Source organism: Notamacropus eugenii, chromosome 1 (genome assembly GCF_028372415.1).
Source record: "Notamacropus eugenii isolate mMacEug1 chromosome 1, mMacEug1.pri_v2, whole genome shotgun sequence".
Taxonomy (NCBI): domain Eukaryota; kingdom Metazoa; phylum Chordata; class Mammalia; order Diprotodontia; family Macropodidae; genus Notamacropus; species Notamacropus eugenii.
The window spans coordinates 358933118-359005206 of record NC_092872.1 but is presented as its reverse complement, the minus strand read 5'-3'; the positions used below and the strand labels follow the sequence as shown (position 1 = coordinate 359005206).

The 72089-nt window shown below is 36.3% G+C and overlaps 1 long non-coding RNA gene across 1 annotated transcript; it reads right to left on the bottom strand.

Moving 5' to 3' along the window:
• Positions 1 to 32615: 32615 nt before the first annotated feature.
• Positions 32616 to 60013, bottom strand: LOC140518283 (uncharacterized). Its single transcript, XR_011971894.1, has 3 exons — positions 59927 to 60013; positions 34924 to 35007; positions 32616 to 32885 (listed from the first exon to the last, which is right to left on the bottom strand). It is a non-coding gene; the product is annotated as an uncharacterized lncRNA (long non-coding RNA).
• Between the last annotated feature and the right edge of the window lie 12076 nt (positions 60014 to 72089).

The following is a 72089-nucleotide window of genomic DNA, read 5'->3' as shown; positions in this document are numbered from 1 at the left end:
TACCTTTGCATGTTTCTTTTGATTCTTGTGTCTGAAAGTCAAATTTTCTATGCAGCTCTGATCTTATCAGCAAGAATGCTGGGAAGTCCTCTATTTCATTGAAATTCCATTTTTTCCCTGAAGTATTATACCCAGTTTTGGTGGGTAGGTGATTTTTGGTTTTAATCCTAGCTCCTTTGACTTCTGATTCCTTACTATAAAAGCTTTTAAGTTCTGTGTTGTCCTGATTGTATTTTGACAATATTGGAATTGTTTCTTTCTAGTTGCTAGCAATATTTTCTCCTTGACCTGGGAACTCTGGAATTTGGCTACAATATTCCTAAGAGTTTTCCTTTTGCGGTCTCTTTCAGGAGGTGATTGATGGATTCTTTCCATTTCTATTTTACCCTCTGGTTCTAGAATATCAAGACAGTTTTCCTTGATAATTCCTTGCAAGATGATATCTAGTCTTTTTTTGATCATGGTTTACAGGTAGACCAATAATTTTTTAATTATCTCCCTCGATCAGTTTTGAACGTCAGTTGTTTTTCCAATGAGATCTTTCACATTGTCTTCTATTTTTTTTCATCCTTTTGGTTTTGTTATATAATTTCTTGATTTCTCACAAAATCATTAGCTTCCATTTGTTCCATTCTAATTTTGAAGGAATTATTTTCTTCAGTGAGCTTTTGGATCTCCTTTTTCATTTATCCAATTCTGTTCTTTAAGGCATTCTTCTTTTCATTGGCTTTTTCAATTTCTTTTGCCATTTGGGTTAGTCTATTTTTAAGGGTGTTATTTTCTTCAGCATTTTTTGGGGGGGTTATCCTTTAGTAAACTGTTGACTCCTTTTTCATAATTTTCTTGCATCGCTCTCATTTCTCTTCCCAATTTTTTCCTCTACTTCTCTTACTTGATTTTCAAAATTCTTTTTGAACTCTTCCATGGCCTGAGACCAATTCATATATTTTTTGGAGGCTTTGGATGTGGGAACTTTGATCTCCCACTTTGGGTGTAAGAGTCTTCCCCCACTGCATGCTTTGATGCTCCTCATCTGTAAGACAGAAGAAAATACCTTTCCACCAAGGAAATAACTTTCTGTAATCTCATTTTCCCCCTGTCCCCAGCCAGTCACTGGACTTTTGAGTTCTTTGTTAAGTGAGGGTTGTATTACCTCACATTTCAGAGGTTTTGTGTAGCTGTTTTCAGAGATATCTTTAGGGACCTGTAAGTTCTCAGTTCCTCCAAAGTGATGTAATCAAGGGAGAGGTGTTTACTCCTTTCCTGGCTGACAATGTAGTTTGTGAGCAACCATTAGAACTTCTTTTCTGTCTTGGAACTGCAATTACCTTTTCACATCTACTACTAGCTTCACCACACCAGCACTACTCCTCACCCCAAAACTTCCACCCAGATCAGCTGCTCCTTTCTTCCACTATCTGAAGGTGATCAGCTGCAGAAGCAGCCACCACTGTTGTAGTGGCTGCCACTGCCCTGGGACTAAGGCTGGGGTCAGACCATGCTCCCCTCTAACCCATATGAGGGAGTTTTCTCACTGCCCTTTGAAGCTGGCTTTGGTTTTTGGGCTGAGAAATCTGGAAACAGCAACATAACGATTCAGGACTCAGAGACCTGCTCCAGTCCTGTCTGTACTGGTACACCTTCAGCCAGTGTGGTAGACCCTTCCTGTTGGCCTTCCAGGTTGTCTTGGGCTGTAAATCTATTTCACTCTGTCATTTTGTGGTTGCTGCCACTCTAGAATTTTTTAGAGTAATTTTACAGGTATTTTGAGGTTTTGGTGTGGGGGAGAGCTCAAGCAGGTCTCTGTTTCTACAAAATTGAAAAGATTTTTTCACAAACAAAACCAGTGGAGCCAAAATTAGAAGGAAAGCAGGAAAATAGGAGAATTTTTACAGCAAGTGAGTACTAGGTCTCAAAGAGGTAAAAGAAAAAGGGTAACAAAAGGTCTATATATTAAAAATATTTATATCAGCTCATTTTTTGTGGTAGCAGACAAGTGGAAACTGAGGGAAAGCCTGTTAGGTGAGGAAGTACTGAACAATATGCAGTATGTGAAAGTGATAGAATATTATTGTGTTGTGAGAAACAATGAAGGGGATGAGTACACAAACACATAGAAGGACTTATATGAACTAGTGCAAAGTGAAATGAGGAGAATTAGGAGAATAATGTATACAGTAACAGTAATAATGTAAGGATAAATCAGCTATGATTGGTAGCTTTTTGACAAAGTGATCCACGACAAGGACTGATGAAGAACAATGCTATTGACCTCCACAGAGAGAACTAATGAACTCTCAACACAGATTGTGTTGGGGGTGGAAGCTCAATTCCATGTGGACAGTCTCGGGCAGGTAAAGGTGGGAACTTCTAAATCTTAGAGTTCTCATGAGGCCCCCCAGAAAACAGCAGGGAATCGAGGAGTGAGACCGAGCTATCTCATGTATTTCCGCCTCTTCCCGTGAGAAACGTGATGGGAGAGAGCTCTCCCCGCCCTCGAGATTGGCCCGGGTCTGGGCACACCTATTGTTATCTAACAGGCACGGTATTCAGGTGCAAACTACACGGCCAGAGAGCTTAATTAGGGTCAGGAAAGCCTGAAGGCGCTCTTAGCACGGAGGGGCCCTGACAGGACAGAAGGCTCCGTTTTTCCTCTCTTCGCTCTCCCCTCCCCCTCTCTCCCCACTTACACTTCTACTTCCAATCTCTTACCGTAAGATCTTTGCCTCCTTGGGAGATTTCTCTCTCCCTCCTAAGGAAGAGCTCCCCCTGCACATGTAACCAGGACCCTGAATAAAGCTTAACCCTTGTTCGACTCCGGAAAGTCTCTTCTCTCATACGTTTATCCGGTTTGGCCAACCGAAGACCTGGGACAGGTAAGGTAAGACTCGGGTAGCCCTCAGGCCTCTAGGCCTGGCAAGATTGAAACATATTTTCTCTCTTTCTTTATTTTTCTTCCTTTTTTTGAGGAGGAGGAGGAGAATAAAACTAATGTAGAAATACATTTTGCGTGGGGCAGAGCCAAGATGGCGGAGTAGAAACACACACATATGCTAGCTCCAAACCCACTACCCACAAAATATCCTTAAAAAAAGAACTGCTGGTGAATTCTGGAGGAGCAGAAGCCACAGAACAGAGGAGTGGATGAGATTTCTGTTCCAGAGAGCCTGAAAACCTCTCGCAAAAGGTTTTTCACGCCGGGGACTGGGAGCTGAGCACAGCCCTGCCATGGCTGTCCAGTGCCGAGAAGAGCAGATAAGAGCAGGGAGCAGATCCGAGCAGGCTTCAGGGACAGAATCTCCAGCAGCCACGCGGGTCCCTCCACCAACAGGGGACAAGGGTTGGTGAGAGGGTCTCTCTGGCTTGCCAAGAGGGGAGTGGGGTGCCCCCATAACTCAGGCCCCCTCGGGAGGCAGCAGCAGAGGTGGGAGCAGACCAGGGCTCCCCAAGCAGGCAGGAGCCTGGATCCATTGTTGAAGGTCTCTGCATAAACCTCCTGAGGGAACTGAGCCCCGAGAGGTGGCCCTGCCCAGACCTGAGCACCTGAACTTAATCTCACACTGACTAGCAGCCCCACCCCTGCCCAAAGCCCTGAGGCTGGGGAGCAGCATTTGAATCTCAGACCCGAAGCGCTGGCTGAGCAGATCAGGAGGTGAAGTGGGTGTGAAGAGGATATTCAGAAGTCAAGTCACTGGCTGGGAAAATGCCCAGAAAAGGGAAAAAAACCAAGACTATAGAAGGTTACTTTCTTGGTGAACAGGTATTTCCTCCCTCCCTTTCTGATGAGGAAGAACAATGCTCACCATCAGGGAAAGACACAGAAGTCAAGGCTTTTGTATCCCAGCCCACTAAATGGGCTCAGGCCATGGAAGAGCTCAAAAAGAGCTCAAAAATTTTGAAGATCAAGTTAGAGAGGTGGAGGAAAAACTGGGAAGAGCAATGAGAGATATGCAAGCAAAGCATAAAAAGGTCAGCACCCTACTAAAGGAGACCCCAAAAAAATGCTGAAGAAAATAACACCCTGAAAAATAGGCTCACTCAATTGGCAAAAGAGGTTCAAGAAGCCAATGAGGAGAAGAATGCTTTCAAAAGCAGAATTAGCCAAATGGAAAAGGAGATTCAAAAGTTCACGGAAGAAAATAGTTCTCTCAAAATTAGAATGGAACAGATGGAGGCTAATGACTTTATGAGAAACCAAGAAATCACAAAACAAAACCAAAAGAATGAAAAAATGGAAGAGAATGTGAAATATCTCATTGGAAAATCAACTGACCTGGAAAATAGATCCAGGAGGGACAACTTAAAAATTATGAGACTACCTGAAAGCCTTGATCAAAAAAAGAGCCTAGACATCATCTTTCATGAAATTATCAAGGAAAACTGCCCTAATGTTCTAGAACCAGAGGGCAAAAGAAATATTGAAAGAATCCACCGATCACCACCATCCAAAAAGAGAAACTCCTAGGAACATTGTGGCCAAATTCCAGAGTTCCCAGGTCAAGGAGAAAATATTACAAGCAGCTAGAAAGAAAAAATTCAAGTATTGTGGAAATACAATCAGGATAACACAAAATCTAGCAGCTTCTACATTAAGGGATCGAAGGGCGTGGAATAGGATATTCCAGAAGTCAAGGGAACTAGGACTGAAACCAAGAATCACCTACCCAGCAAAACTGAGTATAATACTTCAGGAGAAAAATTGGTCTTTCAATGAAATAGAGGACTTTCAAGCATTCTTGATGACAAGACCAGAGCTGAAAAAAAAATTTAACTTTCAAACACAAGAATGAAGAGAAGCATGAAAAGGTAAACAGCAAAGAGAAGTCATAAGGGACTTACTAAAGTTGAACTGTTTACATTCCTCCATGGAAAGACATTATTTGTAACTCTCGAAACTATTCAGTATCTGGGTACTGGGTGGGATTACACACACACACACACATGCACACGCACATGCACACACACATAGAGACAGAGTGCACAGAGTGAATTGAAGAGGACACGATCATATCTTTAAAAAAATGAAATCAATCAATGAGAGAGAAATATATGGGAGGAGAAAGGGAGAAATGGAATGGGGCAAATTATCTCTCATAAAAGAGGCAAGCAAAAGACTTTTTTAGTTTAGGGGAAAAGAGGGGAGGTGAGAGAAAAACATGAAGTTTACTCTCATCACATTCCACTAAAGGAAGGAATAAAATGCACACTCATTTTGGTATGAAAACCTATCTTAAAATACAGGAAAGTGGGGGATAAGGGGATAAACAGGGTGGGGGGGACGATGGAAGGGAGGGCATGGGGAGGAGGGTGCAATTTGAGGTCAACACTCATGGGGAGGGACAGGATCAAAAGAGAGAATAGAAGTAATTGGGGGCAGGACAGAATGTAGGGAAATATAGTTAGTCTTATACAACACGACTATTATGGAAGTCATTAGCAAAACTACACAGATATGGCCTATATTGAATTGCTTGCCTTCCAAAGGGAGGGGGTGGGGAGGGAGGGAGGTAAAGAAGTTGGAACTCAAAGGTTTAGGAAAAACTGTCGAGTACTGTTCTTGCAGCTAGGAAATAAGAAATACAGGTAAAGGGGTTTAGAAAGTGATTTGGCCCTACAGGACAGAGGAGAGGATGGAGACAATGGCAGAGAGGGATGATAGAGGAGAGAGCAGATTGGTGATGGGGGCATTGGAATGCTCGGTGTTTTGGGGGTGGGGGGAAGGGATAAGGGGGAAGAAAATTTGGAAACCAAAATTCTATGAAAATGAATGTTAAAAAAGTTAAATAAATAAATAAATTGGGGGAAAAAAAAAAGAAGTACATTTTGCATGACTTCATAAATATAATGGGTATCATATTTCTTTTCTTTTCCATGGGTGACAGAGGGATAGAATTTGGAACTGAAAAGCAAAATAAAATTTGATAAAATAAGAAGTACATGTAATACACATGACACTACACAGCATCACTTGGTGGATACTATAGTGATAACATGCTTAGCTACACAGAAGACACATGTATGTAAGGAAGATTTTAAAGCTTAGTTTCCCAGGATCCATTGCCATGAGAATGTCTAATTTCCAGGTGTTAGATAATAACTCCCATTCTCTGATGGCATGGTCTTCTTCAGCAGTGTAGGACAAAAACAACCCTGTGAGTAGCACAGCTTGCTGAATGGCGACCCAGTTAACTAGGTAACTCAGCTCCAACTGTCCTGTCTGCCTCCCCCTCCCCTTCTCCTCTCTAAAGGAAGGTAAATTTGGGTGGCCAAAAGATGCCCAGTTGACTTGGGTTTTACTGTCTAGCTTCCTTTCCTCTCCTCTCCTTTCTTTTCCTCTTTTTTCCTTTCCCAAAACCTTACTCTGCCCTCTGAAGTTCCGGACACCAATGGGCCCCTGCCTAAGAGCTCTTCTGGACTCTCCTGGCTTAAGAGTATTTATCAATGCTTCCCTCCCAGCCTGATGTCTTTCTTTTTCTTTGCCTCATTAAAGGGGCCATGCTTTGGCTACTTCTTAAACAGGCTTATTCACTGAATGGGTGTTACCTTACCCTAAGTGAGTACCTGTACAGACCTTGGTCTAAAGGGGTCATAGTCTCCTAGAGTATCCTGGGTCATCTCTAGTCATCCTGATGAATATCTGGTAATATTTACTATGCTTGCACAGAATGACAATATTGCTAAAGTTAACCTGTGAGCTTAAGGTTGGCAAGATGCCTTTTTTGTTTGTTGCCCTACAAAGCAAATAAGCATTGATCAGTGAATGATGGGAAAACCACAGGGAATCCATAGGGGAATCTGTGTGTGCCTCAACCGGCCCCCATTGAGGCTTGAGGAGATTTAGAAGAGTACACAAGTGTGTCTATCTCTATTGACCCCATAGAGAAGTAGGGGCAGTTGCCCCTTCTTCTCTCTGGCCCCTGGAAGAAGGGTGGTTAGGGAATGCTGTAGGAACTGGTTCTCCTAGAAACCATTTGAGATGACTAGATTAGAATAAAGCTGATTATTAACCTCTAGACAAAGCTGTCTGCTTATCTGACCAGATCAAGCATGAACCTGTTACAGGCTGAATACCAAAACCTCCAGTGCCTCCTGTGTGTTGTCTGTGAACAATATTACACATTTATATGTTTCAAAAGTATATGCATATCCATAATATAAAACAATAAATCAAAAGCAATAAGTGAGCTTAACTAACAAAGTAAAGCTACTTTACTGAAACAATATTATCAACAAGAGTATATATACATATATGTATATATATGTACTGTATATGTATACAGTATACATATACATATATGTAAACATACACTACATATATATATACACACAAACGCATACTATATATATGTACAAATATAAATGTGTACATAGTTTCTTTTACTGAGAGTGTGTATCGCTCTCAGTGCCCATATCTGGGTCAAAAAGTCTTTGTACACTTGATAGACATTCTTTTTTTCTCAGCCTTTTCCTAGGTGAGTATCCATCTGGTCTCTCTAAGTTATCATTAGAAAGTCCAACTAACTCCCCTATGAGCAATATGTGGTTTCAGTGAATAGTCCTAATAGGGCTCCCTCTAGTCTCTGGGTCTATTTTGTAAACAGGCAAATTGCCTAGTCTTACAGTAACTGTGTGGATTAGCTTTGGAACAGAAATCTTACTTCGAAGTCCATAGAAAGATGAAAGAATTGTGTTCCTTATCTTCCTAAGACATAGGAATCTGTTAGCATCCACTATGCAAGTCCACCTTTTAACAGTTACTCTTAGGGCCCTCCTCGTTCAGAGCAAATGTAAATAGTCATTGTTTCTCTTTTGGCTAGCAACACTGAGGGTCTTCCCCTCCCAGTTTGATTTTTTTAATTAAAGGGGCCCTCCCTTGAATCACTTCTTAAACGGGTCTATTTCCTGAATAGGTGTTGCCTCACTCAAAGTGAGAACTCAGAAAGTTATCTTAGCTTAAAAAGGCTAAGGTCCCCCCCACTGCATCCTGGGCTATTGCCAATAATCCTGATCTATATCTGGCCACTGGACCCAGATGGCTCTGGGGAAGAAAATGAGACTGGTGACTTTGCACAGTCCTCCCTCACTCAAATCCAATTCAATTGCAAGTCATGTCATTGTCTTCTTGATGCCCTGATCCTCTTCAAGAATGAAGGACAAAACCACAACCAAGAATAAAAACCTCTGACTGATTAGCATACAATCAGTAATTACATAGAAAGTTGACCACAGTGTGCTTTTGTTTATTGTCGTGGAGTCCACTTTGATTAAACCATGTTTTTCAGGGAAAATTGTGGTAGCCACTATCTACCTGAATCAAGCACCTGAATGCAAGAACTTCTCCCTTTTATCAAGGGTAAACTTGAACATTCAGATCTTATTTTCCTCCCCATGGAAGCTTGCACAGTGCCTTCTTAAACTTCAACTCGTCAAAGTATCTAGCACAATAATCTCTATGCAGGTGCTTAATGTGTATTTATACAAATGAATCTGAAAGAGTGCTGTAGAGAAAAGAGGGCTGGAACATTGACTCTGCCACTTACTACCTAAGTGATATTGGCCCAGTGATTTCATATCTCTCAATCTCAAATTCCTCATCTGTAAAGTAGACTAGATGATTTGAAGTTCCTTTCATTTTTAAATGTTATTCATTTGAATTATTATTTTTTTTTAATTACCCTGCAGGAGGCTTCCTTTCCTACCTATGCAATAGACATTCTCTGATATGTATTCTTTGTTTGCAAGACTATCTGGTAACGTATTTGTGCAGTGTTAGAACCGTTTATAGCACTGTGCAATAGGTCATTCTAACAGTGAAATTAATTGACTGCCTAAAGAGTGTATTATAATGACTTTCAAGCCTGATTACTTAAAAACTGATCTTTTATTTAAAAAAAAAAGATTTTAAACATCTTTGAGTATAAAAAATAGCTGTTTTAATCAAAACTAACTTTTTTTTTTGTCCCATTTGGTCATCACTTTCCATTCAATTCAATTCAGCAAATATGAATTTACACTTATTTTATAGAAGGTACCAGATACTTAGTGAAAGGAAAAATTAAGACCCCAAAACTATTTATTGAATCAAGTTTAGATTTTTTACTTGCCATTCAAGACCCGCCCCCCACATTATGTGCCTATCTTTTGTATTCAAACTCATCTCCCAACCCTGCCCAAATACTAGTGTCTTCATCCCGCTAATCACAAGAACTGTCATCTACATTGTTACCACAAACACTTTTGCTCATGTTCTTTATCCATGCTAAAATTCCTATAGCCCGATGAATTTCTTTTTTCCCAGGTAACCATCTCTTCCCATTTTTCAGGATCAAAGGCCATCCCTGCCTTCCTGCATAAAGCTTCATGAAGCTCCCTGACTTTTTTAGTCTGCTTAGCTTTGTGAACTTGCTATAGTATAAACAGTATGATCTAGTACTGAATATACAGTGTTTTCCATTATCTTTTAGTTATTTCATGCATCTTATGTCCCCAATAAAACTAAGCTTGTTAAACTTAGAGATTATTCTTAATACTGTTGAGCTTGTCAAACTGGACAAGTCTCTGCCTCTGCAGCTTTCATTGCTTAGTCTTCTCAACATGTCTAGAATGCCCTCCCTTCCTTTCTATACCATTTTGGTTTTTAAACATCTTTTAAGGCTGACCTCAAATAATACTGTTTCTATGAAATCTTCTCTAATTTCCCTACTTGGTAACAACTTGCTCCATCAAACTGCACAAAGGCCTGTGTTGTATAAGATTGACTTATTGTGTATAATTTAATATTATATTTATAATTGTGTCAGACTTTTGTCAGTTTTTAAATTCCTTAGGGATGGGTTACACGACTTCTCAATTTTGTATCACCTCAGCATTTCACACAGTGTTCTACCCACAATGGGTACTAAAATGTTTCCACCATAACCTATTAGTATTTGTATTATATTATATTTTATGGTATGATATGTCATCTGTATTTCTTCTTTTGGGCCTATCTACTGGGGAACTCATAGGAACTTAACAAATATTTCTTGACTTAGCATTATTTTAAATAACAGCTAGCAATCTTGATGACCTTGCAAATATGAATGACAGGAAAAACCTCAAAATATCATATGCCCAGTCTTGATGGTTCCTCTATGTTGCAATGTCTAACATCTGTTTAAGGATGGAAGACAGTATATGATGTTTGAGATCTGACACTGGTCCAAGAGAATGTTCAGGCCTGTCAATTTTCCATGATGAATTTGGCAGACTATCAGGGAAAGAAGAGAGAGTGTGATGTGTGAGAGAGCAGAAGAATTCTTATTCAAATTGGGATCATGCTATAAGCCAATACAGATCCTTACTTCCACAAGACTTCATCTACACCGTACAAATACTTGTCTTATGTGTCACTAGCAGGTCAAAAAAGATTAGTTTCTATTTGTTAAGGTGGATGAGGTTTGAAGAAACTCCATTTTTAGGTCATCATTGTTTGGATATATTTGTAGTCAGTTCCTATGTCCCGGAGTTCTATGAAGGACTTAGACGATTGTTAAATGTATCCGAATATACCTCAACCACAGCCCTAAAAGTTTACAATTTTTATATCTAGGACATTTCTTAGAGAGTTGAGGTCAGTGTCCTGAGCAAAGGTACTGATCAAGGTGTTTTGACTTTCCCGGTACGTGCCACATCTTTTCTCTCCCTGAGGTGGTTTTCTGCTTTGACTTTTCTCCGCTTTTGGTGGTAGTTGGTTATGATGATAGTGGGTATGACAGACTTCATCTCCACAATGCTTGTTATTTGTGATGACAACTGTAAGTACAAAGATGTTCTTAGGGCTGCTGATCTGGGGAACAGTGCTAGTTTCTAGTTCCCTTATTCTCATGATTTTAAGATATATCTAAACAGTTTAAGATGATGATTATCCCAAATAAATCTCAACCAGTTGTCCAGGATGTGAGTGAGGCAATATAGGGAAATGGCAACCATACTGAGGCACAGCAACAACTCTTAGTGCCTAGAAACTACTAGAATAGTTGACAAGAGTCCTGAAATATTAGCCATTTATGTTTTCACTGTATCACTAAATTTACACCCCAGTCTATGTGATAAAAAATTTCCCTGAATATTAAAAATATATGGGGTAGAATTGGGTCTCAAGCTGACCCTAGTTAAAACTGTCATAATAACTGACTTGACATGGAGTATAGCAGAGAAAATCGTTCTTTGTTCATACTCTATTACCATAAGAAAGGAAAGAAAAGCACAAGAAATCTGAAATACTTATATTCCAACTGTTAGAAATGCTGGAAATGCTGACCAGTGAAGTAGACAAACCATGTGTGTAAGTGAAATGAACTGAAGACATTAATCTTTTCATTATATGACAATATAATTACAATCATTACAAAACTGGAAACATCTCATTAGTTATAGAAAAGGGATTTTTTTTTGTCAAGTATATGTTCAGCCAACAGATACACAACAACATACTGCTGAACAATACAAGGCTAACATAATGATAAATAAGCAAGCAAATAATATACCAACTTTCATCCTAGATTAGACAAAATAAAAGAAAAAATAAAAATAGTAAAATTTAAAAAGAAACAAATAAAGTCTTTATTAAGTGCCAGAAACTACATTTAATTATAAACGAAATGATAAAAAACAACACTATTATTGGAAATAATTTTGATAAAGGAGATAAGCATACTTAGAATGGAACTCTGAAAAATCTCTTTAAATTTAATAGAAAACCTACCTAGTATATCAATTATATATCAAAAAAGGAAATGAAATTGAAAATGACATAAATGTCACAAATTAAATCTCTCATAATAATTGACAGAAAGTATAAAAACATTTCAGGACCTGAACATAGGGGCATATGTGTTATGGATTGCCATGATGAGAACCATAGAACAAAAAGTCAAACTTTCAAAGAACAATTCTAGCAGGCTTCAATGACCTGAATGATGGAAATGACTTGAGATAACTCCTAACAATCTATAGCAAAACTTTTAAAAGCATGCAACACTAACTACCTGTTGTACTTAGCATACAACTTGAAGATGGTATTACCAAATAAGGGGCAACAAAAAAGAAACATTGAATGTAATCAAGAAAGTAAAAGAGAATCAAAAATTAAGATTTCCTCAAGAAGGGGCTAAGAAAGGCCAGAGGCTATTTAAGAATTTAAATTAAAGCAAAGAATAAAACGAGCAAGTCAACATTCATCAACAACTTTATTGTTGGTCCTGGAGAAGTGAAGAATTGGTCATTAAGATAAAATCCCTGAAGAAAGTGGACATCAAAAGAAATTGCTGGTTGCCTCTGTGGTCACAAAAAGTCCAACACAAGGAAAGTGAAAAGTTAGGATCAAATGTGAAACAAAGTTTTTGAATGCTTCATACAATGAAGGAAAGAAGTTACTTCAAGGGAAATGATAGAAACTCTAGCTTCTCTAACCTAGCTGGAAAGGAACTGCCAGATGAGAAATCATAAATATTGATCCAGATGCTTTGCTGTAGTGTATAGATTAGTAAAAACAAACAAACAAACAAACAAAATCTGGACAAGCTCCCTGTAATATGCAATCCTGATCGAAATTTTCTTAATAAATGGTATTATATAACTATTATACCCAAGAGATGAAAATACCATAAATCGATCAATTATCTCTTTATGTATTTTATGTAAATCATTCACAACTTGTATCACTACAAAAAATGTATAAGCACTTAACAAGAAAACAGGATGCTAGCACACCAAAAAAAGTGTGACAAAAAGTCTCTTGGGGTATAATAAACAACTTATTATTGATTTAATAATTATCAAACTATCTTCCTAAAAGTACTATAGCATTTATACTTTACTTACTATTACAAAGTCTTTGACTCACTTCCACACTTGTAACTTATTCATGTACTGCAAATATACAACACAATTAAGTATAATAGAAATACTATAATATTTGAAACTCACAAAGAAAACTTTGTCTCTTTAAAATATTCCATTAACATGATATCAAGAACATTTTTAACTGAATGATTTTTCAGAGAAATAGTTATAGCTTATTGTTCCTCTGCTCAGACTTCAATCCTTGATCAGCTCTCCTAACTAGAACCAAGTATGGCTTCTAATTAAAAGAGTTGAACCAAAATACCTTAATCCTTTTATATATATGAATGACATTAAACTATATGACTCCACTGAAAAATATATTAAACAGCTTCTTTGTCTCAAAGGATCTCTCTCATGATATTGAAATATCATTTGCCATCAATAAGTATAAATTTTTTAACATATGTCTAGAAAAGATAGAGGCAAAAAAATTTTGAACTCCAGTATGGAAGTCACATTGAACTGATGGATAGAGTTATTTCTGTGAATACCTTGGCTTCCTTCAAGCAAGACACATTGAGTATAAAGATATCAAAGATACAGATGGGGCTGAATATGGCAAAAGACTTGCTCATATCCTGAAATCAAAGCTGAATGGGAAGAATTCCATTATAGCCATTAACACCTTCACAATATCAGTCTTAATGGAAACTTTTCAGAAGCATAAAATGGAACATAACAGATTTGAAAACTAATCTAACAAAAACTCACAAAATATTCACAATATTCAGGGTTTGTCACCCAAAGGGAACTATAAAAAAATTAATACTTTCTCACCAGAAAGGAGGAAGAGAGTTGATTAAGATCCTCAGTGTTCATGAGAAATATGTAAAAAATCTACAGAAATAGTTTTTGGAATAAGCATACATCCCTTTACTAAGTAATAGTAAATTCTATTAAGAAAAACCCTCAAATTGATTTGTTGAATGTAATGTGAAGTGAATTGATTCCAAGAGAAGACTATGAAATTGCCAAAAGTCAAATCCAAAGACCAGCAACTGGCAACATTCACATGAGCCCAGTCAACCAGATTTCTTTAAAGAACATTGCATAGCTCCATCATGTAGCTTTGACTGTATAAGTAGAAGGGTCTATTATAACAATTCATGACCAAATCATTGTCAAAAGAAATGGTAGAATGGTTTCCCTTAAGGAATATGGACTTAATGATCAATGTAGAGTATTCCATGAAATAATAAAAACTAGGCAAGACATCTGCAAACTGCAAAAATATAATGCCTACAAAATACTTGGCAATATGTGTATGTTCTCTATCTTTCATGGACTGAAAGATAGTAAATAAATACAGAATCAAAAATATATTGAATAACTCAAACAATAATTTGTACTGAAAGCAGATCATTATCACAAAACAAACTTCTACCCACAGTCATGCAGAAAAAGCATCAATCCATAAAACTTAAGAATAACATTTTAAAATACATGTCTTCATAAAAAAATAATAATTACTTGCAAGCTGAATGGAGCAAAATACTTTCAAAAGATGCACAGATGAAAATCATATGGTGACAAGATGAAATGCATGTCAGCTCTTTTGTCCTGTCTCCTACTGGAACTATATAGAGGATACTTCCATTGATCCTGTGGAGGATAAGGTTATGTTTGATACCATTATTCAACTACAAATGATGGTTTACCTGTACAATAGCATATAAAGCATTAAAGATAAAAGAATACTAGCTAAATAATCACATTTGGACATCCATTTCTTTCTGAAACTTATTGAAAAAAATGAATGAAATAATGATACTGACAATGATGATAATGATGATGACAATGACGATGACGATGATAGCAACTGCTGAACTTCTGTCCATTTGGACTTTGGTGTTACCAGTATTAGGTCTTTTGAATCCAAGAAATAAATGAGATGGCATAGAGATGAAAGTTGGCTCTATTATGTATTATTATTATTATCATAAACTTGATCCAGAGGGCAATGGAAGAAGTAGTATTTATTTGTGTTCTGATCTCAAAAGAAGGCATGATATGACTGAACAAATTAGATGTACCAATTCCCCATTCTCTGAAAGTATGAGATGCTGACATCTCTGACCAGTAAAGTTTGCAAAGTGAAGATGTAAATACTTTTATCAGATGACAGTGTTACATCACAACATAATTAGAATCAGATCTTACTAATTATAAGTAATTACTTCAATCTACTCTTTGTCCATATCTTTAGCTGCAAGTGACACAACATATAATTCAAACAAGTGTAAGGCAATCATAAGGAAAAAATATTTTTAAATCTGGATTAGATGAAATAAAAGTGGCCATAAAGACGTCACTGAAATCCAGAGAGGAAAAAGATGAAGCACCTGAAGGACCAAAAGCCTACACTTAACACAAATTCCAGAAATATTCCCTAATAATAAAATAAATGACAAAGATAGTACCAATTTTGAGTGAATTTAAAAAGAATACTGACAGATGTAGAACTGAAATTCAAAACCATCCTTTTGGTTTGTATCATGAACAATGGTGATACCAAAACATTTTTTAAAGCATATAATTTCTGAAACCATTATGAAGGCATGTGTCCCTATGAGAATAATTGACAGCCCAAGACAGGACCTACATATAACAGCAGCAGTTGCTGTAGGAAGGACAATAGGAAGAAAGAAGGAAAATATAGGGGAAAAGAAGGAAATATCAAGTATTTCTACTGGCAAATGACAAGCACCACAGAAGCAGGTTGTGAAAACTATTGAAACTATGTGGAAAAACATTGGATTATGATATTAATGTCTAAGCAATACATGCAATAGAAAACAAAAAAAAAAGCATATTACCCAGTGAAAGGCAGTAGGAAAGAAATCTGGAGAATGGAATTGAGAAAATAAAAGCATATCAAGTCACTGATAATGTTAATCAAAAGTTAAAACCAAAAGCCAAAAGTATAAGGAGATGCAAGGAGTCAAAGGAGCACAAAGGAAAACAAACAAACAAAAAACCAGTTATTTTCAAACATATCAAGATACAAATAATAGAAGCTGGAGAATCAAAGAAACTTGAGAAGAGAAATTCCCCCAAAAAGTAGTATGTGAAAAATTTCTGGCCATCCATAAGTAAGAAAAATGTCTAACACTAAGAAAACCTAAGTTGAAACAGATTTTGAGTGCCATTAATATGAGTCAAATGAGGTGACTGAAACTTTTGCTTCCTGAAAAACTAGAAATTGACAAGTCTAGATAAAACCCACAGTTACTGCCTCCAGTACTTCACAATAGCTTATGAATTGCTTTTAAAATAAATTATCAGCATCTGCCTGATTCCATACATATTAACAGAATTTCATACTTATTATCTAAAGATTAAAATATCAGTGAGTTCGAACTATGCTTATATACTTTTAAAAAAATATTCACGGCTTATATTACTATAAATTTTGTAAAAAACTTACTAGAAAACAGTATATTGATAACATTAAAAGATATGTCAAAAAGTATTGGAGGCATAAAGAATTGCTTATTATTTATTTTGTGATTATCAAACAAGCTACTCCAAAGCACCAAAGTTTTATACTCCTTTTATTGATTATTGTAAAACTTAAATTCATTTCTGCACTCATGGCCTAGTCTTCTAATAATGCATGAAATAGTGAGAATGTAAATTAGCCCTGAAGAATCTCACATTTAGAATAGGCAAAAAATAAACACTTTCAGACTACAAAAGTACTAATTATAACATTAATAACATGATCAAAGGTTACAGAAACTATAAATTAAGGATATGTAGTGAAAAATTGTATGCAATAGCAATGGTATTCAGATATAATATCAGAGAATTGGTTCCCTGTGTCCATCTGTCCCCTACAGAGGCTGGAGTTAGGTTTTGATAAGAGCAACGGACAGTGACAATCTTTACAGATCAGAAAATCAAACTTGTCCTTCCCTTTATCTCCAAATGCTAGATGCCACATCAACCTAGGGGTTACCACGAAGCTGCTAAAATTTGGGCTATATGACTTAGAACTACAATTTTTTTTCATTTTTCCACTCTCCCATTTTACTACCTTGGTTTTTTGGGGTTTTTTTTGTTTTTTTCTGAAATTTTCCCTGTCTTTAGTCTTGTTTCCCAATTCCTACCTGATTAAAATCTTGCACGTATTGGATCAAGGTATTTCTTTATTCTAGATTTATGTATAACAATTGAGACTCAATAGTGGTTGTAGAAGGGCTTGGACAAAACTAAATACAAAACACTGAATTGTCTGATACCATATGAAAATCTTTGCTCTATTTTTAAAATGATACCAACACAATTGCATCAATAACAACCAATAAAAAAAAAATATATCTTCCCCAGAAACATTTTAAGCCAATGGTGGTTTTCTGCCTCATTGTAAATCCATCTTTAGCAATCTGAATGGAATTGAGCTTAGATTTCATGTCGTAGATGGAGTCATGCTAAAATATGATTTTATAACATATATGGATGATATCAATTTATACATGGTCATTGAAAGGTTCATTAAGTCACTATTTCAACTCGTAAACTTTTAAAAAATGATGTCAAAATGCTATTTGGATGAGATAAATTGTAAAATTTATAATGTTGCCAAAGATAAACAGAAACAAGTCTCTGAGCATATATAAGGTGAAATTGAACAAAGGACAAAAGCAGTACAAATGCCTTGACATTCTGTAGGGTGACACATCAGGCCTATGGCTATAAAGGAGAAAATTGAGTCTGAATATGTTAAAAGACTGACTGAAACCCTGGAATCGAAGCATGTTAGGAAGGACACATCAAGAGTAATTAACAGCCAACACGAGCCTTAATATATACTTTTGGTATGATATATAGAATATGTCCAAATTAAAACTTGTATGATGTTAAGGAAATTCAGGACTCTTCACCAAGGCAACTCTGAATGAATAGCTGATCTCTGAACACACAATTAACAGTTTTAAATGAACAAAAATACATTTTGGAAAAAAAAATAAGACCTTACCATCAAACAATAAGACAAATATTTTAAATAGATGTGACCATATCAAATAGTTATATTCTCAAAAAATGTTATAAAAAGCTTTTAAAAATATACAAAAAAAGTAGAAGAGAGAAGGAATATGGTATAATGGATAGAAAGCTGGCCTCAGATTTAAGAAGACCTAGATTCTAATCTCACCTATGGAACATACTGTCTCTGTGCCTCTGAATCATTTCACTTCTTAGTACCCCAAACTTTCAGTTTGTCCAGTACTTTTCCAAGAAAATTGAGGCAAACAAGGTTAAGTGACCTGTCCAAGGTCACACAGCTAGTAAGTTTCTAAGGCCATATTTGAACTAAGACTCACCTTCCTGATTCCAAATGTGATACTCTAGCCACTACTGCCACTGAGCTGCCCCCAAGCAATTTCTAGGATTACATACATTTTGAAGAAGGCACTGACCTGAGTTAATAGAGAAGATTTACTTTCTAGATACTCCCTACACCCTTGAAATAACAGGGCAAATTAAAAAACAAACAAACAAACAAACCAACAAAAAAACAAACAAAAAAAACAAATGGTGACTTGTCTTCATACCATTTTTATCTGAGTCCCTCAAAAAAATGTGAAAATGACACAATAATAATAACATAAAAAGAATAACAAAGACATTAGAAGCTTACTAAACTTATAAACTAACAAGTCACAAATTTGTATGCTCTAAATATGCTGCCCAATGATGAATTTGAAAATTTAGTATCGAAAATTTGCTTAAAGTATAATAATAGGGCTTCAGTTCAGATAGAATTGATGCTCATAATTTTTTTATAACATTGAACATAATAACTGAAAGATGATTTTATACCTATTACCATACTTAATATTTATGATCTCAAAACTAAGTGGAATGAAAAGCTTTAAAAATATTGAGACCTAGTGGAAGCAGTTAAAGTCATGTGGGAATAGCACAAGGTTCATGTTATTGATGTCTTTACAGCATATGGATTTGCCCTGAAGATATTTTCAGTGAATCTGTATGAGATGAGCAAACAACCCCACACTCTCATTCAATTTCAAAAAGTCATTTTTTTCTATTTTGATAATAGTTCAAAGAACATAAAAAACACAAGAGTAATAGCAAGATAGTGACTTGTCTTTAAATCATTTTTATATGAAATTCATGAAAAAGAAACAGAAACAGTAATGATACAATGATGATGAAATCTTGAATCTGAAAAAGTTATACTTTTACAAACAACTAACAACTATTCTTTCATTTTTGCATCTTGTTTTTCTTTGTTTAATACATTGAGACACCTACTTGATGACAGTGTGTTGGATTTTTTTCTAATGGAAAGCCTTTTATTTTGTAAGTCTGTTTGGTCGCATTTTTTAACTCAGTTTTATTTTTACTTCTAAATTTTCTCTCCCACCTCCCTCTCTTTTATCCATTACAAATATGTGCAGACAAGCAGAACAAGTTCCCCCATTAACCATGACCAAATATATGAGTATGTGCATACACACACACACACACACGTACACACACATACATATAAGTGTGAATACGGACATATGCAATTTCAATCTGCACTTTGATTCTATCATCTTTTTCTCTGGAGGTGTATCACCTCTGTCACAAACAATGCCAAAGGAAGGTACGCCACCACTGAATTTTATATTCTCATAAACTAGACACAATCTGTCATAGAATTCAGTCAGAAAGTTGCAGTCTTGAGTACATTTCTCCCTTTTTTTGATCCTAATATCCTTCAAACTTTCAGTATCTCAGAGATTCTTCCTAAAAGAAGTGGGATACATTTAGGAGAGGCTGTAGGTGGAAGAGGGACTTAGAGGTAAGTAAAAACAATGAATCTGGTAGGGTTAAGAGAAAAGAAATATAGGAATTAAACTATAAACCTCCTTCCAACATAGTCAATAACAACAATAATAATAAGGAATGGAAAGCTTATGGCTGAGATTTTCTCTTTCTCCTGTCTATAGCTGGTAAAGCAAAGGGACTGATTGCCTGTATTTAAATTCACTTTTGCAAATAGTCCTGATACTGATGGTCTGGTCTCATTAGCTCTATTTTTTTTAAAATGAGATTTTAAAAATTGATTCATTCTTTTGACTTTAGACTTTTTTGTCAAAAACCATGACTATACTTACCAACAAAACACTTGGTTCTTTTATGTAGTTGAATCTGCCTACAGATGAATTTCAAATCTGGAAAGATCAGATCACTGGAGTCGCAAGGCCTGAATCTAGACTATTTTTTAAATTATTTATTTATTATTAGTTTTCAACATTCATTTCCATGAGATTTTGAGTTTCAAATTTTCTCCCCATCTCTCCCCTCCCCCATCCCAAAATGCCATGCATTCTGATTACTTCTTCCCCCAGTCTTCCTTCCCTTCTATCAAACCCCTCCCTTCCCTTATCCCCTCCTCTCTTTTGTCCTGTAGGGCAAGATAAATTTCCATACCCCATTACCTGTATTTCTTATTTCCCAGTTGCATACAAAAAAAATTCTCAACCTTCATTCCGATTAAATCTTTGAGTTCTAATTTCTCTCCCTTCTTCCCTCTCCACCCATCTCCACTGAGAAGGCAAGCAATTTAATATAGGCTATATATGTGTAGTTTTGTTAAAGATTTCCATAATAGGTTGTGAAAAACTAACTATATTTCCCTCCATCCTATCCTGCCCACTATTTATTCTATTCTCTCTTTAGACCTTGTCCCTCCCCCAAAGTGCTTACTTTTAATTCCTTCCTCCTCCCATTTGCCTTCCCTTCTATCATCCCCCCCACCTCACTTATCCCCTTCTCTCCTATTTTCCTGTAGTGCAAAATAGATTTTCATATAAAATTGAGTGTGCATGTTATTCCCTCCTTACACCAAATGTGATCAGAGTAAGCTTTTTCTTGCCTCTTTTATGAGAGATAATTTGCCTCATTCCATTTCTCCTTTTCTCCTCCCAATATATTCCTCTCTCACACCTTAATTTTACTTTTTAGATATCATATCTTCCTATTCAACTCACCCTATACCCTCTGTCTATATGTATATAGATATACATATATGTATATAGATATATAATTTTACTTTTTAGATATCATCTCTTCCTATTCAACTCACCCTATGCCCTCTAACTACCTAAATACTGAGAAAAGTCTCAAGAGTTACAAATATTATCTTTCCATGTAAGAATGTAAACAGTTCACCTTTATTAAGTCTCTTATGATTTCTCTTTCCTATTTACCTTTTCATGCCTCTCTTGATTCTTGTGTTTGAAAGTCAAATTTTCTTTTCATCTCTGGTCTTTTCATCAAGACTTCTTGAAAGACTTGTATTCCATTGAATGATCATTTTTCCCATGAAGTATTATACTCATTTTCACTGGGTAGGTGATTCTTAGTTTTAATCCTACTTCCTTTGACTTCTTGAATAACATATTCCAAGTCTTGTGATCCCTTAATGTAGAAGCTTCTAGATCTTGGGTCATCTTGATTGTATGTCCATAGTACTCAAATGGGTTTTTTTGGGGTGCTTGCAATATTTTCTCCTTGACCTGCGAACTCTGGAATGTTGCTGCAATGTTCATAGAAGCTTTTTCTTTTCAGATCTTTTTCAGGAGGTGATCAGTGAATTCTTTCAATTTTTATTTTACTCTCTGGTCTAGAATATCAGGGCCGTTTTCCTTGATAATTTCATGAAAGATGATGTCTAGGCTCTTTTTTTGATCATGGCTTTCAGGTAGTCCCATAATTTTTAAATTTTCTTTCCTGGATTTATTTTCCAGGTCAGTCATTTTTCCAGTGACATATTTCACATTGTTTCCTATTTTTTAATTCTTTTGATTGTGTTTTGTGATTTCTTGGTTTATCATAAAGTCATTAGCTTCCATCTGCTTCATTCTAATATTTAAAGAACTATTTTCTTCAGTGAGCTTTTGAATTTCCTTTTCCATTTGGCTAATTCTACTTTTTAAAGCATTCTTCTCTTCATCAGTTTTTTGGGCTTCTTTTGCCATTTCAGTTCATCTGTTTTTAAAGATGTCATTTTCTTCAGCATTTTTTGAGTCCCCTTTAGCAAACTGTTGACTTGCTTTTCATGATTTTCTTGCATCCCTCTCATTTCTCTTCCTAAATTTTCCTCCACCTCTCTTATTTGATTTTCAAGAGCCTTTTGGAACTCTTCCATGGCCTGATACCATACCATATTTATTTTGGAGATTTTGGATGCAGAAGCCTTGACTTTGATGTCTTCCTCTAATGGTAAACATTGTTCTTCCTCATCTAAAAGGTTGGAAGAGAATACCTGTTGACCAATAAAGTAACCTTCTAGAGTCATTTTTTTCCCTTTTTTGAGCATTTTCTCAGCCAGTTACTTGACTTTTGCGTCCTTTGTCAAGAGGGGGGTATACTCTGAGGACCTGTAAGTTCTTAGTTCCTCTAAGGTGGCACAGTCAAAGGAGAGGAGTTTACTCTGGGCGCAACCACAAGCTTATCAGCCCAGGATCTGTGAGTAGAATTCCCTCTCCATAGCCTCCACCAGCTTCACCAGCCAGTGTTCCTCCTTACCCCAAGACTGCCACTCAGGGCTGTGTTCAAAGTCAGCTGATTGATTGATCTAGGGTCTTTAGGTCAGGGCTCCAAAAGTGGACACTGATGGTGCTGCTGCCTAGGTCCAGGGCTAGGTGAAGACTCTGCTCCCTTCTCACCCAGGTGAAAGAACTTTCTCACTAAGCTTTGAAGTTGTCTTTGGCATTTTTGGGTTGAGGAATCTGGGAACCACAGCCGCTGCTAGTGTTCCCTGAAGCATGCTCCAGTCTTGTCCCTGCCATGCCCCACAGTCAAGGCTGGGCTATGTTCAGTGGGCATTCCACTCCAAGCCCAGTGTGACAGACCTTTCTTGTTGACTTTCTAGGTTGCCTTGGTCTAAAAATCTCTTTCACTCTGTTGTTTTGTGACTTCTGCTGCTCTAGAATTTGTTTAGAGTCATTTTTTACAGGTATTTTATGGTCTGTGGAGGGACAGCTTCTACAGGGCAGTCCTTCTACTCTGCCATCTTGGCTCTACTCTAACTAATTTTTTTAAAGCATGTTTAATAAGGCAGTAAGAAAATGTATTTTATTTTGAAAATCATTTTGAAAACCAACATATAAATATGGACTATCATCATTACTGTTATTGATTTACAAAATTCTAGATTTATTAACTATTTTTTGAGGTTATTAATTCATCTCATAGAATCATGTAAACTTTAAATTATGATTCACATTCAGATTTTTTTTTCAATTGTGAGTTTCTCTTTTGCTATAGTTTTGTTTGTTTCTTTGTTTTCCAATAAAAGATTGGTGGTTCAATCAACAGAAAACTGTCCAAAGTCTCTCTCAACATCAGTAGATGATCTTCTTGACTTTTTTGTAAGCAATATCTTTTATCACTTTGTGGTCGATTTTTTTGGAGATGAGTGTCCCCACATTTAGTCATCTAAGTCTGGCCCCAAATGGGTGCAGACATTTATTTTGTTCTAGGGTTACCTTCATTCCATAATAAGATACAGTATAAGACTCTGTTCAACTACAATTAAAATAGAATTTAATTGACCAAAATTAGATTTTTCTAAAATTTTTGAGAAGTATATCCATCTAACAGATGGAACAAAATACCCTTATGCAATGCTGGCATCAGAAGAAAAAATGATAATTATCATAATACAACCTTTAAATTGTTAGGATATACGGTAGTTGGTCAATATTTTTTAAATGAATAAAGAAATGAATGAGAGTGCTATAATATTCATAGCTGCTGATAGGACCTCTTTTCCCCCAAATTTAACTAAATACACTTTATTTTACAAGGGAAATTTACAAAGAAATATATACACATAGATCCACATACATGTATGTATATATGAGCATACATATGCACCTTATATATGTGTATATATGCACATACATATACATATCTATACAGACATATGTGTATATAGATGCATATGTGTGTGTGTGTGTATCATGATTCTATCTATAATTAGACTAAATGGTAAGATGAATCAATAGATCTCTGGATTCTGAGTCAGGAAGGTATAACTACAAATCCTGTCTCAAACACTTATTACATATATGACCATGGGTCTAGTCACTTAATCCCTTCCAGTCTCAGTTTCCTCATTTGTTAAATGGGGATAATAACATGAGAGGACTGTTGTGATAGAAAATGAAATAACACATGTAAAAATTAAAGCATTATATAAATTCTATCTATGGTTATTATTATTATCATTATTCAGTCATCTTGATCTATATCTTGCCACTGGATCCAGATGGATCCAGAGGAAAAAGTGAGGCTGGTGCCTTTGCACAGCTCTCTCTCACTCAAATCTAATTTACTTGCCAGTTATGGCATCAACTTCCTAATGTCATGGTCCTTTTTGAGAATGAAGTACAAACAGTAACCTGTGAGTACCTGCTGCCCCACTGGACTGACCAGTTCCACTTGAGCAACATAGCTCCTTCTTTCCTGCTTTCCCTTTTCTTCCTGGTCATATTTTTCTCAGATCATGAATTTCTCCTCCCAATAGGCAACCCGGAGGTTATGCCTCAGCTCTGCTATGCTTCTACTCTAACCTCTACCTTTGGGGGCTGGAGTTTCCCTGATACACCTGGGTTCTAAGACATGCCTACATCTGATTCAACATTGTCTCATTCATAGACAATTGCTCATTAGAGCAATGGTCCTGATTCACCTAGATCACCATTCTTCTCTCTCCTTTGTCCACTTAGGAGCTTATAAAAATTATAAATGAAAATAAAAACAAATGCATTTCTCATAATTATAGCTAAATTCTCCTAGTTAAGGGAAAATATCACAAATATTTTAGAAAGAAATTCAAACTCCTTGGGAGATTTAATCCTATGCATTACTAGCTGGTCACTGGTGCCCTTGATTGTATTTCCTTCTACACATAATATACAGACATAAATCATAAAGAAGTAATGTTCATTTTCTAGTAAATGCAAAATGTTTTCAAAGATATGAATTAAATGAAATGGCATAAACAAGCATAAAAAACACAGTGTCTTGGGAGTAAATGTTTGCCATATTCAGGTACTGTTAGAGGAGAAGGGAAAGGTGGAATTGAAATACTTCATTCATTTCCTTAGGGTCTCAGGGAAAGATAATTGTGCTATCTCTTGGCCAGGGATTTGACTGATCCTAAGTATCTTCCATGTTTGGGCAGTCACCTTGATATCCTCCTCTTAATTCTCATTCAAATTGTCTTCTATGTATTGGTCCAATTTCTTGGATTTTATTAGATCCCCCTCCTTTTATTTGTCTCCAAAAGCAAAAGCCCCTGACTGTTGTTATATATGGTCAAACCAAGTTAACAAGCATTGCTTAAGCTTCTAGGCACTGTGCCAAGCACTGGGGATGCAAGGAAAGGGAAAAAAAAAAGTCAATAATCTATACTCTCAAGGACCTCACAGTCTAATAGAGAGTGTGGCTTTCTTACTCATCCCCTCCTTGCAAAATTCTAGTATTCATTCTCACAATCACAATTGAAAAGGTTCTAGACTGCCTGTAAAACTACAATTCCCAGTGTTCATATTTTTTTTTTTATTCATGGATGTATATATATGCATCACTAACTCAGAAACTAGAAAGGACTTCAGAGATTGTGTTATCCAATGTTCAAATTCCTCATGTCACAGATAAGGAACTTGAGATCTCTAAGGTTCCTTCTTATTCTACTAAAGGGATTTTTCTCCCAGGATTCCATAGTAAAAGACAATACAATTTTAATTCACAGTCCAATAGGCTTTTCAATAAATAAACTCTGAAACCTCTGGGGGAGGATGTGGGAGGGAGGGAGGGGAAGGAGAGAGACAAATACAGAAACAGAGAAACATAGAGGGAAGAAGGGGGAAGACAAAAAAGGGGGGGGGAGAAAGAGAGAGAGAGAGACAGACAGACAGACAGAGACAGAGAGACAGAGAGACAGAGACAGAGAGAGACAGACAGAGAGAGAGAGAGAGAGAGAGAGAGAGAGAGAGAGAGAGAGAGAGAGAGAGAGAGAGAGAGAAGTGTTGTTTTCCAGGCAGGAGTTTGTTGTAACAAAAGAGGGCCAAAAGAAAAAGGCTTTTTTTTTTTCCTAAGTGTTCTTAGGTTTTGCTTAGCCCAGCATTTTGGTGGTGAGACTGAAAGGAAAAGAGAAAGCTTGCAAGACAAGAGTGACAGTAACTACTTCCTTCCACTCTGCAGGCTGACTTAAGCCTTTGCTGGATAAGTTGAAAATCAAAAATCGGTGCCTTTTTACAAGAGCTAACCCTTTTAATGGCACCAGAGAGGGATGGAAACTCCACCAGATAACTAAATCCATTGATCTCTAATCCCCAGTGGGGCCACACTGACTCTGGAAGAGTTACACTTATGGCTGAGGTCCAGAACCACACATAGCCAAGAAATGCTTCTTAGGTTAGCAGCCAAAAAAAAAAAAAAAAAAAAAAAAAAAAGAGGCCTGCCCGACATGTGAGAATGACATAAAAAGAAGTGGCTTTGATAGTTTATTTCGACAAATGTCAGTGCACAGGGATGATATGAGATTCTAAGAGCAAAAACTTTCCAGCCTTACTTAACTTCAGGGTAACCAAAGTATATGCTAGCTATAAGAGACTTGGTGGCTCAATGGGTTCCCTGACCCAGTAGTTTTTCTTCTGGAATTCCTATCCTTTCTATCTAAGCAGGCAGCTCTTCACCCATATTTCTTATAGTCAGGGACCTTAACTTAAAAAAAAAAAAAAAAAGAGATCTTCATTCAAGGTCATTGCATTTCTTATTCTACTTAGGTATAAATATGGTAACTTTTCCAGATTCTATGTGGGTGGCAGTATATCTATTTTGTGTAAACTTATATGAGTGTATTTTATATCTCCCCAAAAAGTATAAGCTCCTTGAAGGAAAGGACTGTTTGATTTTTGATTCTGTACCCTCAGTATGGAGCACAATGCCTGGCTGTTGCAGGTTTGTCACAAATGCTTCATAAAATTGAACTGTGAATACCTGATAGTGGTAGCTTGCTATTTCCCACATCATCATCAATATGTACAAAATGCTTTCCTTTCAACAACCTTGTGAGTTGTGCTGCACAGTTATAGCTATCCCCATTTTAAAGGTGATGAAACTAAGACTGAGAAGTGACTTAGATAAGCCATAGGGGCAGTAAAATTACAGAATCAGCATGCTGACCCAATTCCGTTCTTGTTGACATGTCACCTTGCTCTATCAAAATCAAAATGTAAACTTGAGTTGTCTATTTGAATATGCATTTAATTTCTCTCACTTCCTTTTAGCGGGGGGCACATGCCCGAGTCTAGAAAATATCCATTATGATATGCTAAAAATATGCTAAATTTCTTGAATGGCAGTGTTTTAATTTCAATTGCAAATGGTTTGTGTTCATCCTTCTTAACAAGCTCTGCTCTGCTCAACCCAAGTCTTCCTCTGATATCTCATCTTAGGAAACAGGTGACCTGGGGTCCTTTAAAGCCATACTAGCAGAGAGTAATTCCTGAAAGATTTTTACCAAAATGGAAAATCTCCAGGTGATGATGATGATTAATATTTCTATGGAATTTTCAGATTTATAAAGTATAACTGTGTTATAATAACTGTGTTATAAAGAAAGCAAACATTTGTTTCCATTTTACAGACAAATAAACTGAGGTTCAGAAAGCTTAAGAGATATGCTTTCTTCATTCATACAGTAAGTCTCAGAACTGGGATTCAAATACCAGTCTGCTTACTCTTTTTATAACATGTTTTTACCTTGGGACCTATTGAATTGGGTAGAATTGAACATGGATGCAGCCTAGTGTAGTCAGAAGAGCACTTCTTTGTTTATTTTCTGTATTGCTGTTTCCCCCTCATTCAAGTTCTTGGTTTGGCCACTTTCTGTGTCAATTTGGCTATACTACTTGAGCATGTCACATAAATTCTTTCCACCTTAGTGTCTCCACTTAGAAAACAGGAATATTCTCTGTTTAACTTAATTAGTATTGTTTTGTTAAAAGAACTATAGAACCATGAGGTATTTTTATTTTAGTAGCATTATTTTTCTACCTCATATACTCAAATGTTTCATCAATTTACCACTCACCTTAGTCTGCATTGCCAGGGGTTGTTTGTTTATTGTTTCAGAGATTAAAACACAGAACTCTTGGTTTGCTCTCTAAGACTTTATTGATCACACTGATCATTTTCTGTTTTGGAAGTAGAGAGTAAATTGGAAGGAGAGGGAAAGTGGATATTTCAATAGGGCTAATTTTCCTCCTAGATGAAGCAAAATAATTAATTTAATACCATAAAAACAGAAATAAATGAATTTTTAAAAGTCTTAACAATCTTATTTTTTAGTTTAATAGTATTTTATTTTTCCCCAATTACATGTCAAGAAAATTTTTAGCATTAATTGTTACAAAATTTTGAGTTCCAAATTTTTCTCCCTCCCTCTCTTTCCTCCCCTCTTCTGAAAATGGTAGGCAGTTTGATGTAGTTTATACATGTGCTATCATGTAAAAATATTTCTGCATTATTCACAGTTGTGAAAGAAACATACAAAGGAGGAAAAAATGAGAAAGAATAAAGTGAAAAAAATGTGCTTCAATATGCATTCAGAGTCCATTTCTTTATCTGTATATGGATAGCATTATCTTTGTGAGTCCTTTATCTTGGATCATTATGTTGTTGAGAAGATCTGATATATTCATGTTTGATCATCACACCATGTTACTGATACTGTGTACAATACTTTCCTGGTTCTGCTCATTTCACTTTGTCTCAGTTCATAAAAGTCTTTCCAGGTTTTCCAAACAATTTCAGGTTGAACCAAACAGGTTTTAAAAGGAATTGTTTTGCAAAACTTGAATTCTATGAATATTGGAGTAATTTTTAAGTGCATTAGATTTTCCATGTTTCTGTGAAATAAATGATTTGTTTCACAATGAAAAGTTTGCGTTAGGATAAGATTTCTGAATTCCATTTCTTTTATTTAAAATCTATTTCTATTCAGAGAATTATAAGATGTCAGAACTGAGAATGATCTTTTTTTTTTAATTTATGTTTATGTTTCCTCCATTTGTCTAGTTCAGTGGTCCACGTGCAATATGTACTTGTTTTGTTTGTTTTTTTAATAGATTCTAAACTAATGAAGAGATGCTTCCCTTCTATGTGTCTCATTTTCCACACATAAAATAAGGCAGTTTAACATCTCTTCTGGATCTAAAATTATAGAATATTAGTTAGAAAATATTTTGATTTTTCAGATAGGTAGATATGTATTTTAACAAGTCTCTCAATGCAACCAGTTTCTAAAGGAAATTTTAATGAACTGACCCTCTAAATTCACTCTTTGTTTCTCTGTATGGGTACCAGATTACCTACCTACTTCTAATTCTTCAGAAATTTCTTCCATGTGAGCCCTCGGTCTAGCAGTCTAGGTGACCACTCTTCTCTCACATAGTAGATAGTCTGCAAAAGTTACTGGGGTCAAAAATTCATCACTTCTACAGCTATGATGAAGTTCTCTGAAATTAGCCAGCCATGAGCCAAAATAGTAGGCACAGAGCTGGTCACTGGGTCCATACAAGAAGCATCTGAACCTTGATAGGACCTACCAGAATTTGTTTTCTGCCTTAAAAACTTTTCATGATCTACAGAGACATGATTAGGATCATTGCAGCTGGAGCAAGTGACCCAGACCAAGCCCAGGTCAAGTGGCACAAAGAATGCTGTCAGTTGTGGTTGGTAGGGAGGGAGAACTTGCTTCCATGCCCTTCTTTTCATTCATTTGTCAATGACCTTGATTCAGACCCTCATCATTTCTCACCTTAGGCATTGCAATAGTTTTCTAACGGTTCTCACTCTCTCTCTCTCTCTGGGTGTCTCCTATCTCCAATCCAACCCCTACACAGCTATTAAACTGATATTGCTAAAGCCCCATTCTGAGCCTATGATTCCCCTGCTCAAGAACCTACCTATTGTCTATATGATCAAATGCAAATTGCTATGTTTGGAATCTAAACATTCTAAAATTTGTCTCAAGCTAATATTTCTTATCTCTCACAATCACTACCCTTCATAGGTGGTGCAGTGGATAGACTGCCAGTGTGTGGAGTCAGGAAAACCTGAGTTCAAATTGGGTCTTAGACACTTACTAGCTGCAGGACCCTGGACAAGTCATTTAACCCGGTTTGCCTCAGTTTCCTCATCTGTAAAATAAGTTAGAGAAAGAATGGCAAACCACTCCAGTATCTTTCCCAAGAAAACCACAAATGATGTCACGAAGAGTTGGACAAGACTAAAACGATGGAACAACAACATAAACTCTAAGGTCTTGCTGTCTCAGACTACTTGTTCTATCTTATATACAATTCATCTCCCATCTTCGTGTCTTTGATCTCCCCAAGCCTGGAACACACACACTTCTTACCTCTGCCTCTGGATCCCTTGTTCCCTTTGAAGTTCAGCTCAAATACCATAACTACAAAAGACCTTTTCTGATTCCCTACCTACCCGCCATCCTAGATTATATAACATAAGTACAAGATTCACTCTGTACTTGTATATATTTTCATCCATGTACACATAATCCTCTCCCACCTCTACAATCCCACGGAATGTAAGGTCATTTAGGACAGAGATTGTTTTATTTTTATGTCCCCATCAGAATGGCTGGCATATAGTGCTTAATAAATGCTTGCAGATTGATTGATTGATTGATTATTGTTGAGGGGAAGACAAAATTCTCAATGTACCAGCAAAAATTACAGATTTTGGAATAGTAGGGTGGGACTTTATAGAACCACATTTTGACTGGTAACTTCATTTTAACTAATTATTCTGCCTTACCTACGAATTAAGCTCTGTCTGTGTCTGTTTGATGTTGAAGGTCTAAAAGTTATTTCAACTCCTTCTTAATTTGATTTCCTAGAGAAAAGTCCAGATTTTCTTCTCTGGTTATAGATCTTGGTCTCCTTTATGTCCCTATGAAACATAGGAGGAGGATTTTATTATCTCCTTTAAAATCTATTAGTTTCTCTTTAGGCTGTTGGAAAGCAAATAGGTAACGGATAATAATCAGTTTTGCTTTTTTTTAAAGTGTGATTTCTTGCTTTATTTTTTGGTGAAAAAAATTGCTATTGTTTTTCTTTAAGGAAAAAAGAAAACATAAAACTACATCTACACTTAAACAATTTACCTAATCTAAGGGACCAGGTGGGAAGGAGAAAGAAAGGAATAGGAAGAGAGAAGAGTGAGAAGGAGGAGAGAAAAGAAAGGAAGGAAGAGAAAGGGAGGAAAAGAAAAGGAAAGGGAGGGGCAGAGGGGAGGAAATGAGCTCTGATATACAACACACTTTAGAAGCAGGAAGCAGCAGAGAAGGTATTACTCCTTACATAGCAAGCCTAGCCCTGGGTTTCTGGATTCTCTGACATGCCCATTATTCATGTACTCCTGAGCCAAGTCACAAATGATTGTGCCAGCAACAACCTGGTGCTCTGGGGGTTCCAATATTGATGCCATAAATGGATAACTCAAGTTTCTGAAGATACTTGCCCACCAATGGCCTGGGTTTGATTTTTAAAGGCCTGGATAGTACTGGATCACTTCTCCAGATCTGTTGCTGGAAATGGAACTCAGTCGCCTTCTCTAGTAGTCATCAGTTGCTATAAATGAACGGCTAGCTGGGATTGCTGGCCATCTTACTTGATTTTGCTTGTTAGGACGATGTAAACCTGAGAGTTAGTTCTGAGTAGTAGTGGGCTAAGACAGACAATTGTAGGTGACTTGGTTTGGGGAAGGGGAGACTCAATCACTGGTCTCATTTGAACTGGAGATCAAAGGAAGATAATTCATGGAATGAAAGAATTCTTTAGATTTAGAAGGAGAACTTCAGCAGAAGTTTCCCATATCTTCTCTATGCAAAATTCATTTATTGCTACCAGTCAGGGAAAAAACAAAGCTGAACTAAGCTTTTGACAATAAAACCTCACAATTTTTCCTGGCAACTGAGTATATTAAACATGGATAAACAAAAATGCCACATATTCCAAAAGTCTTAGGTAAATAGTGTTTTTTTTTTCCACTACACATTATTGCATAGCTATCAACTAAGAGAAAAATGGGGGGGGCCTTCCTTTTTCACTTCTAACTAATAAAATGCTAACAAATTCATAAAAAACCCCAAACTAGTCAGACACAGAAGGAAGAAGATGCAAATAGGATAAGTCTTTTACAAACTAGAAAGGCAACCCTTAACTGAGAATTCAAAGTATTCTAAAGTTGGCCCAATGTTAATTATTTCAGTTCTCTGTACACGTAATAACAGGATTACTAGGAATAATAATTACCTAAACACATGGATTGTTTCAACATTCATTATCATTTGCTAGTTAATAATCCAAATTAATTTATTGAACTTAATGTAGATAATAATCCACCAGCATTCGCATCTGACTTTCCCGAACTGGCCCAGTGAGCAGATATTGATTTTGCATGGCAGAATAGCAGAATATTCCTGGCAGAGACCCCAAAGTGAAGCTACTGATTAGATTAAGGACTACATACACCTGAGCACACAATCAAAGAACAAAATCCCAGAGAAGTTTGTTTTTTTTTTTTTCGTTCATGTGTTCACAGGTGGGTTTCAACCAAATTAGTAATGAGATCCTATCTCCACTTCCCTTTCCCTGGTGGTTTTACACACACACACACACACACACACACACACACACACACATGCACACATGCACACAAGCACACAGCAGGCACAGAGTCTAAAGTGTCTATGTGTTTCTAATGTTTTTGAGAACTTCCTATCTTCATTCCTTCAACAAATAGATATCCTTCAACCTTTTTTGGAGACTTTATTTTCATTAAAAAAGCCCTGGTTTTCATTTCTTCTTCAGTGCTCCCTTCTTACGGCACTCACTTCTATCACAGTGCATTTAGAGGCTTAGAGTTTGGAGCTGGAAGAGACAATAGAACATAGAATACACCAACATAGAACAGTGACTTTTAGAGTAAAAAGGAACCTTAGAGAGGAGAATGCTAGAACTTAACACGTAAGATTTAGAAGAGAAAACCCGAATATTATATAGTCCAACCCCCTCAATTTACAGATGACAAAACTGGGAATTTACCCAGAAAGATAACAAGACTTGTCTAAGGTCATACAAGCAATAAATACCTGATAGAGCCAGAATTCAAACTCAGGTTGTTAAATTATAAGTCCCTGGCCATTTATGCTATATGATGCTACATTTCAGTGCTTATCCCTTTAGGAATTGAGGATATCTCTTTTTACTTAGTAAGGGGCTTTCCCTCCCCTCACCTAAAAAAATAACATAAAATCTTTAGTTCTAAAGCCAGATTTCTGATGAGTTTATTGGCAACAGACTTTTTCTTTGTGCTTTAGGGATTCCAATGTGTATCTCAGTTGGACCAAGTGACTCTCCCCTCTCATTCTGCTCCCTCCCTCCAACCTGCTAGCTCAGAGAGGTAAGAAATAAATACTTCCCTAGAGAACTGATACCTGACTCATAAAAAGAGTAATGGGCAGGATATTTTTTCTATATTTTATTTCTAGAATTTTAATGATTAGGCATTGATGCCCTCCTTTATCCACTTTCAAATTTTAATGAATACTTCTGGTGATAATTACCTAATCTCTATATTTAAAGCCTATAGACACATATAGTATGTTGCAAATTGGAATTTAATTTGATGTGTATTGAATGCTATTTATTTGTGGGCTTTTGTAATCAATAAGCAAATTCTGTTTGTTACTCCAGTTGGCCTTTTAAATAGAAGGAAGAACAAAGAAGAATGTCATTTATTTGTGACACACCCATGATAAAAATCAACAACAGATTGGCCTGTTTTTCTTAGGACAGAGGTCCTATGCCATTAAATGTGGAAAAAGTGGTAAAAAGTCATGATAGACAGCTCAGTCCCCTTCAGTGGAATTTATCTTCCCTTTGCAAAGCATACTTTTCATAGGCTACAGGCAGCCATAATTCCTCTAATACCATTTCATTGTAAAAAGTGCCCAGAATGTAAACACAAGACTAACCCATTAAAACCCTAATAGGCATGAAAAGATGGGCCTGTTGCCTGCCTAAATGTGGATCATTGCAGTTAACTCAGGTTTAATCACATAGGCTTGATATCTGCTGACTTTTGCAGGCTTTCCCTCTGAATTTCCTTTCCCAATTCTAGCACCAGAAGAGAGATTCATAGTTTTAAGAAGCCCAATACGTTCCTATTTCCCAAAGAAGACCTTCCCTACCACCAAAACTCCTGGGGAGAGCTGGAGATGTTGACTTTATGATCCTGGGAGGCCCAGGGGCAGGGAATAAATGCCTGGCTAGAACCAAAATTAAGGCAGGATGGCTAACCTCACAGGCATAATGGGCTTCCAGCCCTCTGCCCTTGGGGCCCAGCAAGCTGAGGGACTGGGAATCATTAGTCAGGCTAAAAGAGCAAAGAAAGAATATTTCATTTTCAAATAGTCTCCAAGGATAGTCATTTAGCCAGGACAATTAGGCCACTTATACTGACCATATTTGGTCTATGGAAACCAAGGGAATTCTTGGTTTAGCTTGCCCTGGCTTATTTAACCTCACTGGGCCAAAATGCTGCATGTAGAACATATGTTAGCAATGGTGTGGGCATCAAGAGATCTGAAATCCAGTCTAATGCCACTTTCTGCATGACTTTTGAGTGAATGACCCTTAAGATATCTTCCTAGTCAAAACTTCAGTAACTCTATGTACCCAGAAACAACAAATTCCATTTTTTCATCTGTAAAATGGACTTAATAGCAGAGTTTACTTATCTTCCAGTGGAAAGCACTGTGTGAAATGTTAAATTCAACATAATGGTGTAAATAATTAGTTTTACCAATATTATACTACTTCAGAATAGAGGGATGCTTAGGAGAATTATTCTGGTATTGTTTTCTATTTACATAGTTTGGTGTAGTAGACAGGACACTGAACTTACAGTTTGGATTCAGTTTCAGGTCTTAGCTCAAACACTGTGTAACCACAGGTAAGTCATTACTTCTCAGGGTCTCAGTTTCCACAGCTATAAAATGGGGATAAAAATGTTTATACTACGTACCTGACAGAGATAATTTGAGTATGTTTTAAAAGTGAATATGAGTTATTATAGCACCTTCTTTTAGAGAATTCAAAGCCCTGCTTAAATATGACCATAGCTAAACTAGGAATGAACTTTATTACATTTGTGGGTATGCTGAAAAATTGAAAGAATCTTCTGATACTCAAGAAAATATCTTATTGTCCAGTAGGTCAATATTCTTGACCAACTACTCTGAAGTGATCCATTCTGAAAATAACGGTTATGCACATCTTCAGTTTCAGGTCACAATTTCTTATCATTGACTCAATTCAATTTAATTGAGCAAACCTTTATTAAGTTCCTACTATGCAGACCTTCATTACCATCACCTCAACCCTGGACTATTGGGATAGCCTACTATTTGTATCCCTGCCTCTCTGCTAGTCCAACCTCTGCTCATCTGTCAAAGCGATCTTCCTACAGCTTAGGTCTGATCATGTCACCCCACACCCATTGAATCAACTCCATTGACTCCTGATAACCTCCTGGACCAAATCTAAAATTCTCGGTTTGGCTTTTAAATAACCTGACCACTTCCAACGTTTCCAGGCTTCTAACACCTTCCTCCTCTCCACACGCTCTAGGATCCCATGACACTGACATCCTTTCTGTTCCTTGTACATGACAAACCATTTCCAAACTTCATGAATATTCATTGGCTAACACTCATGCCTGAAATCCTCTTCTTCCTCATCTCCATCTTTTTAATACCTTGACTCTAAGATTGTCTTGAGTTTATCTCTTATATGTACATAGCTGTTGAAATCTGATTTTCCCCATTACACGATGAACAATCTGACAGCAAGGACTTCTTTTTGTTTGTTTATTTTGCCCTATTTGCTACTTTTTGTATACTTAGTGCTTAACACGTTGCTTGGCACAAGGTAAGTACTTAAATATATCTGGACCTGATTTGATTGCACTGAAAAGAAAATAAGCATTTTAATAAAGGGCAGTGATTAGGAAGGGCTGCATTCCAGGTAAGGGAGATGACTTATTTTAAAACATACAAGTAGAGGAGAGCATATTGAATATAATAATACCTAGGAACATTTGAACTTTTGAAATTTTTGCCAGCGATGGATATCATCTCTTTGAGAGTATCCATTTTTATTGCCCAATGAATTACTATAACTCATTCTTCCTTAAATTTTATTCTTTTCTCTACCTCCAGATCTCTCTTCATAGTCTCTTCCATCCTCCCTTCCATTCTTTTCTGATTCCCTTCCTTCCTCCACTCCCTGGAAGAAGAAGACTCAGATAGGGTGGCTCCATGGAATCTTCTGCTAAGATGGAGAATATAAACTGAAATTAAGAGTCTGGAGAGGGGTCAAGATCCCAAGGACCAAGGATGACAAGACTCAAGACCAAGAACTAAAGATGCTTCCTAGTGTACAAGGAGTACTTTGTCACACCCGCTTAGGCACTCAACACTCCAGATGGCTCAGTGTTTCTTTTCATATCACACTGAGGCTGCTGTCTGACTTTTTAGGATTGTCTATAATCTAGCATCAACTAGTAAAATATAATGCTGACTGTTCACCAATGTGCATCTTTAATGGAGCTGTGCCAATAGTCCCACTGTCCTAGAAGTGTTTCATGGTTTTTTTCTCTCTAGGGTTGTTCATATTGTTTTCCATAACTGCAGTGGCCTCACCTAAGCCTTTCTGGTCCTGTCAGTTCTCCGAGACTGTTCAAGCTACATCTCCTCCAGGAAGTCACCCTCTAATTAGTCTCATGGGATCATGGAGATCGTGTAGTCAGAGCCCCTCCTGGAGAGGGGAAATCTCAAGTACAAAGTTACAATGCTTTTAAATGGTAGAGCTTGGATTTGAACCCTGCTTTCTCTGAATCTAAATCTAGTGCTCTTTTTTTCTAGTATGCCACATGGCTTCTCTCTCAATCCTCTTTTCCTCTCAATCCTCAGTCCTCTTTTCTGAAATTCTGCAGCCTAATGTTATACAATCTGGCTCTTGGTTTCACTGTTTTGAATTGTTCATGATTATTCCACATGTTTTATTCTTTCTTCTCCAGTGAAAATGCGAACTCCTTGAGGGCAGGTTGTTTTTCTTATTTTGTATAAAGAATATAGTAAACTCTAGTTAAATGCCTATTTGTGGAATAATTCCACAATGTTTAGCCTGTGGACCCTTTCAAAAGACTGGTTATCATTTGTAAAATTATTCTTTCCTATTACATTATTTTTATGGTATATTATTTCATAATTTGAGTTCATTACTTATCAAACTATAAATTCTCAGAGAGTATAGACTATTTCTTGATTAATATTTCTTGTACCTCTACAACCAAGTTCATTGACTTCCATATAGAAAATGCTAATTAAGTGTTTTTTTAGTTGAATTTCAGAATTTATTGGTGATACATTTTTTTTTTGCTTTCATAAAATCTTTGTTTCCAGTTTTAGCTGCATCAAAAGAATCCTATAAGTTGATTCAACTGCTACTGTGGTCATGTTGAGCAGACACAGAACATAGGTTCAAACCATATTCGTAGGTTTCACAGAAAAAAATGGATATAGCGTCTCAGTGAATTTTACTTGCAAAATTAATTCAAATTGGTTTGCATAAAAACACTGTCACATGGATTGAAACCTGGCTGAAGTTTAAACAAAGGAAAATGATTGATAGCAGGTATCCAGTTTGGAGAAGGAGGGGCTTGGTCTCTTCATGGGGTGTCATAAGGGCTGGAGTGATGTCTGGTCTGTTCACATCTTTATTAATGATTTAGACAGGGAAGTGAAAGCATACTGTTGAATGAGTCTAAAGGTATGAAACCATGAAACTCGAAAAATGCTACTGGGAACAGAGGGAACAATTCCAAAAGCAAGAGTAGATTCAAAATAAAGGAAATAGTGTTGTTGTTGTTGTTGTTGTTGTTCTTGTTTTTTAATTCAGGTCAGAAATGCAAAACAAATACCTGTTGAAAAGTCTTATGGCTTAGGGATATTTCTGAGGGAAAGGGAAATACATGAAGAAAACTGGAGATGAGAGTGGACAATGGTTCGCTATCACATTTCAGTGTAATTTGCCAGCACCAAAAGGCAATTAGATCTGAGCTAAAGAGCCAAAGCAAAGAACCAAGGAACCACCCCAGCTTTGTGTGTATGTTGGGGGAGGGGAGTGGGGAACTGGTGTGTGTTTCTGAACAGGAAAGTGATATTTCTTTACATTTACAACTCTGATGAGACTGCACCTGGACTAATTCATTTAGATTTGGGCTGCTCAGTACCAGAACAATGCATGTAAATTGGAAGGAATTCAGAAAAGAGATCCAAAAATAATTAAGGGAGCAGTGAAATTAACTTTCATGCACAGATACCAAGCCTGTCTGTGTATACTTCTTCTAAATGACAACAGAAGGGAAACATGAAGATAATTGAAAGAATATCAACATCAAAGAGGTAGAGGGTTTTTCTTTCATGGTACAAGGGTCTAAGATTATAAGTCAGAGTAAATTCAGGAGAGAAAAAATTGATTGTCTAGCAGAAAAATTTTTCTCCAGTAAAATGATTTTCCCAGAGAAGGATAAAGGACTCAGGTTTGGGGATGGTTTAAACTTAATTTGACGAATAATCAAAAATGTATTTTCAAAAAGAAACAACATATGATCACTAAAAGAAGAATACTGATGATCTGCTAGATGTATTCATCACAAATTATTTCTTCCTTATAGTAAATAACAAAATGCCATATATGAACTGAGGTAGCATGGATAGTCCTGAACTTGGAGTAAGAAGAAAGACCTACATTAAAATTCTGACTGTGACACTAACTAACTATATGTGACCTTGGGCAGGTCATTTCTTCTCTATGGGCTTCAATTTGCTCAGCTAGAAAATGAGTTGGGAGGTGGGATACTCTTTAAGGTCCCTTACAAATCTGACAATCTGTGGGTTTAATATCATGTATGAGCTCTCTTTGTAAACAGATCCCCTTAGATCTTGGGTATGCTGTTCCTTTTTTTCAGGTATTAATAGTACTAAATGGCCTCTTGGGTCCTTTCCCTCTCTGAGACTCATGGACTCTGTAGACCTTTGAGCAGCATCAGTGAATCTCTATGGAAGGGTTCCTAGCAGAAATAATACTATTTTGTTTCAGGGAGTACACTCTGTGAGCCAAAAGATCTTGAATGATGAGCTAGTTATATGGCACAGTTGATTTGCCATAGGACACTTAGTGTTCACACTGGCACTGATCTCAAAGATTGAAGAATGTAGCAGTGCTCTAATACTATCCCAGTTGCACACAGTGGTATGCTAGAGCTAGCCCATCTTGGCTTATTAGAGCCAGTTGTTAAATGTTCACTATGAACATTCCACCTTGGAAACTGGCAAAGGTTACAAATTAAAGTCTGATTTATTGTTTTTACTGATTGTCCTGATTGCAGAAAGTGATGGAGAAAATGACAATAATGCAGATTAAAATGAAAAATATCATATATATATACATATATGTATATATACATATATGTATATATATATACATTTCTCTCCGCCAAAGAGCTGGTTGTTAAGCATTTACCAGCAGATTCTTGGTTACACATGTAGTTATTTTATAAAAGTGACAGACTACCAAAACTTGAACCTCAAAATAGACTTGATGCTCTTGTAGCAATCTTGTAGTAATCATAGGGATAAGAGTAGCTCACATTTACACAAAATTTTACACATATTATCTCATTTGACCCTCACAAAGATGTGTTATAAATATTCTACAGGCATGGAAATTGAAATACAAAGAGATAAATGTTTTTTGTCCAAGTGGTCAAGTCAGTGGTCAAGTTTGAACTTGGTGGCAGCTGAGCTGCATTCATATTTTTTTCTATGATGCTCACCATGTGTATGTTTGTCCTTCACTGCCGAAGAAGACCATGCCATCAGAGAAATGATGACATGACTCGCACTTGACTTTGTTCTGAGTGAGGGAGGGCTGTGCAGGTCACCAGTCTCACTTCTCTTCCAGAGCCATCTGAATCCAGTGACTAGATATTCATCAGGATGACTGTAGATGACCCAGGATGAGGCAATTGGGGTTAAGTGACTTGCCCAAGGTCACACAAGTAGTGAGTGTCAAGTATCTGAGGTGAGATTTGAGCTCAGGTCGGTCCCCCTGACTCCTGCACTGGTGCTCTATCCACTGCACCACCTAGCTACCCCTAATGGTCACAATAGCTAATATGTATATAACACTTCAAGGTTTACAAAGCACTTTAGATGCATATTCTCATTTGATTTTCATGAAGTGAAAGTGAAGTTTACCACTAGTGAAACTGGTGCTATGATTATACCCACTTTGTAGATGAGAAAACGGAGGTTAAGTGATATTCCCAGGGTCACAAAGCTAGAAAATATCTGAGGCTGGATTTGAACTCAGGACTTCATGACTCCAGATTTACTCTCTAGATACCTAGTGCTGTATCTAATTAAACTCCCCTTTCCAGAATTCCTAAATGTGAAGCCAGAAAAGAATCTCCAGTAAGGAATTATTCTAGGACATTACAATCAGGAAAAGGACTACAATGTTTTTCAGGTAATCTGCAAGGGCCAAATAAATTGCCTATGGGACCTGCCTTCAAGCCTTCAATACACCAATCTCTAGTTAAAGGTAATACGGTAAAAAAGAAAATGTGCTGATTTTTTTTTATTAGACAGCTTGAATTCATAACCCATATCTGACAGTGTAAGCTATTGTACTTCCCTGCATGCTAGTTTCCTCATTTATAAAAAGGACATAATATTTTTCTTGAGAGACAGAGAGACTTGCTGGGCATACTGTCTCTCACATAGACTGCTTGTGTGACAATGGGCAAATTATTTAACCTCTTTAGTACATCAGGCAATTTTTTAGAGCTATAAATTGCAGAAGAGTTGGTAATTTGCAAATACGTAGGGAATTCCTACAACAAGATTCCCGTATGCCAACAAAGTAATGGATTTGCACTCTTCCCCCTAAAATAACAACAAAACCCCTTACACTACTTGTCTCACAGAGTTGTTGTAAAGCAAACACTTCCTCACAGTATTATTTTAACGTGAAGCATTATTGCCATTGGTGGTGATGGTATGTCTTAGTCAGATTTATCTTGTCTCATTTGGAATGAATTACAGATTGTTCTCCAGGGACTAAGAAGTAAGGCATCAGTATTAATGTTAAATATCCTTTGGGCAGCCCACCTCCTTGATAGCTAATGGTTTCTGTGTTTATTTATTTTAACCAAATAATACAATGGTTGAAGACTAGACTGCCAACCAAAATTGGAGATTCTTCAGTAGATTTCTTTGGATTTAATTATATATTGGCCCCTGTACTCACAGATAGCTCATAAGACTTAAGTTGTTAAAAAATGTTCATATGGTTTATTGCAGTAATTACTTTTTGGAAACTAACAAAATGGAATTCCTAGTAAAATATTCTTTGAGTTGGCCAGATGGGGGGGAAATGCCCATCTTAGAAATTTCAACTGCTCTCTAGTTTCTTAGAGGGCTGTCTCTAGCTAAGCAGTGAACATTGAGATGCTGCTACAATTATGAAACCTATGTTAGTTAGCACTACACCCTCAGATTTTTGTGTGACTGTTGTTAGCCAGCCAACAAAGCCCTAACCCCAGGTTGCTGTTCTTAATTTCCACCGGGGACCGTAATAATCACATCTTCATTTTTTTCCCCTTCCCTTTCTTTAAATTGGTGAACTGTGACCGAGTTATTTTGCAACTTAACAACTCTGCAAATGATTCTCATTTCCACTCTGGCATTACTCCTCACTGAACTGATTTAACTGGTGTTAAGTATCCAACACTTTAGCAAGGTGGTTTTGTATAGGCACAAAGCAAGTTTAATGCACAGAGTAATTCCTGGCTCTGGTTAAATGGCTATGCCACTAAACTTTAGGGAAGGAGGATTGATGAGTTGAACTATTAGGTGTTGAAGTGTGGAGTAAGGAGAGCCGACTCCTTTCTTGTGATAATTGAAATCATTTCAATTCATTTCCTTCTTAGTTGGACAGAAACATATTTTCAATAGTGAAGAAATCTTGAGGGACTCCATTGACCTAACCAGTCATATAATGCAAGAAGTTAATGGACAAAAATGATATTCATCTCCAGTTTATAATAGCATTTTTCTTTCACTCGAGCCTACACATCAGAAAGGCAAAGTATGTTAGAAGAACAACCACTATCCAGGCAGATATGTGACCTTTGTTTTCTATAACAATTATTGGATCTATGGTAAAATAAAATAAAAACCAACACAAGTTTTGACACTAAGATAATAAATTATAAATTATGAAAGTCTAAGGCACCCAGCAACTTGTAAACAACAGGCTGGTCTCTTAGCAACAAGCAAGGGAAAGCAGCAGCTTGTTGATACGAATAGAGCAGACAGGATTGTTTTGCAGTGATTACCACCAAGGAACCAGGAACAACATTTTAACACCTGCCTCAGGGCGCTTCTGCACCTAGCTATCCATCTCTCCCTTGGCCCCATTGCCTGGGCCTGTCGCCAAAAAGCTCCCCAGGCCTATAGTGCCTCTTTACCATAGCAGGACCAGCAGAGTTTAAAAAAAAATCAGCAACAACAAAAAAACAAAAGAGACTCTGGAGAAAAGATCTAAGAGGTAGAGTTCAGGAACCCTGCACACCAGTATGAGAACTGAAATTAAAAAAATCATTTAAATGCCTCACTACAAAAGATAGGTAATTATTACTATAAATGCCTATACCATTTTTTTGTCCCATGTCACTTCAGCATCACAAATCTTGATGCGGTTCGTTGTTATGAAGGAATTTAGACAAGAATTTGACACTGTGCCAAAAATGGTCTATTTTTAAGTTTTGATCTGAAAGCATGAGAACAATTCTTTGGAATCAATGTTTCTTCTAAGAGCCTAAAGGTTGTGTCCACACAAGCAAAAGGAGAGATAGCTGATGAGGTAATTATCTTGGGGCTCTTTATTAATAGAGGCAGCTATTCTACAGAATTTTGACTCCCTTCTTTCTCTCCCCCTTTTTTTTTCTCAATAGCAAAGTTTTATTTTTTTTTTCAAAAATGGAATAAGATGGGAAAGTGTAGCACTAAACACCAAAACAACAGCCTCTGTTTTCTTTCTTGGGTGGTTTAGACACTCAGCTGACGAAGAGGATTGGGCTCTAACTTCTCCTGATTCCTCCAGGTTCACATAAGCAACTGAATCCTAGTTAGGGACAAATAGCCCCAATTTTGTCTCTTCACTATCTCAGAATCATAGTTTTGGAGGTGGAAGGAACCTAAGAGCTCATCTAGGTCAACACATTCATTTTAGAGATGAGCAAACTGAGACTCAGTAGAATAAAGTGACTCTCAATCAAGTTCACACAGCTAGGAAGTAACAAAGTAGAATTTAAACCCAGATCCTCTTACTACAAATCCAGCATTCCTTCCCCTATATTGTCCTAGCTGGTCTTCAGTCAGTACCCTTCCTGCTACTCTAACCAGCATTTAATGTCATTTAAAAACCAACTTCTTCTAACAAGGCTTCATCCCCAAGTTTGGACTTTTAATAACTGTCACTTTTGTCCCTTAAATAATATCGAGTCCTTCAAGAGTGAATATGACTTTCAGAGTGATGAGCATACTATATTACACAGCAGAAAGATTCTATCCCAGTGTATGTGGCTAGCAGTAGTTCAACAGTATTAATATCTGCTGCAGATTCTTTGTCCACAGAAGGCAAGTGAAATATAGATTTATGGTAGACATCAGTCAAGGCTGGATGCAGCAAGAATTTATTTACCTTTTGCCCATCTCATTCATGAAAGGGAAGATCTCTTGACTGTCTTGCTGAGTTGTACTGCCTATCTCATGGGCCTAAAGTGAGAAAAGTTCTTTTATAAAGCATAAAACCCTATAGAAATGAGAATTGTTGATGCTACTACCATTAAAATTTTCACTGGAAAAAAAATTGGGAGAACTTGTTTATGGGCAAGGTTTCCGAACAAAAATAATCATTATCCCTCTTTTCTTTGAGACAGAAAACTAATTGGTATCTTTGGTGCATTTTAAATACAATTATAAAATTGAAGACGAACATTCTAAGTCCTTTGAAGCTCCCTCCCCTTTTAAAAAAATCAATAAGATGTGTTCTGCCATTTACCCCCAACTGAATTCAAAGAGGTCTGACTGCATTTATAACCCTAAATTCCAGAGAGATTCTACTGGGTTCTGAACTTGGAGAAAAGGAGTATGCCTTTTGCCTCTCTAGAAACTTCACTGACGAATTGCTGTTGTTCAGATAGAAGATAGAGAAACACACCCAACCTCCTCAAAATATGGCTCTGACTTACTCCAGAGACCAGAGCTCAATGGGAAGGCACTCATCTGGCAGTCAGTAGTGGCTGAGAGGTCAGACCCTAACTGTGGAAAATAATTTGAAAATTTCTTCTCTGTAAAAGGATTGATTTAAATTAAATAGTCGAATACAAAATAATCTTGCCAGTGCTGCTGGGTTAACCTCCCAACCACCACTGTGGGGTTTCAGCTAACTTCAAAGAGGGATAAATGGTCCTACCTTTGATTAGAAAAAAGGACCAGGTTGGGGGCTTGGGTCCTGAAACAGTTTTAGACTCATCGGGCACATGCAGGCTTTCTCCTTCAGTTTTCTTTTGGGTGATTGACTGTGAAGTCCTGCTCACTGCCTAGCCGTATGTGAGATAGTTGAACACAGTACCTCCAGGCTCTCTCCTCCCACAATGCACCACAGCACACTGGCAGCAGTTCAGCTGAAGACTAAACATTTGGCTCTGTGACAACAGAACTGCCAAGAGCTGGCAATAAGAGAGTCGCAGGGAAGCAGCAGGCTGCTAAACCCTTTCACATTTTTAATTAGATCCACACACCCATGTCTTTGAGCTATCATAAATATACAGATGACATAGAGAGCATTATTTGGAGTTTAAAAAAAAAGAAAGAAAACTGTATTATGGTATTTCTTGCCTTATTAAAATAATTTACCTACAGCTAGTCTTCAGAAATGAGTGGGGCAAAGGGGTTGTTACATTTAGCTTAGATAAAACATTTTCTGGCTCCAGAGTTTGACTATATCCAGGCTGGGTGAATGCAGGTCCAGAGAATAGTTGACACTCATCCTGCAAGGAGTATCACCAGAAGAGGGCATTATTGGCAGTAGCTGCAACATGCAACTTCTGAGGCCAGCCCAATGATACATTCAAACTTCAAGTATCCTTAAGTTTTCATCTTTTTGTTTTCCTATGATGTTGTTAAAAACTATTTTTTTTTAATTTCCTTTTGGGCTAGTATGGACTACTTCCCAAGAATCATTTGCCTGCTCATGGACTTTTTAATTTTTTTCCCCTGGGGGCATCAATGATACTTTAAATGTCAATTTTTATTAATCTCTCTCTCCTTTGTAATGCTAAATTCTTTAAAAGAATTGTCCGTATTTTCTTTTCATTTCAGCTACTTTTCTACTCAGTTAAAACACACCCACACCCGCACCCACACACACACACACACACACACCCACCCACACACACACACACACACACACACACACCCACACACACACACACACACACACACACACACATACACACATACACACACACATTCATTGTCTTACTACTCAAGAGCACGAACGACCTTGCTAGTTAGATCATATAAACTTCTGATCAGAAGTTGAATGATAAGGACTTACTGGAAACATTGTAATACAGTCAGTGTTATTTGGAAACATAGTAGAAGGGTTAAAACAATATAGATTGTGTATATTTTCATGACTGTTGTTTTAAATATTTTCTTTCTAGCATGATAGTTGTGGTTTCTATCACCTTTGTTTAAAAGGTTAACTACATTTCTCCAAATACCAACTCTAGTTTGGTGAACCTGATGCCAAATGAGAGTTAATGATTTTCTACTGGGCCCCCCAGCCTAAGAGTTTCCTGTGGTATCCATCCCAGAATTTTTAATATACTGTAAGATTTTTAATATACTGAAAAAGACCTTTGGAATGCTGGGAAAGAAAGAAGTCACTCCCCTTGTCCTGCCAGAGAGCACAGATTTTATACATAGACAATGTAGCAAACATTAAAGAAATGGCTACATTGACCACATCTATTTCATGCGGCTGTTTAATCCTTGATTGTGTTATCTATCCGTGTGCTGCTGGTTCTTTCCAGGAGGAAAAGTCAAATGAAATACATTGTGTGTGTTCAAATGCTTTGTTTTTCACCTTATACTTTTTGTTGTGGTTGTTGCTGTGACTCAAAAATACCCCACAATTGATTGCTCCAGTTTTCCTTTTGTCCAATATCAAAACTGAGAGAAATGGACAAAATGGAAAATCCTGGACCATTAAGGAGGTGGCAGAAGCGTCAAAGTCTGAAATATATATTTCAGTGGATCCAAAGGACACAAGACCAATGGCAGGCTTTGGCATATTCATTCTCCTGGCCAATCTATTCTCTCATTTTAGCTACTGAGGCTTCTCTTCAATTAAGAGAAGAATGAGGGTTTGGGATCTCTGTCTCTCTCACACACAAATAGTAGTAGTAGTAGTAGTAGTAGTAGTAGTAGTAGTAGTAGTAGTAGTAGTAGTAGTAGTAGTAGTAGCAGACATAATGAAAAGAATAATAATTGCTACATAACAAATACTTCACCTGAAAATATGTGAATGCGATTTCTGCAGCAGCCTTGCTAAGGCACTGCAGCTCAGAGTGGGAAACACTCCCAGGTAGCTCCACAGTGGTATAATCAGTCTCCAATGGGGAGCAGATTGCGGCTCATTATTAGTTATTTATACAAGAATAAGAAGCTAATTTCCATGAGAGTAAAACAATGTATAATCTTGTTAATGTTCTTCCTCAAACAAATGGTATCAGGTTTAAGTCAGGAGCTGATGGTTGTTTGACTCAGAGCAAAACCCTATTGCCTACACCCATGTTTCCACACAATTGACTTCAAGAATGTAGGCAAAACAAATCAATTCTTCCTTTGTGGGAAATGTGTATATCTATATATTTAGAATTGTAAAATCTTTGCTTCACATTTTTTAAATTATGCTAATAAACCCAGTTCTAGTGTTAATTGTTGATACCTTTTTGGAGCACTGAATTTAGGGCTGAATTTATCCCCGAATCTTCTTACACTGTTATTGGCATCTCTTGAGAGAAAACAAACTTTAGTGAGAGTATGAAGTTGCAAGTCCTTTATTCCTTTTTTTTGGCATGCAGAGTTCACATATACTTAAGAATGTATATCTATACAGAACAGACCCAGTCCTGCACATTTAGATGCATATAATGGACTGGGCATAAAATCTAACAAAAGAAGAATTTTCTATTGGTGGCAACATTCTCCAAATGTTATTTGGAGAAGATACTGTACTAATTACATTGAGTCAGAAACACTGTAGAGCCTCTTCAGTGAAATCCAAAGAAATGGAAAAGAGATAGTCTAACCTTCCACTAAGGAAAAACAAAACAAAGTAGATGAAAAACATCTATTACTCCGCTATCCAATTATAACCAAAGGATTGCAGAGAGTTTTGGCCTATATGCCATGGGAGAATATGTCCCCCAGGATGGTGGGAAAGAAGAACAAGGGGGACAATGGTCTCCTAGGGTGTGCCAGCATAGCCTACCCACACTTTCTACACTACTGAGCTTGTAATATGCAATGGGAGAGATAGCCAATTAAATGATTTTATCAATATGTCTTGTATACATACTGTATAGGTAAAATTGAGTGATTTCATAGTCCAATAGGAAGAGGAGATCAGTTAGATAATGTTTAAAACATTGTACAATGCTTTCTCTAATCCCAAACTTTTACCACCACCAATCACTAGCTCTTTAATATCAAATATTCTCTCACTAATATTCTACGATAAAGAACCATAATCTGTGAACCAAATTGAAAATTAGAATCAAAATTAAAGGATCAAGAGAAAGATACAAGACTGATAACAGTCAGTCAACAAGTATTTCCTAAGCAACTGGTAATTGCCATACACTCTGTCAAGTGCTTATAGATACAAAGAGAGTCAAAATAGTCACATTCTGCACTGTTATCAAAAGTCATTTGTGCGTGTGTGTGTGTGTGTCTATGTAGCAAATATATATATATATTGTCAATACATAACCTAGAAAGGATTTGGACTGGCAATATGTCAAGAAGGTGAGAGGAATATATGAATGGTTCATTGGTATGACCAAGATATAGCCAATATCAGATCTCTAGAGTTTCCCTAGAGAGAATTAATGGGAAATCATGAACATGGGTAGCATTGGATAAGAAAGCATGGAAAGATTATCAGAAGCATAGATTCACCAAAATGTAATATAACAGAGTCCTCCATGTTCAAGTTCCTTTTGGAAATTAACAACTGTATTTCCCTTTAGTATCTGAACCTCAACACATTCAAAATAGAACCCATTATCTTTTTCCATAGAGAGACATTGGTGTTTTTTTAAACAGGGGGTGACATTGTCAAAGCTGTACTTTAGAAATATCACTTTGGCAGCTGTGTGGAATATGGACTAAAGGGGCAGAGAATGAAGGCAGCAATATCCATTGGAAAGCTACTCTAACGTAATACTCCAGGAGAGAGGTGATGTAAGCCCGAACTAAGGTGGTGGGTATAGGAGTGGAGAAAAAGGATGCATTCAATTCTCACCTCTACCTTTTAGAATCCTTAGGCTTGTAGTATTCAAATTGTAGGTTAAGTGCCTCCTTTTATATGAGGGCTTTCTTTTGAAAGAGATTACTTACCCTCAGCTTCTGGTACCACTCCCTTCAAAGGGAGGAAAAACATCTTTCCTTCATATATATCCTTCTAATACATACATACATACATACACACACACATATACACACATACACATATATATATAATTCCAATATTTAAATATATTTCCTTCTAATATATGAATATATATAAATATGTATATATATATATCCTTCTAATATATAGATATGTGCATATGGATGTATGTACATATATGTGTACATTTTCTACTAACATGTGTCTATCTTATTTCCTGTGATAAAATGTAAGATCTATGAAGTCCAAGATTGTTTTGTTTTTGTGATTATATGCCCAGTGCCTAGTAGCTAGCATGTAGTACTCAATAAGTTGCTTTTTGATTAATTTAATGAATTAATTATTAAGTAGTATCTTTAAACATACACATGCTTTAAAATATTGTGGTAAAATTTTAAAACCATTACTTATGGTAGGACTACCAGTTGGACCCATCCACCCTTCCAAGACTGTGAGGTGAGCTGAAAGTCAGCAGGCCTAGTCTTCCAGCTTCCAGGGATCAACTGATCTGACCATTAGATAGCTAGGTGGTATAGTAGGTAGAGCTTTTCTGGATCAAGAGTCAAAAATAAATAAGCAACAATTTAGCCTCACATACTTACTAGTTGTGTGACCATGGACAAGTCACTTAACCTCTATCTGACTTAGTCTCCTGGTTATATTTTCTCTTGTAACTCCAGCTCACTGGTCAGAGTCAAAATATTCTTTCTCTCCACTGCTAATTCCAGGCATTCTTATTCACTCACTCTTTCTTTCTCCATGTTACTGGTCAGCCCCTCTTCTTTTGAAGTTCTATCCAAATTTATCACCCAGTACAGATCCTGGTGGACATTAAGTACTGGACCCTAAGTCATTTCCCCTTATTTATCAATGAGTTTAGTGTTTCAATCACCAACATTCTACTTTAATTCCTGCCCTCACATTAGGGGACTTCTACATACTCAATAACACTACTTTAAATACACTAACTTCTCAGTTCCTCAATATATTTAATTCATTTAACCTATTTCTCTAATCCAACTCAAGCTATACGGAGATGAACACAACTTAGATCTTTCCATAACCTGTCAATATCTTAATTTCATGTTTTTGAATTCCAGTATTCTTTTAACTGATCATACACTTTTAATTTTTTCATGTCTTTTGACTCCCAATTCTATTTTTCATCTTCACGTAACCTCATCCTTCAATATTTTCCAAAACTATTACATTTGCATTGGCCACATTCTTCCCTCTTCCTGATTTTGGTTCCTGTGGTGAACTATTTCAACTGTATAGTGTCCTCAACTATCAAATCACTAGTCCCTGTCTTATTATTGATCTCACATTGCCAGATTTCAAATCTAGATTACCCCCATAATCTGCATAGGTCCACTGCAAATGTATTTTATCTACTCTCAACTGGGTTCTCAAAGCTGCAACACAATCCTTTTACTCACCTCTGATCGAATCTCATTCCCTCTCACCATAGTGGCTATTCCAAACCTATTTGTCTAGAGTATAATACAGAATTTCCTACCTCAACATGCTCAGCTAAGGACTTTGTTTGATATGTCATGAAATAGAAAACCAAAATGACATATTCTACCCAGAAACCTCTTTTCTCCCTTCTTTCTTATATTACATCCTTTCAAAATCCTGTCCCACTATCGTCTTCACTCGTCTCTTGACCCTTCTCCTTATCAAGGTCAACTTCTTTACATGTACCCTTGACTCCAAGCAACACTAGCATCACCTCTTTCTCTAATCCTTAACCTTTCTCTATGTACTAATTCTTTTCCTGCCACCTAATAAAGATTATCTCTCTCATGGGACCAAAGAGGAGAGAATATGTCCCCAATTCAGGGAGATGTGTTTATACTTCTACTTTTTTCTATATCTTCTTAACAAATATCCCTTTGTAAAAGCTGACTGACGTTAATTTCTTTTCAATTATATCAACAAGTAATTTTATGGAGTGCTAATCATTTGCAATGTTATTGGGGAGGGTGATACATAACATGGGAGCTCAAGCCTATAACATTAGAAAAATATCACTACTACTTGGCTGGGTTAGTAGAGTAAGTCCAAAGTTTTGCTCTATGGATTGATTACAGACAAAATTCCGTCTATGACTACCAGTGTGCATGCACATTAATTAGGGTATGGATGAAGGGAATTTTACTTTTTAATTTTAAGACTAATGTTTCTTGAATATTTAAATATAAAGAACATTATTTTTATGCATCAGACTAAAGAACTTAAAAGGCAACTAGGTGGCTGTGTGGTAGAGTGCCAGGAAGGGAGTCAGGGAGACACATCTTTCTGAATTCAAATCTGGCCTTAGACACTTAACTAATTGTGTCACCCTGAACAACAACAACAAAAGAGCTTAAAGTTTTGTAAAATTAAAAAAAAAAACCTAAACTTTAAAAAAGAAATGAAAATGAGAGACAAAATATAATTTTTTTAGACACAGTGGTGTACCTGAACACATCTAAGATATACTGTACGCACGCTTATGTCTGTACTCCTCTGATATCCCCCTCATTCTGTAGCTGTACTGGCTCTTGGATGAAATATCATAGCTTCATCATAAGCAAGAATGAGCCAAAGAACCAAGATAAGTACTAAGGGATAAGAAAGCAAAGATTAACATGACAGCATATCTTGAGAGAATATTCCCATTGACTTTAAAGTGAAGGGAAAGGAAAAGTCCAATGAGGATTCTCCCCCAATTTGTTGTATGTCCTACATAAACTTATGGTGCACAGTAGTTTAGAATTGTATCAGACATGAGGAAATCATTTCAAAGGTTGAATAAAATTGAATACTTGACTCCATTTAGATGAAGGTCTGCACAAGTACAGTACAGTATAGAGTGAGTGCTGAATACAGGATAAAGGTAATATGTGGTAGTAGCCAGAAAAAAAAAAAAAAGAAAAGAAGAGAATGCTAGTCCTGAAATGAGGATCTGGCTTCAAAAGTTGTTTCGGAGAGCAACTAGCAATGTCACATTGAGTAAGACCTGTTGTTTCTCTTAAACTCAGTTAACTCACTCCCTAAAGTGGAGAGAACTACAACTCTGTAAAATTACACACAGGGACAAAGGGAGGAGAAGGAGAGAGAGAGAGAGAGAGAGAGAGAGAGAGAGAGAGAGAGAGAGAGAGAGAGAGAGAGAGAGACAGAGAGAGACAGAGAGACAGAGAGAGACAGAGAGAGAGACAGAGAGAGAGACAGAGAGAGACAGAGAGAGAGCTATTGTGAGGACAACACTTTGTACAATTTAAAGTGTTATAGAACTATGAGGTTTAATCATTCGTAGGCTCTTCAGGGTTGTCAGGACTTTACAGATAGTCTTGTTGAACTCCATTATTTCATAGATCAAAGGTGTCAGACATATGGCCTACAGGACACATGTGGCCCACAAAACTCTCAAATACAGTCAAAACCAGATTAAAATGTAATTTCTATCTGATTTTAATGTGTTGCTGTATTTAAAAAAATATGTAAACATTTGTAATTTTCTAAGTGTAGATATATGGCCTTCAGGGATCCTTGCGTGTGGTTTAATGACTGCTGCTTTTTTTGAAATTGACACTCCTATCATAGATGAAGCAACTGAAGATCACATAGATCACATAGGTGAAATAGCTTGATGAGGTCAGATGATGCCTATTAGAACCAAGATGGAGGCTTATGCTTGAGGGGTTGAGGGATGAAGTATGTTATTGGGTAGGGATAGATATGAAAGAAGAGTGTCATTAAAACTTGTTTTTTTTAATTCACAGAAGATGAAAAGGAAGTGCATAAATACACAGATAGAACAATTTTGTAACTATCTTGTTAAGCTTAATTTAGGCTATCATCAAAACCTTAGTGAATTCTTAATTTACAATTAAACTTTAAAATTGTACATAAATACATATATAATCACATATGTGTATATACGTATCTATATGTGCTTTTAAAATAAACTATTTAACAGAAGTTCATAGTTTATCTTATAAAATTTTCTTATTCTTTGTAATTTAAAACATTTGTATTTCTTGTTATTTTTTAAATATACAACTTTTTAAAAAAGAAAATTAAAGGAAAAAAACTGACACGTAGTCTGGGCTTTATGTTCCACCATGCTGCTGGGTGCTTCTTTTGAAATCTGGGTGCCTGGAAGTTCTCTTTCTGAATTTATAAATTGAATGGTAGGGAGTATATCTTTTATTTTCCCTTCTAGATTGTAGGTTACATGAGAGTAAGTTTTGTGTCTTATTCATCTTTACATTCAGTGCTATACCTATACAATGGGAGACAGCTTAGGTATAGTAGGTACCTAGTAATTATACGTAAAATTGATTCAATTCAATTTATTGCAAAAAATATTATGTACTTAATACTTATAAAGTATTGTAATTAGCCCTTCTAATACCAAATATAGTAAAACAGCAAAATGATCCAATCTCTACCCTCAAAAAAATTAAAATCTGAGGGGAAATGTAATTTGTATGCAAACAAGCGTGATAGAAAGTATAAATAATATGATGTGAGCAAAACCTAGATTCAAAGTGGTAAAAAAATTTGAGGAGGAAGAGATTACTTTTAGCTGGGGAGGTCAAGGGTTTCTTAAAAGCATTTTAACAAGCAGTGGAGGGGAAGGAATGTGTTTCTGCCAAATGAATGTCTCTTCAAGTCACAAGTTTCATGTTGAAAATAATGTTTTTAGATAAGAAACTGTCTCAGAATGCTGGTACTTGAGTCCATAACATTCACCTGGACTTCCTCCATACTATTTCTATGCCTGATTCAGCTTTGTAATTTCCCTCCCCCTTGGGTGTCACATATCTTTGCTCTGGTCACAACTCAGCTTGATTCCATTTTTCTCACCCTGGAAATCTCATGAAGGAGACAGGGAAGGGAAAGTGAAAAGGAAAAGGAAGGGTGAAAAGGAAAAGAAGGAGCCACAGAAAGGAACTTAAATGGGTGCTTAAAGCAAATTTCAGCTGCACCTAAGGTTTTATTGAATCAAGTTTTGGAAGAATGGTGAGGACTGGTCAGAGGAAAATTCACTGGCAACACAATCTTAGATCCCATGGCCTAATCTTGGATGCAAATATTTAAACAATACATAGGAGATTTAGGAGGAAACTAGCAAAAATCCCCAGGGCAAGTAATTTCCTTTTACCTCCTCTATTGCTATAGCAGCTAGAAAGTTAGCTCTCCACCCTCCCCCAACCCCACCCCATGGGCAACTATTTAAATTACAGAGAAAAGATGTAAACAGGGGAAAGAATTGTGCAGGTACTCAAGGGGAAAGATGGATGATATAATTATGACTATTATTATGTACAGTAATTAAATACCATTAAGGTTATCACTGAAAATATATATTAAACAACTTATTTCAACCCAAAGATTTTAAATCTTCTGATCAATTTAAATATAATAAAATAGTAAAAATCCAGTCACCTTTAAATTATGGTTAAGGTAACCCAGAGTTGTTTTCAAAATAACAAAAGACTTAGAGTTTTAGTTGATTTGATTGTCAAAACTGTCAGTTGGTTGTTAAACTGTAGGAAAGGAAGTCTAGTACCAGAATGAGGTTGATATTAAACCCTAAGGTCCTCTTTTCTGGTCAGATTATTTGGGAAATGTTTTTGATCTCTCTTCAGCATTGGGTGAAGTTGAAGAGCTCTTAATCCTAGATAACTCTCTCCTTCCTGGATTTCCAGAATGGTAATGTTTCCTGGTTCTCCTAACAGCTGGTAATTCCTTTGCATTTACCTTTGTTGGAATATTAACATATGTTTTAATCCTACTGACCCTCCTACCAACTAAAGCTCTGAAACGGGTCATTCTTTTTCTATTCTCTCTCAGTGAACTCATCAGCTTCCATGGGTACAATTAAGAAAAGACTCCCATAGTCTATACATCCAACCCTATTCTCTCTCTTGAGGTCCATCACCTCACCTTTTGCATTTTCCAATTGTACATCAAACTCAACATATTCCAAATAGAACTTATTATCTTTTCCCTTAATGCCTTCCTATTAGTCGATGGTGTTACCATCCTTCTAGTCACCCAGTTTTACAACCTCAGATGCATCCACAACTCTTCCATCTTCCTCACTACTCTGCTTTATTTCCCAATTATCAATTACTTCCCAAGCCTTAACTCTTCTACTTCTATGGAAAATCTCATTTTTCATCTCATTGGATTGGGTGCTTAATCTTTATAAGCCTTAGTTTCCACATCTATAAAACAAAGGGTTTGAACTAGATGATCTGTTAAATTACCTTATAGCTTTAAATTTATGATGATTCTCCTCTTCAGGACCTAATCATCTCTCATCTTAATTATTGTATCACCTTATTTATTGAACTTCCTATCTTCAGTCTTTCTCCTTTCCAATTAATCCTCTATATAACTGACAAAATTATCTTAATAAAGTCTGACAGCGTCACTCCCCCGCTCAAGAATTGTTAGTGGCTCCTTATTTCTGCTATAATAAAATACAATCTCCTTATCTTAGCATTTAAAGACATTTACAATCTAGTTACCATCTATCTACTTTTATAGGCTTCTTGCATTTTCCTACATTCTACATTACAGTGAAACTGATCCATTCACCCCAAACTTATTTCATTTTCTATCTTTTTGCCTTCATACAGGTTTTCCTCCATGCCCAGAATGCACTCTCTCCTCACTCCTACTTAGAAACCTCAACTTCTTTCAAAAGTAAGTTCGAGTACCAAGTCCTCTGGGAAGGCAATCTAGATCCCCTAGGTATTAATGTCCTATTCTTCCCAAAATTATAATGTCTGTTCACTTGTATTTATTTGGCATTCCCAGATGCCAGGTCCTTTAGGTTATTTTTTCCTTTTTTTTTTTTTTTATCCCTAGTGTCCACCACGAGCACCTTGCACATAATGTGTGATTAATATATTGTTTGTGTCATCATATGTATTGTTCAACTGTGAGAGCATACATAAAGTTGTTTTTTTAAATATATAAATTAGGCGATGGTGATAAGGAAGGACAAGGAACCTCAAACCATATTAAATGAGAATGAGTTGAAAGGCTTGGCATGTTAAGTCTGGAAAAGAGAAGGCTTACAGGAGAGAAGAAAGTTATTTTTCAAATATCTTTTTGTACATATTTTACTTGATTCTTCCACAGAGATTGGAGATATTTTTATTGTTTCTTTAAAATCTAAAGGGAACGTTATAGAAAAAAAAGCAATTTAGACTTCATATTGAAACTGTCTGCTAGGTATTTCTCCATATGGAGTCAGGGAAAGAATGTGGGTAAACTTTGATTCAAATTACCAAGTCACCTTAACAAGCATTTTTTAAGCACTTACATTGTGCTAGGAATACAAATTTAAGCTGAAAGAAAACAGTCACTGACCTGAAAGAACTGACATTTTATCAAGACATTACTTAAAGGAATCCAAATTTGGAGAGGGGATATACACAAGAGACTTATACTAAAGAATGGTAGAGAAAATCTGGACAACTGGGATTAGAACCCAGAGAGGACATATTCTTTAAAATGGTGATTCTAAGAGGAACCGGATCAAGGAGACACAAGGAAAAACTGTACTTTGTGAAAAATCCAATGTTGGAGTAAACTTCCAAGATGATGAGACTTCTGTGACATGGAGGTCAGGGAGGAATTAAGGAGTGATTGATGAGGATTACAAAGAATCAGTAGAGAAGAAGGAGAAAAAAATGAGGAGAAATGCCATTCTTCTGAGAATGATCATCATAAAAAACATTATAAAATAATTCTATGAAGAATCTGTGAGAGATAGGCTATTGACAGTGTATTCTAGGAATGTTCTTACCTGTGATAAAGGGAAGGTAAAAAAGAAAAGAAAAAAATAGAACCTATTTTCTAAATTACTAAATTTAATTCTTGAGGAGAATTATGAAGAGAATTCTTCAGAGACATCAATCAGTATCTGGAGAGAATTTATTGTTATTGGGCTAGGTTTTCATAAGTGAAGAGAAGTTATATGCTGTTGTATTGAAGGTTTGAGGTGAGTGGCTATGACATTTCTCATAACTGAAATATCATAATTATAATATATTTGCTTATATTATTAATTTCATCATTAATAAAATGCCTACTCAGGAATTTAATATTGATTTAGTAGTAGGAGATTAAGGAGTTAATATGTAGAAAGAAATGAATATGAGGTTTCTCAATTTTATTTAGTAAATAATATTTCAATAAGTTTAATTAATTGTATGTAATAAGTGGGGATTCAAACCAATAGAAAGAGGTTACTACTTTTAATTAATGGGAAAATATCCAAACATAGCCCTGTATTACCCTAGAATTTGGCACGATGAATTTGGATATAGAAATAAGTCAAGTGGCAAGTTGAGAGGTGACTTATAAATGAGTCTGGTCAACCTCAAACCCTATTACATGTTCAAAATGCTATTATAGAGAAGAGGAATTTGATTTGTTGTTTGTTGCTCCCAAGGGAAAAATTAATGCTATGATAATATAAAATTACAGGGAAGTAGGTTTCAGCTCAATAAAAGGGACAATTTTCTAATAATAAGAAGTGTCCAGAATTAGAATGAGTTGCCTCAGTTCGCTTCAATCCAACAAATTATTTGTGAATACTTACCATGTTCAGAGAACTACATAGTGGCTTTTACAATCCAATAGTGGACTATTACAAACACACAAATTAATGTAATACATGGTAGGTGTTTAATAAATTTAGAAGCAAAATGCTACAACTTTTTGATAAAGGAAAATGTTACTATCAATTTGAGCAATAAAGAAAGCTTCCATGGAGGAGGTGGTAGCATGTGAAGTCAGCTTGAAAAGCCCACCAACAGGAGAAGGAAGGGAGAAGAAGCTCTAGGCACAAAGAACAATGTGAGCCAAAACACAGAAGCAGGAAATTAGGAGCTATGTAAAAAGTGTTGGTAAAGTCACCCAATTTTCCTGGAATAAAGACTAAGGGGAGGGTTGTAGTTTGGGGGGGGAAAGTTGGGGAGACAAGGCTCTCCATGGTTTTGAAAAGTCAGAGGTAATATCCCTCATCAAGAATGGTAGGAAATACAGTATTCTTCAATCACGAAAGATATTTCTTGCATAGACTGCATGTAGTCACCCACTTCCTCCTTTTTTGGATTATCCCTAACCTCTTATAATGTATTTTGACTCTAGTTGCACTGAAGGCCAGATCTGTTACATTTAACTCTTCCCTCTCAGTTTTTTCAGTATCCTGAGGGGAATGGGGAGTCTCTCAACACACTGGGGGCACAATTCTCTTCCCCTCCTCATGCTAACATACCACCTTCAGTTTCTGGAGAAAAAATTAAGCTCACCACTTAGCTCATTTTCTATAGAGCTTTAGTCCCACCAAGTTTAAGTCCAAATCTGTATGATCCTTGTTCCCCAGGACTTTACTGGTGGGCTGGCAGTAAAAGCTGGCTTGGATGTTTGGACTTACAAATCAGGCATGTACCAGTTCTCCTGTCTCTCAGAGCTGGTTCCCTAGCATATTCCACATGGGTGATACTATGTTAGGGGATCTAGGTATGCACAAATATGTGGCATCATTTTTATCCCTATTTATGGTTGTGTCATCCCCCTATATCATTGGAGTTTTGTGAATGTGAAGGACAGTGTTATACCAATAAATTATATTTTCTGTAGTGCCTATTATAGTTTTGTAGACAGCAGTATTAGAAATGTTTAACTAATTTGTTAGGATAAAATAAATTTAAGCTGAAAGAGGAGAGATTTAGAAATTATTTAGTTCACTTTTTAATATTATAAAGAAAGTGAGGCTCAAAGAAATTAAGTGACTGGCCAAAGATCAAACCCTAGTATCTTGGAAGGAGAATCTATTCTTTCTGGATACCCTATATTGAGAAAGGCCACAAAGAACAGATTATAGTCCCAGAAATCCACTAAGGAATTTGGTCTATGGTCATCTCCAAGTGATAGTCCTTTTAAAATGATTCTTTCCCTTGCCTTTTAGTCATAGGCTCAAGATAACAATTAATAATAATCTAGGATTCATCAAGGAGGATAGATAGATAGATAGATAGATAGATAGATAGATAGATAGATAGATAGATAGATAGACAGACAGACAGATAAGATAGGTAGATAGGTAGGTAATAGATAGATAAGACTTCAAAGCAGTTACATTTGAGTTGTTTCACCTAAAAAGGTATGCCTACGATTTTTTTTTACATTTTAAAGGTAGATTTCATAGTCTTTTTCATCTTTTAATAAGATACAAAAATACACCTTTTTTGAATCAACAATATTAGATCCAATTAAAATGCATGAGCACTGATATCTCTTTTGCTATCATCTTTTAGAAATGCAGTGTATATGACAGGAGAAATATTTAATGCTTATATGAATCAAATAATCTGGAGTTTAGCAAGTTGATTTTTATAAATTATGAAACACTGGACTGTTAATTACTCATAATCACTGTCTCAGCATTTCCATTCATACATTCTCTTAAAACATGTAATGTTGCATGAGGTGCCTACTGTCATAAGTTTCTGGGATATATCCCATCTTCCTTTGTGCCTATGGAAATTTTTGGCTTTTTCAAGTTTCAAACTTAGGTTTCATGTCCTCTGAGAATCCTCCTTTGATCTATAAAATTAAAGGGTATTTATAGATATTTAATTTCCTGACATTTAATTTGAGGAAACTGAGAACTGAAATATTAAGTGACATTGTGACAAAGGCAGAATTTGAACCCAAGTCTTCTCACTTTAGGGTCAGTTTTCTTTTTTTCAGTACTACATTTTTATTTCTGCCTCCTCAAATCTACTTATAGTGTTTCCTGTTAATCTCCATTTTACTGTTATGTTAGACTTCTACATACTTTATATTTAATTGTGTAGTTATCATATCAAATGGCTTATCCATTTCTTGGGGGCAAAGATGATGCTACTTTGTATCTTTGTGTACCTAAAGCCCAGGGTAGGGTCTTACTTGTGTAGATATTTAATAAATATTTGCTGCATTTAATTGGTTATAGTACCCACCTTCACAATCTTCCTAGGAAGAACTTTTGATGAAATTTAGTGTGACATTTTTTTAAAATGATCAATGTTTAAAAGGCATGTCTCCTGCCCATTTCTTGGTGAACCTATGAAGTGAAGGTATAGAACTAGAATTTTCTCAAAGATTCTTATTCTTTGCTTGGAAAAATGCGCTCCGCGCATAACAAAGAAGGGGAGATGTGAAGGTTGGAAGTTCAATTCCGTGTGGACGGTCTCGGGCGGGTAAAGGTGGGAGCTTCTAAATCTTAGAGTTCTTACGAGGCCCCCCAGGAAAACAGCAGGGAATCGAGAAGGTCAGACCGAGCTAGCTCGGCTAGCTCGGGTATTTCCGCCTCTTCCCGGGAGATACGTGATGGGTGGAGCCTCCCTGCTCTTGAGGCTGTCCCGGATTGGACACACCTGTTGTCTCCTAACAGGCTCGATATTGATATGTAAACTACGTGACAGAGGGCTTAAGTAGGTCCAGGAAAGCCCGAAAAAGCCTCTTGGGCGGAGGGCCACGTGTGAGCTTACTAGGCTCCCCATTTTCCTCTCTCTTCTCTCCCCTCCCCCTCTCTCCCCACTTACACTTCTACTTCCAATCTCTTATTGTAAGATCTTTGCCTCCTTGGGAGATCCTTCTCTCTCTCCCTCCTAAGGAAGAATCCCCTGCACTTGTAACTGAGACCCTGAAATAAAGCTCAACCCTTGTTCGACTCTGGAACGTCCTTTCTCTCATATGCGCACCTGGCGTGGCTAGCCGAAGACCTCGGGAGGTGAGGTAAGAAAGACTCGGGTAGCCCACAGGCCTCTAGGTCTGGCAGAAAAAATGTACCCCATGACCCTGTTTTCCTAGGTCCTTCCACTGTGCCCACTTCTCCCAAATGACTTGACTCTTTCCTTCTTTCAAATGGACAAAACTGTTCACAAGTAGGTAGGATAGTATTACTGTACCATGAAAAGAGTGATGGTTTTATATTTAGAGGGTTCAAATCTCAGCTTTGCCATTTGCTTTGCCTGGGTCTCTTTCGAAAAGTCACTTTACATGTTTGAGTCTCAATTTACTCATCAATAAAATGAAGAGTTTAGACTCTATCACTTTCAATACTTTTTCATCAGTTATTTCCCACTATTCCCCTCTTGCCCACTAATAGGTACCTTCCCTTGCAATAAATAGACTTTAAAAATACCATCATGTGGATGTCTGTGAGCCAGTATTACATTAGAGAATTCAACTACTTGTTACCAAATGAATTGTGAGTTGGTTATTTTATTCTTGTTTTGTTTTCTTGCAGTTTGAATTTTACTAATCTTATTCATTAGCTGAAAGTGATTGGAGGGTGTTTCTATACTACATATACATTCCAGAAGGCCAGTTACTCTAAACATATCTCACTATTGCTACTATTTCTCATTCTCAGAGTAAAGTTAATAATAATAATAATAGTCTTTTGTTTGCAAAATGGATTTTTAAAGAATTTGCATCATTTCTATGGTACAGACTACACTCTTGACTACTTCCTTTTATTTTTTCTTCTGCCCCTCTCTTAAACATTCCTACTAATAATATCTTCTGAACCAAACACCACATCTGGTTTGACAAGGCAAGTTATTCTTCATCATAGACTAATAATTTCTCCAACTAACACACTGTTTTATAATAGTAGACTAAGGGTACAAGATGGTATATGGAGGAGGCTGAAACCTTAATTATAAGTTGTTGTTCTCTCATTCTCACGTCCCTACCCCTGCCCAGCTGAGGTATGGAAAGGAAAGAAAGAAAGACCCATCATCAAGAGTAGTGATTGCTGCAGTTAGATGCTGATCTTATTGCCATGAAAATGTTTACTTATAAAATCTAATTTCGCAAGAAAGCCTGATTGACTTGGGTTTCATTTCACTTCAACAAACAGTTATCCTTTTGGAATACAGAATTGCAGCCACAAATGTTGTTAGCTCTCAAAGCAAAAGTTTTGTGGGAATAACAAAATATGAATCACACCCCCTTTCAGGACAGGTGCCACTGACTCCTCTGGGCCTGGTAGATGGGAGCAATTTCCCTTGAGCAAAGAGGCTATAGCTTTATTTACATAGTTCTGTGCTACATTATCCTAAATAAACAAATATTCATCATGATGACAACACTAGATCAAATGTACCCAACTATTAGTATGGCCCTCACCAGCAGGTACAATCTTCCAACTGGGGATTCACTCTCTTTGCCACTGAGAATTCACAAATGTTCCCTAGTGCAAATGCTGGAATCTCTATCTTCTCCCTTAACCCCACCTCTCCTGTTCACACTCCCTAGTTGTTAGCATTCTGCCTTATTCTTTTCTTTCCACATAGAGATCCCAGACCTCAGCCCCAGGAGTGATCCCCAGATGGCCAGAAGTAGAGACAGTATTTTCATTTTATTCCCTTGGTAAAGTCCCAGTGGCAAACAAGAACAAGCTAAGTGTTGAGACATAATGGAGTTACAAACCATAATTCCAATACTCTTATTATGTAAACAATTAAAAATAAAACGTAATCAAAATAACTGGGATAAAATTTGATTCCTACTGGACCAATAAAAAAGAGAATCAAGGATGGCTCTTTGAGCAATGAAACCCCAGGAAATAATTTCTTCATTCATAACTATATGTCAAATGTCTATCATATTCAGGATTTAAACTAAAATCCCCCTCTGGGTTCTTGGAGTCCATGTCAGTGGAATGCAAATTCTGACAGGTCCAATCAAGTTTGATAGGATTCAAGTATTGGCACAAAGACCTTGAGTCTACTTACTAAGAAATAGCTATTTAATACAATTAATAATAATAACTAATACTTATTATATGACATTTTAAAGTTTACCAAGTTATATACACAGAAATATGTGTGTATGCATGTATGCATCATATATATATATTCCTGACTATATACATAAAATGCACATATGCATATTACTGTGTAAATATGTGTGTGTGTGATTTTTAAAAACTTATTTGTAACTCAGAACCACCCTGTGAGGGAGGCACTACAGGTCTTATTTTCATCATTTTACAGATGAAAAACTGAAGCTGAGAGAGTTGAAGTAACTTAACAATGGTCACAAGCAAGTGTCAGAGTGAAAATATGAATCCAAATCCTTTTGATCGAAAGTTTCAACACACTATTCACTATGCTATGCTATTTTATCCAAATGCAGAGAGCAAAGGATGTATATAAACTGACAATATTTTCTTTTGCGAGGGGGAGGCAGGACATAATTTAAGAATACCATCTTTTAAGGTATGTAGAGACTGAAACATGAATGAAAATATAGATTCTCATAAGAGTAAAGTAAGTATGAGTGGGGTACTATGCTATGAAACAAGGATGAAAGGGTAATGCTAATGACAATTATGGTGATGATGAGCTCTAACTTTATATAGCTCCTTTAAGTATGCAAAGTGCTCTACATATATTATCTCATTTGATGATATAGTCTTTACCCTAAAAATGTATAGAATCTAGGAGCATCCACTATACCATGCAAAAGAGAAGTTAAGAAAAGAGGGATGTGACTAAATATGACATGATCCCTTCTAGGTGAAAGGACTTTATAGAAGAGGTGGCACATTAGTGGGGTGTTAAAATGAAGAGAAATATTTTTAATAGCCAGATATACGTTTGTGTCTGAGGAACATTTAATGCTTGACCTTTGTAATAAAGAAGTAAAGACAAAGCAAACATAACCATAACACATGGGTCTCATTCTGTACTCCTCCTCTATCATCTCTCTGCCAAGAATAAGGAGGCATACAGTCTTCTGAATTCTTGATAATACCCAAAGTGAAAGAGTTCAACTGAATCTGTCAAAGTTGTGTGCACTGTTTAAATGGTTCTGCTCATTTGACTTCCTATCAGCTCATACAAATCTTCAGAAATGTTTCTAAAATCTTCGTATTTATGATTTATTAAAGCATAACAATTGTCTATTATATTCATAACAAAAATTTGTTCAACACAAATAGATGCATTAAATATTGTTATACATGGTGATGGCCTTTGCAAACACACAAGGTTGGGCAAAGCAGGACAAGGTTTGTGAAAGGCCATTCAACTAGTTTGAATAAAGCACTACATATGTGAAGAAAAGTCATACTGTAATAAGTAAGACCAGAAAGGAAGATTTGTTGGAACTGCAATATAGAAGGCAAAGGAGTTTGTGCTTTATCCTGCAATCAGTGAGATGCAAAAAAAATAAAAAAATAAAAATCCTGACTGGAACATGACATGAACAGACAGTTAGGAAGATTACTTAAGTAATGGTACAGAGAATCATTTTACACAACATCAAATCTTAGTCATCTATGGACCTAAACTATCCAATACAGAGAAAAACTTGATAGTCAATATTTTTGTTCTTTAAAAAATCTGTTGGGATTGAATGCACTAGAGTATTTACTTTGAGTAGTCCTTTACAATACATAATCTGAATCATGCTATGGAAGATGGAATTGGAATAAAAAAAGTCGAAATGTGGAGTCAGATGACCAGAGACTGAGTACTAATATTGTTATTTACTTGTTGCACAAGCAGACACAATTCACTGCTTTCTTCGACTTAGTTTGCTCATCTGTGAAATGGGTAATATAATAATTAATAAACTTATGGAGAAAATAGTGAAATGAATAGAAGCCTTAGAAAACAATATGTCCAAATCAAAAAGAAAAATATCTAAATCCAAGGGGGTGGGGAATAAAAACTATGCTGAAAAGTTGCACCTTATCCCATAAGGGTGGGGGTGGGGAAAAGCAGACCTGTATTAGAATCAATGATCTAATATCATCTCCATTTGGAAAATCAGAGCTAGTTAAAATATGACAAAAATAAACATGAGAGAAAAGATAAATCTAGAAAGGCAAGTAAGTTTGAGCAATTTGAAAAGGATAAGTGACAATCAAATTGTTATATCCTAGGAAGGGTAGACACGTTATTAGCCTTTTACAAGACCACTATCTTGAAGAATTAAAGTGGAATAAAAATATTAAATTAAGATACATGTATGTGTATTTGTGTGTGTGATAGAGAAGAAGAAGAAGAATGAAAAGAAGGAGGAGAAGGAAAAGAAGGAGGAGGAGGGAAGGAGAAAATGGAGAGAATTGTACTACTAGGGAAAAATAGAGAATGTAGAGGAGAGGGGAGGGATTTGCCATAATGGACACAAAAGAATTGAAGATTATATAAGCATAGTGATGGAGACACAGTGTGAAGGCATTTGATGAACCATCTTATAATCTGCATCAGGGAAGGGACACTGTCAGAAGGGGAAACATATAGTAGAGATATGTCATAAAATAAATTAGAATCTTTGCAGAAAAAGGAAGATGGAAGATTGAGACTTTAAAACAAGGACAGAGTTGGGGAGGGGCCAGTCACAAGTCAAGTGAACTTGAACTACAACGATTTGATTAAGTAAAGAAGAAAAAGTATAATTTATTACAATGGATATGAAAACAAAGGTAACCATCTCAATTGAATTTGAATGAAAACAACTCATCTATAAAATGGAGGGTGATGGCATAATGGATCAGAAAGCAAAACCCAGCAATATGCTATTTACAAGAAACATAGGCATTCAAAACATAAAGATAAACAAAGTTAAAATGAGCTATTAGAGTAGAATATATTATGCCTCAATTGAATTCAGAAAATCAGGGGTGATAATTATGATCTCAGAGAGAACAAAACTAAAAGCTGGCATAATTAAAAGAGATAAGCAAGGGAAAAAAAGGTACTATGCTTCAAACCTTCGTAAATAATGAAATGTTATCAATATCAAACATACTAAGTGGCACAATGTTTAGATATTTAGAGGAAAAAGTGATCAAACTATAGGGGTACATAGTAAAACATATTTGTTGGGGACTTCCATGTGTCCCTTTAAGACCTAGACAAATCCAATAGAAAGATAAATAAAAATAAAAGATGTTTTTATGCACAATTTTGGAAAAAAAGTAGACATGATAGACTCCTGTGAATTACTAAATGGAACTCTTCAGAAATATTTATTTGTTGTCTTTACATGACAGATATGACTATGACCATGAACTAAATTAGAAAGAATTAATAAAGGAATTCAGAAAACTAAAAATATTTTTGAAGATCACACCTCACAAAACCTGTAATAAGCTCGGTAAACTTGAAGAAAGCATTAAGACAAATGGAAACTGTTATCATAACCCCAAAGGCTGAATGCATTATAATACCAAAAAATCAACAAGTAGCTTACAAAAATGTTATATCAATGAGAAAACATACCAAAACTTTTGGGATGGTGACAAAGTAGTTTTGAGGGGGAAAATACATGCACACACACACACACACACACACACACACACGCACACACGCCCACACTTTTATAATTACATATATCTGGATTTTTTCTTTTATCTCTTCCATCTATTTGCTTTCACTAAAGGTTAATTTTCCCCAGACAGCACTGCCTCCCTTGCTCTCCTCTCCAGCTGAACCTTCACTCACAATCTCCAGCCCAGTGGCAGTGAAGACAATTGGAATGCTCCCATTTCCTTAAGGCCACTTCTACCCCCACCTACCCTTGCTGTCCTCACTCAACAATCTCTCCTCTGAAGTTGATTAAATTTTTCTACTGTGTTCATAATTATTGAAAATATTTTGTACTGTCCCCCCAAGGCATTTTCATTCCTTTGTCAAGGAATTTAGTACCTGACTTACTGTCTTTCTTCCCCAAGTCCTCTTCAATATCCATAGTCATGAAGTTTTAACTTCTCACCTCTCAATTCTTCATTCCCCTTCAGTCCCATGACCTTCTGCTTTACTGCACCTTTGCCACATATAGAGTTGGTCATAATGTGAATCTCACAATTACCCACTAGTGTTCAAAAACTCTGACATTCATCTACCTGACCATAACCTCCTATCACTCAACCTCTGCCTATGGTTTAACCTGCCTAAATGTATTGTTCAGACCCCAACTTCTGGGATAAGAATTCACTGTTTGACAAAAAATGGGGAAAGTACTCAAGTATACAAAAATATTCATAGCAGTTCTTTTTGTGGTGGCCAAGAACTGGAAATTGATGGAATGCCCATCAATTGGGGAATGACTGAACAAGCTATGGTATATGAATATAATAGAATACTATTATACTATAAGAAATGATGAACAAGTGGACTTCAGAAATTCCTAGGAAGACTTGTATGAACTGATGCTGAGTGAAGTGAACACAACCAGGAGAACACTGTTTACAGAAACAGCCACAGTGTGTGAGGGCTGATTTTGATAGACTTAGCCCTTCTCAGCAATTCAAGGACCTAAAACAATTCCAAAGGACTCATGAAGGAAAATGCCATCAATATCCAGAGAAAAAGCTATGGAGTAAGAATGCAGAGTGAAGCAAACTCTTTTCTTTTTTGTGTTATTTTGTTTTTTATTTCTTTCTCATGCTTTCTCCTCTTCACTACAATCCTTCTATACAACATGACTAATGTGAAAATGAGTTTAGTGGGAATGGATTTGTAGAGCCCATATCAGATTGCATGACATCTTGGGGAGGGAGGAGAAAGAGAGAGGGAGAAAATTTAAAACTTACAGAAGTAAATGTTGAAAACTAAAAATAAATAAATTGGGAAAAAATAAATGAATTCTTCATTTCCATCATGACCTTTAATCTCTTCATCTTTCTATAATTTCTCAAATTACACCTGTTTTGACATCACTTTTCCACTTACCAATCTTGACTTTAGTGTTAATTGATTTAATTCCACATGTCATTAACTCTTACATCCCCTGACTTGCTATCATATTCTCACTCATGTATTTTCACTGGATGACTCTTATGCTTCGAATTCTTTTCCCCCTCATCTTTATGCCTTGGTTTCTCTGACTTTGTTCATGTGTCAGCAAAAATCCTACCTTCTCAATTTAAGAAGTCATTACTGATTTTCCTCAATGCCAGTGCTTTTCTTTTATTGAACATGTCCAACTTATTGTATAAGATTATTATGTTAGCATATTGTCTGCCCCCCATTAAATTTTAAGCTCTTTGAAAGCAAGGAACTTTTTCGCTCTTTTTAAATAGTATTTCCATTTTTCCTTTTACTCTCTTTCCCTTTCTGTTTATTTCTTCATTATCTCTAACACTTAGGCTAGTGCCTGGTACATAGTAGGTGCTTAATAAATACATACATAATAAATGTATGTTGACTTGAATATATATATTGCCAAAGCCCAGCCTTGGATTATTCTTATCATCTTCTTCTCCTATATATATATATGTGATGCTGAATGGGGTTTTATATAACTATGCTGGCTTGGATATATTAAAATTTCATATCATTTAACTTAAAGTAAATCCTCAGTGTCACAGGACAACTCTCTCATTCCTCCCTAATTGATTCCCTATTTTACTACCCACAGAAGCTATTCCAAATCCTCTTTCTTTTAGCCCCTTGTATGTCTCTCTCCCTCAATTTCTCAGCTTAGGACTTTGTCCTTTACTGACTAAATTAAAGACCTTCATTATAGGCTTTTTCTTCTCTTTTTCTTAAAACCCCTAGACATAATATCCCTTTCTCTCCTCCATTACTTCAGTCTCAAGACCATTTCTCCTTGCCAAGTCTAATTGTTCCGACCTCATTGTTGTGTGTCTGTGAAACATGGACAGTCTACCAGCGCCATGCTGAATCACTTCCATTTGAACTGTCTTAGGAAGATTCTGAGGATCACCTGGCAGCATAAGGTACCAGACATTGAAATTCTTGCTCGAACTGAACTGTCAGGCATTCAAACTATGCTTCAGATAGACTGGCCATGTTATTTAAATGCAAAATGTACACTTGCCAAAAAGACTGTTTTATGGAGAACTCACATGGGGTAGGTGATCACATGGAGGTCAGAAGAAGCAATACAAGGACACTCTCAAGAACTTTGGATTCAACTGTGTGACATGGCAAACTCTGGCACAGGACTGCTCAGCATGGCATGCTCACATCAGAAAAGGTGCTGTGCTCTATGAGCAAAACAGAATTGAGACAGCACAAAGGAAATATGGGATGCACAAATTTGGAGTAACCACTCCAAACATTCACATGGATTATCTGTACCCAATCTGTGGTAGAGCATTTCGAGCTCATATTGGTCTGATCAGCCACAGTCAGACACACTGGAACTCCACTTTATCATGGGGGTGTCGTTTTGGTCTTCTTCGAGAATGAAGGTCAACAGCCAATCAACTTCAGTCTCAAGACCATTTCTCCTTGCCAAGTCCAATACTTCTATGTATACTCATGATCTCATTCCCCCTTATTTTCTCCAGTATAATGCCTTCTCAACTATCCAAATTCTCTCTCTAAACTCCAGTCACTCCTTATCTATTAATTGCTTCCCATCCGATCCAAATTTCTTGAAAAAGTTCTCTGCATTCATTGCATTCTCTTTCTTCCTCTCACTCCTCAACTCTTTGCAAGCTGGCATGTGACCTCACCACTCAACTGAAATCTTATTTTCAAAGTTAACAAGTATTTCTGAATTGTCATAACAGATAATATTTTTTTCAATCCCCACTCTTCTGGATTTCTCTTCTGCATTTTTCACTGATGGTCACTCCTTTTTTTCTGAATATTTTCTAGGTTCACATGACATTACTCACTCTTCATTATTCCCCTACTGGTTTGCATTTCTGACTCACAATTCATATCATACCACCTTCATTATGAGTGTTTCCTAAGTCTCTATTATGGACCCCTTCTCTGCTCCCTCTCTGTCTACCCTCTTTTGATAGTTTCATTAGCTCCCATCTCTATGCAGATGGTTGACATTTATATTCCAGTTTTAGTCAGTCTCTGAGTTTCAGTCTTACATTACCAACTAACTATTGTATATTTTAAACTGGATGTTCCAAAGACATATAAGATTCAACATGTCTACAGAGGAGAATATTTTGTATTTTCTCTCTCTTCAAAATCTTATTATTTCTTTTAAAGGAACCAGCCTCTAGTTTCTCATGTTTGTGCCTAACATTATCCTTGATTCTTCACCCTCTTTCACCCCACATATATGATTAGGGGTCAAATCTGACCATTTCTACCTCCACAAAATTGCTCACATCTTTTTTTACAAGGCTACTATCTGAGTTAAGACTTTTCATCACCTCTCACCTAGGTTATTGGAATGTTTCCTAATTGATCTCCCTCAAGACTCTTCTCACTGCAAACATTCCTCCAAAATAACTACAGAATAGCTTTCCTTACCTAAAGATCTAACCACATCACTCTCCTACTCAATAAACTCCAGCAACTTCCTATTGCTCTAAGATAAAATAAAAATTCATTTGTTTGGCTTTTAAAGCTCTTTAAAACCTATTTTTCTAAACTCACTGGACTTTATTCCTCACTATTACATTCTATGATACAACCCAGTTAGGTATCTCCTTATTCCTTATAAATAGTACTTGATTTTCTATCTCTGTGCTCTGTCTACCCCACATGCCTCTAATACATCTGATCCTTACCTTTGTCTTTAAGTTTTCCTTGTTGTTGTTCAGTTGTTTCAATAATATCCAACTCTTCTTGATCTCATTTTGAGTTTTCTTGGCAAAAATACTGGGGTGGTTTGCCATTTCCTTTTCCAGCTCATTTTACAGATAAGAAACCAAGACAAATAGGGTTAACTTCTCCAGGGTTAGAGAGCTAGTAAGTGTTTGACCCAAATTTGAATGCAGAAAGATGAATCTTTTTGATATCCGACCCAACACTCTATCCACTCTGCCATCTAGCTGCCAATACTTCAGTTTTTCTGGTTTTCTTCAAGACCCAATTCAAATCTTACCTTCTCTAGGAAACCTTTGCTTATTCCCCTACCTACTAGAGGCATTCTTCCCTGAACACCTTGAATTTAACCACCTTGCATTATGCTCTTTATATTTATTCTGTAAATACAATAGAACCTTGGTTTATGAGTAGCCTGGTTTATGTATACTTTGCTGGACAAAGAAAAATTTTTCACAAAATTTGTCTTGCTGGATGAACAAAAATTCACAGTATGAACATTATGTTTGTACTTGAATGATTTTCAAAGGGATGATGCTCAACTGGAGTAATGTTTTTTGTTTTTGTTTTTGTTTTTGTTTTTTTTTAACCCATATGAGATTGAATGCTGTCTCAAGGATGGAAGGGGTAAAGAAGGGGAGAAAATTTAAAACTTATGGAAGTGATTGTTGAAAACTGAAAACAAATAAATTAATTTAAAAAAATCCAAAACAAGTGTTATGAGATAGATTCCCAGAAGTGAACATAAATTAAAAAAAAAAAGCAGTGAGTCAAAAGATGAAAATGATTCTAAAAAAAAAAAATAAGTGAAGGCAGTAGTGATAGTCTTACTTTTAGTGAAAGCAGCATTAGAGAGAACACTCTTGACACTGAAATTCCCGATGTTTTCATAGAAGGATATTCTCCTTCCAAGCAGTAACCCTTTCACCTCCTCTCACCCTTTGTCTCCCTCATGCCAACCATGACTCTTCTCAAAGGTAAAGTCAGGTTAATTTATTTTATATATTGTGTACTGATCATATGTATTGTATTTCAAGTGCATGAGGGGCAAAAAGATTACTTAAAATTATAAATAATTATATTTATATGAATATTTTTGGGGATGTTGTACCAATCTGATTTTACATTATTTCCTATGAGAAAATTCACTTTGCAATATGAACAAATCTCAGAATGAATTAAACTATTAAACCAAGATTCTATTGTACTTACATGTGAGCTTAATGAAGATTCTTTTTTCGTTCTTTCAATTTGCATGCCAACCAAATTTCCTGGCACATTTTAGGAACTTCAAAAATATCTCTTGAGTGATTAATTGAACTTTAAATTATGTTATCAAAAAATGAGAGTAAAAAGGATTAATTGACCTCTTCAATTGAGCATGTAACTTAAACAAATCTAGAAAACACCCAAAATATGTACTCCAATTATTTACAAATATAACAATGCTGAAAAACAAAAAAGTAACAAACACATTTAAAAACAAATTTAAAAAGATTGAACATATGACAGCATTTTTTCCGGAATTACTTCCCCATTTCCAATCATACTGAGGTACTAAGTTCCATTACTACTTTAAGATTGAGAGATAATTTGAAGGGTCTAG